We start from the raw sequence: 72,089 nt of genomic DNA on the forward strand, positions 1-72,089 counted from the left end.
ATACCAAATATAATTATATCAACAGTCACAGCGGACAGAAAGTGAACTACTGAACATTTAACAGGCAGTCACACTTACGGCAAACAAGTACTTTAAACATTATATACTACGCCGATTATTGTCTGTAAACTGTTATTTACATACGAAATGCAAACGTATAGATACAAACAGGTGCTTATGCCACAGTAACAACACTTACAGTTTCATACACGCACAACGCGGAACACACAACGACCCGTTCACTCGCTGAAAGTCTGATTATGACCGGTCGCGTACTGCGCGTGACTAATGACGTGACAGTGTGAGGTGTGCGTCCGGTAACTGTCTCTGGACTGCCTGGGGGACGTCCCAAAGCAGATAAGTTTGCACATTATTAGTTTCAAGTCAATATACATTATTATTATTTACAGTCCTTCCCAGAGAGCAAGCCAAGTTAACAAAGACCGACTCATCTCCAAATAAGATGTTAAAAATATGAACTGTCTGAAAATAAAATCTAAGTTAAAAAATATATGTATATGAACGTCTGATCCGCTGCCAAATCAGACCGAGGAGTTGGAGATGAGTTCTGACTGGACCTGGTAAAGATTCAGAGATGACGGCGGCGAGGAAAAACTCCCTTTTACATGAAGAGACCTCGGGAGGAACCCCTCCTCCTGAGGGCCCCTCCTCTTGAGGGCCGGTGGAGAGGGGGGGTCCTCTCTCTGCTGCGGGCCTCATCATCTGCTGGTCCTCCAGCTTCACCTCCAGAAACATAGGGAGAGACAGACCTACCTGTGTGGTCCCACGTCGCTGCTCAGCGTCAGCCTGCTTCCTGATCCCCGTCCTGGCACTCAGTCCCCCCTCCCCTGGGGGAGAGACTGAGGGGAACTCACACTCTTTGGTCCCTGTAGCCCCTCACCTGGGCTTGTCCTCAGCCCGCCTTCATCCACCGCCGCTCCTCAACAACTGAGAACACAGAACACTCAGAGTTGAGGAGTTGGGTTTAGGGCCAGTCAGTCTGAGTCCAGGAAGTTCATGGATGTTAAGAGAGCTTGATACAGCCTTGGAGGCGGGGCCGAGTTTATTACATTGATTATTAGTAGGGATGTCCCGATCACCTTTTTTTGCTCCCGATCCGATTCCGATCATTTGATTTTGACAATCTGCCGATACCGATTTTTCCCGATCCGATCTTTATGCAATGCATTAAGAGAAAAAAAAGGAAAAAAGCATTCAAGTTGTCCCTTAAGGTTTTTTTTTATTTAAATGACAGTACCCATACCCATTCTATCCAACATGGATATAGCTTCTTTTTTCACAGCAGCATTGGAGCAGTTCAGTTGTGCAGCATTGGATCAAAACAAAATAAAGCTAATCAGTGGTCCACCACAAAATAACCATGTAAACAAATTGAGTGCAGATTGTGCAGTAACAAAACAAAAATAACTCTACTGGAAAGAGGTAGCTTGACTAGCTTCACAAGTTCACATTCAGTCACAAATAATAAAATAAAGTAAAAATGTGGCTTAGTGCAGAATTCTAGCCTTAAGACTAACTAGTCTAGTAATAATGCAATGAGCAACAGCAGCTTAACATAACATGAATAAACAAAGTATTATATTTCCATCTTACTGGAGTAACACAATTCAATAGTAATCAGCAGCGAACCACTTCAACACGTGTATTTCGGTTTATTCACGGCATTCATTTAGTTATTCTACAGTATTGTTGGTTTATAGTTATTTGTTAATGTAATCCAATTTGTGTTTTTTGAAATTGAAAAGGATATCGCATTGTGTTTGTTACTTTCGTTGCAGTTGTATATGTCTTAAGTGTAATTTGGCTTGGCTTCCTATTTATGGACATGCTTTTATTTTGAAGGAAAGGTAGCGCTAAGAGATAATTTGCAGCGACTTGGCAATTATGGGGAAAAATAAAACCCAGGGATCAAGATCTCTCCGCTACACAAGGCTCCATTAAAATATAAATATTTTTTAGTGAATTACTGAGTTTAGGCTCGTTAATAACGTTTTAATGAAGTTGAATACAGTATATTCATATTTGTCAGTGATTTCATGTAAATTCGGCGAACATAAACATACATGATCGTGGTGAAGATGATGATTAAATTAGGATTACAAATCGAGAGCCGGCTGCATTTCCTCTCGTTCGTTTTTTTCGACTAAATAACATTATTTTGTTAAATAACAACATGGTGATGTTTTGTAAATGATTACATGTCTCTTACTTAGCACAGACTATGATCCTATCCGTGACATATGGATCTTAACAAAGATCCACTATACAGTAGTACCAGACATACTGTACATTCAGCGTACTGTATCGAAGTTGATTTCACATGAGCTCCAGTGTGGAACCCCACTGCACCCCCTGGTGGATCAATGATCCATTGCAGCTGGCTTCACAATAATTACATGTATTTATCACGGAGGCGGTCTCAAGTCAGACTGGAGGCTGTCTCTTATTGCGGGCCGACCACGACCTCGCGTTTCAAACTGTCCTAAATAAGCTGCTACATCTGTATGTCTGAATGTAAGTCTCCATGCTTTTAGGCAACGTGATTTCACGCATGGTATTCCCCCGTCCCTTCCCAGTGGACCAGTGATTTGGGGGAGAGGGCCAGTCCTTAGCCAGAATAGCTTTCAGTTTATTGTAGACAGACACACTGGTCTTCTGGCATACAGGGCTCTCACTACCGGAGACTTCTGGGGACCGCATTACAGTCTTGACCGGGGTCTCATTACCGGAGGCTGTGTTTATGCCGGAGGTACTTGAGATTGCCAGGCCCTTAAATCGTATACATTCTTCCTCTTCCTCAAGCACAGCAGCAGTGGCACTCTGCTTCCTGGGTTTTAGCCCCTTTTTCAGCCTGGAGTGCAGGGTCTTCACCTCATCAATGAGGGCATCCTTCTGAGCCCTCAATGCCACATTTTCCAGCATCACCTGCCTGCAGTCCTCTTCGTCACACTCGGTATGTGGGGAGAAGGGTGGAGGGTGCACCGGGTATTCCTCCTCATTGTCTATATCCAATGATGTAGCCATTCCAATAATGGGATTAGTCTCTCGGAGGTCATGGAGCAACTGCAGGGCCACACTATGCTTCGGCCTTGCCATGACTTGATGTGCCTCATCTCGGGAGAACTCAGGGTGGTCACGAGTTACATGACGGTCTAGTCTAGTCTCTTCCCAGCATACGAACACCCTGTGATGGGACAGGGTTTGGTCCAACCATTTATTCTGCCACTGGCCATTTTAAGAATGATGCCTCTTTCCTCCAAGTTCCGCACTGCATGTTTGTGCTTAAGGTGCTTGTTCAAAGCCAGATAGAAGAGTCTGCACACCGGGCATTCGGACGACATCCTTACTAAAATGAATTGTATTTAAATTATTTTCTGTTTCTCCGTTTATATGCGTTAGTGTAACCGGTGATTGCAATAATGGGTCCGATGCTTCAATGCATGGTACACGGACCAAGGGAGGACTTGGGTTACCACCGGGTTAAATGGTCCCACCTCTGCACCAACGCGGGGCTGGTGATGGCAACATTGGGTCCGATGCATCAATGCATGGTCCCCCGACCATGAGAGGGTTTGGGGTGCCCCGGAACCAGACAGTACCCCAGCAGGAAACACGTTTTATGGTCAAAGGAGGAAAGAGTGATAGAACCGGGATAAAGCAAAGAAAGTGTCCAACAATAGTGACTTGTGAGCCGGCCAGAGTGTCTGTCATCTCTCGGTCCTATCCTCTAGGCAATGTGGTTACCAGAACTGGGTCAAATTGACCAAAATGTAAGAAAAATAAGTTTCAATTCATCCATGGAAAAGGGCTGAAAATGAAAAAAAGTATCCGAAAATAGTGCATCATGAGCCCGTAAGAGTCCCCTGTCAACTCCCCTTGCATTCCTCCACAGTCAGAAAAAGTCTGAGTTCACTTTTTGGAGATCCATAGAAAAGGGGTGAAAGTGAGAAAATGTATCCGAAAATAGTATCTCATAATGCGGGTAGAGTCCCCTCAAACTCCCCTTACATTCATCCAGAGACCAGTTTGCAAACTTAAAGTTTGGTAAGAACCAGGCTGGGGGGTCTCCAGGCAACAAATGTATCCGAGCCAGAGTGCACATGGAGCAGATACATTCCTCCATGAAATCAGACACCCGAGTCCTCTCAAAAACTGGGTTTCCGATTTCGTGCAGCCAGTAGTCTGAAATGGATGAATGCATTTTTTCGACGGAGAAGGGGAAGCTTGGTTTCCCCTCTCCGTTGTAAGTTGCAACAGAGAAGTGGAAAAGTGTCCGGGGCTTCAGCCCGAAGCGCCAACAGGTTGAGCTTTTTCGGGCCCCTTCTCTCTGCTTCTCCGTTGGCACTCTGCCGTTTTTTCGAATTGTGATACCTCCAGGACAGAGACTGCGAAAATCACCTCTCTGTAGCCCTTCACAGACCACCAAAGGACAGACTACAGACCTCCAGCATGTCTCCCTAACATGGGCAAACAGGTTTTTTCACACCTCCAGGACAGACACCGCGAAAAGCACCTCTCTGTAGCCCCTCACAGACCACCAAAGGACGGACTACAGACCTCCAGCATGTCTCCCTAACATGGGCACTTCCATAACCTTGCACACCGTGAGACCCCGGGCCCCCGGACTTAAGCACTCCCCCACGGACTAAACCCAGATGATCACACAGAACATCATGCCCCTGGTCACCCGAAAAGGGGGGTGGATTTTGCAGTGCTTTATCATCCGCCTATCAGCATCCATACCTCCAGGGCGCATCACCGCATTTTACAAGCCAGGGAAGGTGCCTGAATCCTGGGTAAACATTGTTTAAGGGTTTTTAAATGTGTGGAACAATGTTTTGTCACTTTCAAAACTCTCCCGTCATTGACCAGAGAAATTGGGTCGATGTTGTATTCAATCTGACCGTTAATATTCCAATGAGACGAAGTACGTACAATGACCGGAGTGATCCCATGTTAATTTTATCCCGAAACCGGAGCATTCCCTCACCCGGGTGATGTCTGATCAAAAATCTTGCTCATAGTATCCAAGAACAGTCTTAATGACTGGCAAACAGGCGAGTCACGGGACCAACACATCTATTAGGAAGCTGCAGCTGATTCAGAACGCCGCTGCTCGAGTCCTCACTGACACTAAGAAAGTGGATCACATCACTCCTGTTCTGAAGTCTTTACACTGGCTTCCTGTGTGTCAAAGAATAGATTTCAAAATACTGCTGCTGGTTTATAAAGCACTGAATGGTTTAGGCCCAAAATACATTTCTGACCTCCTGCTAAATGATGAACCATCCAGATCTCTCAGGTCTTCAGGGACTGGTCAGCTTTCTGTCCCCAGAGTCAGAACTAAACCTGGAGAAGCAGCGTTCAGTTATTATGCTCCAAATATCTGGAACAAACTCCCAGAAACCTGCAGGTCCGCTGCAACTCTGACTACTTTTAAATCCAGCAAGAAGACTTTTCTTTTTGTCACTGCTTGTAATTGAACTATTCATATCTTAGACTGCACTGTAACTTTTATCCATGTATTTTTTCTTTTAATGTTTATTTTATTAGCTTTTCTTTTTAATGACTGATTTGAAATGCCATTTTCTTAATGTCTTTCATTTTTTGTAAAGCACTTTGAATTGCCTGGTGTTGAAAGGTGCTATATAAATAAACTTGCCTTGCCTTGCCTTGCCTTGCATGCTGAAAACTCAACACCAGCAGGGGGGTCTGGGGGGATTCTCCCCCAGGAGATTTTTAGAAATACTAACATAAACTATGCATTCTGGTACACTGAGAAGAAAATAAATAAATATATTACTAGCTACCGGACATATTAATAATATGTTATGCCATTGTTTGTTTTTCACTTTGTTCTGACATCTTGCTGTGAGAAGAGTAAAGAGGAGATAGTCTGTGTGACTTACTTTAAATTGTGGGTAAGGGTAGATAGCTCCCATTGTTCTGTGACATGTCAGTCATCAGACCGGGGGTCATATTTCATTATGTGTTCATTGTTATCTGAAGTTGTAACAATGGATGTATAAAAAAGAGTTCTACCGCAAATGTATTCTCCGTGGGGACTTCCGGCAACAATCTTGATTCTGATTAGCGAGAAGACTGGAAAAAACATCAGCAAAGATATTTTATTGAGAAGATGATCACTACGTGACAGAAGTTTTCAAAACCGTGTATGGTCTCCGGTACTTCCAGTCCAACGCCGACTGCTTGCACAGCGTTAGAAAATCGGGCCTTCAAAATAAAAGTTTGACATTTCCCCCATTTTCTTCACTCACACATCCGCGACCCACTTCAAACGGGTCCGCGACCCACTTTTGGGTCGCGACCCACCAGTTGAGAACCACTGATCTAGTGTTTATATATACCTATGGCTGTCAATACCCGATCTGCCGCCCTGCCCTATCTGCAGTGCGCATGTGCGAGATGGTCCGCCATATTGGACAACTCCGTACGGCAACCCAAGAAGGACACTTGACACAGTGGCTTTTGGCAAAGCACAAAAATAAAACTCGAGAGAGATGAGTTATTGTTATTAGAACGTGACTTCACTATTATTTAACAACTCTTTTTATTGGGTTCTTTTATTTGGGGTTAAGTACATTGTCAGAATAAGTGAGAAATTGATTTAACTAACTGTTAGACAGCTATATGCCATACATTTTTGCATACATTCACAGTAAATATGTATTCAGTATGATGGCTGATTTCACATGTGAAACACTTGATATGGTCACTTTCCTCAACATAATGGAGCCACTTCCATCTGTCAAACCAACTTCCATTAAATGACCGACAGAAGGTTTCTTTGCCAAACTTTCTACCTGGAAAATTGAAGTCAGTTGGCTGGTGTGGCTTCTCCATTGATTCCAAATTAGCGACGCTAGCTTCTTCTTCTTCTTCCACATTTTCTCGATCGCTGGTGGTAATGGGAAAAGTTCTCCCTGTTCCTGACTCCAGTGGCTCACAAGTAGATGGAGGAGTTGTAGGGGTGGTGGGCTGAGGAGTAGCTGGTGGTCCACTCTTTTTATTGGGTTGTTTGTTAAAAAAAAAAAAATCCAAAATCCTTTTTTTGCGCCATTCTAGAAAGTCACTGTCACTCTGCAGTGTGTGTGTCTCGTCAATTAAGTCACTATCCCATGACCTACGACCTAGATGACTCGGATTTTATTTATTTGGAAAATTCAAGCCACCTGACTGATACAAATATATACTATGAATATTATATGCTACTGTATACAGCTAATTTTATTTTAAGTAAAATCATAACTATTTTATGCAGTTTAATCATTTTTACTTAGGTGGTCAAATGTACACCACTCGCCAACAGGTGTGTGTGCTGCAGCACCCCCAGCACCCATACTTCCCGCGGCTCTGTTGTCAATGCACTATGTTTAGTCTTATTGCATTATTAATGTTGGCGTGTTTATTGCACTTACATTTACAGTAAGCTGTTGTTTTCATATGCCTTTGATGGTAAAATGGTGAATTGTATTTATTTGGTTAAATGGGTTGAATTAGTAGCATTACATACAGATGCTGTGTACATGTATGAGTGTATGTATGAGACGCAGACTAATTGAATTAATGGATTTGTATCAGTTATATGTGTACTAATGTATGCTTTATTTCTGTATTGTATTTCTAGTTTCACAATGAGAATCGTACAGTAAACATCAAGAAAAGCCAAAGCCTTGTGATTATTGGAGGATTCAAGTTGTTAGCTACCTGTCTAGCTTTGCATAGCCGCAAACTGCGAGGGCAGAACAGGGTATATCCAGTCTCTGATTGTGTTACGTTATTGTGAGAGTGCTCTCATACTTGTTTGATTCTGAAATTGTATTTATTTAAATAAAAATATGGGTGTGTATATGTCTACATCTGTAGCCTGTTATTGTCTCATTATACCGCACTGTGAATACATTAAAAGTAAATCTATAAGTCGTCATGAACACATCTGTCCATCAGACAGAGGGCTGCTGTGCCTCCTGTCATCATTAATGGACGTCTCTTTAAAATGACCGCTCAGAGGAGGGGATTTCTCATTTCTCTAAACGCCTGCTGCTTCCACTCCTCTCTCCTCGGTTCCCCTCCTCGACTCCTCCGCTCACATATTCTGTGGGCGGGACTGAGATACGAGGATAGGAGTCGAGGAGAGGAAATTAGAGAATTGAGAAGCCTTCAGTGTATCCTCGATTATAGCTCCTCCAGAGAGCCTCCTCGATGCTCGATCCTCGGTCCTCGAAGTGCATTTAGAGAAATTAGATGTCCTTCAATATGGCGCGCTGAAATCTATTTCCGGGTCACTACCGGAGGACCGAGGATTCGAGGAGTCGAAATTAGTGAAATGAGAAAGGGCCGAAGAGAAGGGATTAGATGTCGCGACAGACAGGGAGAATGAAAAAACATGGATACAAATAAAAGAAAACGAAAAGAAAAAGGTGGGGCCGAGAAGGCAAGAGAAAAAAAGGTGAAGTCACTCGCAGGTGAAGCATAATATAAATGTCTCAAATTGACAGACCTTTTTGGCAGCAGCGCTGTTACAAGCACTATCATCAGCAGCTTAGAACAAGTGCAAGATGATGAAGAGAATGATGAGGGCGCGAGTTCATATATACAGCCAGCCTCCTGCGTTCATGATGAGGGACAGAGAGTTGAGCTGGTGGAAGACCCAGCAGATACAAGTGCAGGGCAAGAGAAAGAGGTGGGTGAGAATTATCCCTTGAACTCAGTGGCGTTTTCTCCTGGCAACACGTTCTCACTCCCAACCCGTCACATATTGACGGACGGTCAGGGCCCCTCCCAGTCACTCTATTACATACAGGGTACCCCTTGGAAGTCAGTTTTCAACGGGCAGGGCGTCCCATAGACCTTCATAGACCTCCCATAGCGTTGATAATAGACGCCATGAGAACGCTCCCCGGAAAATGCTACCCCGACGGTCGGTTGTTATTGTCAATATTGATATATTAATTATTTATTTTTTAATAGTCAAACTCGATTTCACCGATTTTCTTGTTGCTCCAGCTGGTCGACACCTCTTTTAGCAGAAACAAAGGCTACATTAATGTATTAAATCAATGTTAATCCATGTGTGTGGTTGTGCAATTAATGGGCGTGCCGTTGTGCGATTGCGCAACGCAATAATTTACAAACTCTTCAACTACAACCCTAATTATATTCAAAAACATTTTAGAAAGCCTCACGAAATACTTTAATGTAAATTTAAATGTGAAGGGATGTGTGTAATGTGGTGATTATTATTCACCCGCGGATCTATGGGTTGGAGTATTGTTGCGCACGGACATTATAGTTAACCGGACTTCCTCTTTGAAGGTCAACACATAACGGCATTGTAATACACGGTTCGACTACATTGAATATTACATATCTGCCGTAGTTTGCTATTTATGGAGCCCTGGTGAGAAGACTTCCAGACAAACAGGAATAACTGCCGCCGAAACTGAATATGTGACGTGGATCATAAATATATCAGCAATCAAACAAAATCTTCAATTTCTCTTCACACAATACGTCTCCTTGCAGTATCAATACTAATTCGGATGACTTTTATATTTGATCCAATAGGTATATTGGTATATGTAGGCTACACCATAACGGTGCACAGCTGATAGAAAGGGACACCTGGTGGTTAAAGCACGTTATTGAAATGTATTGTTTTTATTATTAGATATTAATAGGAGACACAGAAAGACAAACTAATAAGGCTTTATTTAAACAATAAAGAATACTTTAGGTTAAGGTCTTATTTTGAATGAGAAAAAAGCTTTGGAGGTATACATATTAAGCCTGACAAAGTACTAATATATTGCTTTCCTGCAATGTTAACTACTGTATGTTTAAGCACTTATTTTAACTGATATTATACATATGTATTATACTCTTATAAGATGTATGTAGATAGTATAAGAAATGTGCAGAATATGACAGTTTAATGGTGGAGGTATAGACACATATTGATAGATGTCTTGTAATGCACTGTTGAGGAACCTGCGACCCAGGTTTTTCATCTCCGACCTTGTCAGGTATTGAACAATAAATCAATAAATAAAGAACACAGAATTATTAAATATAAAACACAGAATTTGTGTGATTATACTAAATGATTTACAAATAAACACCACTGCATATTTACAACTGTTACACATGCTAATGTAACGCAAATGTTTCCAACTTAGGATCAATAAAGTATATCTTGTCTCTTTCGACTTCGAGCGATATAATTACTAACAAAGCACTTATATACTAATAAAGGACTGGCTTATCTAAAGCCAGTTGAGTAGCACTTGAAATGTTTTAGCTCTATGAAACCTGATGTACTTATATGATTCTGTTTTCTTCAAGTTTGTATCTTGTTGGTCGAAAGCACTTATTGTAAGTCGCTTTGGATGAAAGCGTCAGCTAAATGCAATGTAATGTAATGTAAGATGATCGATGGCTAATCCATATTTGCCTGTGAACCTTGACAAGTGCATGTTTCAGGCTTATCAATTAACAACAGGAGGGGTCACAGACATAAGACCAGCTGTTAAATAAAGCTCTTCTGAGCTTAGCTGTCATGTGGGTATATTAATGCTGCCCATTATGGACACAAGCAATTTTCACCCATTTATTAATTATATGTTTTATATTTGAGTGTTTCCTATCCCCTAAACCTCCAGGGATGTACACAGTTTAATACTGGCACCTTATTATTATGGGAAATACGAAAACGTCTTTTAAAACTACAATTCCCAATAGAGACATGCCATAGAGCATGTTGCAAAACACACAATAGCCAGCATGTGTAGTTCTGGGGACGGAGGGGGGGACGGGGTGGACCCGTTCAAATCCAGTTTTGGACAGTTTGCCGTGGTTCCATCCCATTTCAAAGTGTTGTTCGACACTCGGCGTAACCCTCGGCGCACACTCAAACATCCAATCACAGAGCTTGAGGACTATCACGGGTTTTGTCAAGCGAAGCAGAGAGAGTACTTACTTCCGGGTGTACAATTCTCTAAAGCAACTACTATGAGCTGCTCCGACCCTCGGTCTTGATGGACTCCAACTTGTGTTTATTAATCAAACAAATAAATAAACACAAGGATAATTATGTGTTATTGTTAAGTAAATAACAGTGTGTGGTTTTGAAAAGAATACAAAATTAGAAGGAAAAAACGATGAAACAATACAGATTTCAGTATTCTGAGCCCCTACTCTCCCCATAACTGACGGCAACAAAAGTCCTACATTATTCAATTAAAATAAAGAAGTAAAAACAATAAGTGTGACTTGATATTGAGTAAGAAAAAGGTTGATAAACGCTGTGAGAATGGATCTGCGGAGAGCATTTCGCCGATCCCAACTCCTCTATTACCAACGTTCAGGGAACTCTATGCAAGTCAATGGGACGCCCTGCCCGTTGAAAACTGACTTCCAAGGGGTACCCTGTACGTAATAGAGTGACGGGGAGGGGCCCTGACCGTCCGTCAATATGTGACGGGTTGCGAGTGAGAACGTGTTGCTCCTGGAGGCCAATGGAAGCCAGGCTTCCGCTGTTTTTCCGGATTGTAGTTAGAATTTTAATAAATAAATAAAAACACTTTGTTTAGTTTCAGTAATTATTCTGTGCTGTGTGTTGCTGCCGGCCATCTCTCATTGTCATTGAGTATTTTACAAAGAGTGAAACAGCGCCCCTCTAGATGTTATGGTGAAACAGTAGAATGCACTCACTGTTGCGAGAGGAGGCTAGCCGAAATTGGCTTCCCTTGGTGAAAGAAAATGGCAGTGGCGTTTTCTCCTGGAGGCCAAGGGAAGCCAGGCTTCACCTGTTTTTTCGGATTGTAGTTATAAATAAAAATAAATAAAAACACTTAGTTTAGTTTCGGAAATTCTTTGTTGTGTGTTGCTGCCGGCCCGTCTCTTCCCCGAGTATTTTACAAAGAGTGAAACAGCGCCCCTCTAGATGTTATGGTGAAACAGTAGATTGCACTCTCTGTTGCGAGAGGAGGCCAGCCGAAATTGGTGAAAAAAAATGGAGGGATTGACCAATCAGACAAGGCTCACGTCATGCGCCTGCCAACCTGTGATTAGTCAGGGCCATGCCAAGGGAAGCCAAAGGCGGCTGGCTTCCCTTGCCTCACAATCCAATCAAATCGCATCAACTTAGTGTTGCAGTGACGCGTCCTAAAACCCGGAAGTAAGCTGCGCTTGGTTTCCCTCGACAAAAAAGCAATGGGATTTCTCCATAGGATTTAGGAAAATAGCTCGAAATAAGGTCAGTGGAAAACGAACCTGTTAGATAAATGGACGTTTTGTTAAGTCGGATAATATCCACATGTCTACCCTACTTTTATAATTTTCGAATCATAAATCTAATCAATAGAAGATAGATAGCGTCACTGCATCACTCACACCGCCGTTTGAAAGTAGCAAGCAACTGAAGCAAGTGCAATTATGGATGGTGGAGATTTGGAGTTTTTAATCAAAAATAATTGTACTAAACTTCCGCTACAGCAGCAACAACAAATACAATCTGATGACATGCCGATGCCCAAACTGGAGCTGTGTACAGAGAGGAAAAAAGGAGCGAATCGGACGTAAAACGTTAAAGGTCTCCTGATTTAGTTTGTGAATGAATGCTTATTAGAGTTTGGGCTGGAGAGTGCGTGCGGACCTGTCGGTTAGATAACAGGCGTGTGTAAGTCCTGCATCTGTATGATACAAATTAGTGTAAAATGATACCGGGTGCTGTAATCACTCATCTGGTTACATTATTACATTGACCACCACACCAACCTGTGATTGGTCAGGGCCATGCCAAGGGAAGCCAGAGGCTAAACGGATTGGATTGCCGCCCTGTCTGTCAGCCTTCCATCTCGTGCACGCACAAATGTATCTCGTGCCCTCATTGGGCGTGCCATCATTGGGCGTGCATTGCAGCAGTACTTCAATGACTCGCCAGCAACAGGCGGCCACTTTCACCATGGCAGAGTTAGGTTCAACATCTGGTGGTAAAAGAAATAATGTAACGGAGCAAATTAGGAACAAAAACAAAGTGGAAACTAGGAGAATTCAAACCAGAGTCAATATCGGAGTTGCTTTTCAATGATGGCGACTACTGATGGAACACATGGGGATTATTTCCTATCTTTATTCAAGAGCGTGGTATTTAAATTTCAGAGCATACTTTATGTATTTATTTCCCTCAAACCCTGTCCTCGCACTAAAGAGTGCCTGCATGCACTTAGATTTGCTATGCTTCTGCTCAAACTGTACGCTTGCACTCAGATATATTGCTGCTTACAGATTTATTCTGTGCGCGCTCTAAACTTTTGTGCAACAATCCTGTCAAAATCCCTCAACCAATAGGAGGCCAGGTGTCCTTGCGGGTGCGTTCGCTTTACTTATTACAGCGTCCCGTAAGGGCGGTTACTCTTTGGTTTGTCTTTGGTGTGATGACAGGGTTTGATTGAAGGAAATCAATAAAGTATGCTCTCAAATTTAAATACCACGCTCTTGAATAAAGATAGGGAATAACCCCCATACACACCGAGTTGAAATCTGACGCCGTGGTCGCTCTTTTTCTCTTGGACAGGTAATTATCTGTTTTGTATGGTTTACAATTCCCCTGAACTATATAGCCAACCTAAGTCATGTACGCGTTCATGTGTGTTGGAGGAGGTGCTCTGTAAGGAAGTCTGAAGGAAGGGGCGGATTCTTTTCGGCTGTGTACTTTCAAATTTTAGTGCACTCGAGACGGTTTCTGAAACTTACCTACCTCACCTTTAAGGTAAAATAAGATATGAATGAACAACACAAATAAAATAAGTTACATTCATTTGTTATTGGCTATGGTAGGTTATTGGTTATGTTCACATACTTATTTGATTACATCCACTTGTCTAAGATGAAAACAGAGACTTTCGACCCAAAACCAGCTGGTGACTTCAACCAGAGAGAAAGAAGTAGGCCTACATCATCATGTCTGACAGAGAGGAAGACAGTGAGGAGAACAGTCAGGAGAACAGTGAGGAGAACAGTCAGGAGAACAGTGAGGAGAACAGTCAGGAGAACAGTCAGGAGAACAGTGAGAAGAACAGTCAGGAGAACAGTGAGGAGAACAGTCAGGAGAACAGTGAGGAGAACAGAGAGGAAGACAGTGAGGAGAACAGTCAGGAGAACAGTCAGGAGAACAGTCAGGAGAACAGTCAGGAGAACAGTGAGGAGAACAGAGAGGAAGACAGTGAGGAGAACAGTCAGGAGAACAGTCAGGAGAACAGTGAGGAGAACAGTCAGGAGAACAGTCAGGAGAACAGTCAGGAGAACAGTCAGGAGAACAGAGAGGAAGACAGTGAGGAGAACAGTCAGGAGGGTGATGACAGCTTGTAGGATTACTGGTCGTGCTAATGTTGTCCTGTGTTCACCTCTGCATGTGTGTTCTGTGTTCACCTCTGTGTGTTCAGTCCCGTGTGTCTGGCAAATAAAGTCAAGACCCCCTCAAAAGTTACGGTTTATTTCATTTTAAGGATAAGCACCAAGCAACATCTCCAGGTGCTCCTTTGAGAACCAGGGCAAACAAGTTATGTGCACCCCTGACTATAACCATAATCATATTAAAGCATTTCAATCCATAGAAAGGTCTGTGCCACGCAATTTCAGTAGAAACAGGAACACTTTATTGCCCTTTTGTTTTACAGTCACGACTCACACTAGCTGCTTGCCGCTCAATCAAAATCAAAAGACCCCCAACTTCCTCCCAGACACCCGCTCAAAAAGCCCAACCCTCAAGCAAAGGACCCAAAAGCCTTGTTGCGCTTATCGTTGGCACTGATAAAAGACTGGCATATTCCTTCAAGGTCCAGTCTGTCCAGTTTCTTCTGGTGCACATGAGATATGGCCACATTATTCAGCCTTGTTTGACTCATCGATGATCTAAGCCATGTCTTAAGCCTCCTCAGGGCACTAAGACTCCTCTCAGCCTCGGCAGAAGAGGCAGGGACGACCAACAGAAGCCTTACTAAAGCTTCTACCTGACCGAAGAGACCTCTCACCTCTGGCACCATTTCCCGAATAATGCTAGCAACATCAAAGCTTGTTTCATAGGTGTAATTAGCCCCAAACATGGCCAGCTGCACCTGCAGTAGTCTTGAATTCAATTCAGGATACTCTTCTACCACCTTCTTAACTTACTTTTTTTCTTTTCTACGGCTGCCCAATGTCTAATGTCACTGCCACCCTTCCTCTTGCTCATGCTTACAGCTTGACCTCGGCGATCTGCAGTTGCTGATGTGATGAATCCGGGTCAGCAGCGCTGGATATAAGATAATTAAACATGTTTGTTCGCAATTCTGAGCGTTCTAAACCCAGCGCGAGCTATGGTGCACACTGCAACCCTCCTGCATGTGAGTACCTTTGAAATGCTTCTGACGATTATGAAATTAATTCTGGCACCTTTGGTATTCCATAGTTGTCACACATCACAGTTTTAAATCTTTCCACACTCTACAAATGACAAAATAAAATAGAAATAATCCACATGAATAAATATGTATTGGATTGCATCCAAAACAACACTGTCATTTTCCACATAGCTGACACTAGCCCGCCAAACCCTGGCTTGCAACTGAAACCAGCTAGCCCACAGCTAGTTAGCTACTATTCCTGAAAAGTTCGGTTTTAACATCAGAACTACAAGTTACTTACACAAAGAAGCTAAACCGGAGGGTTCATTAACATTATGAAATAAAAATAATATAGATTACTTTAGGGCTAACTAGAAAAGAGGAGGGCAAATTAAAACATAACTGACCTGAAGTCTACAAATAACCAAAATAAAAAAGTCATAGAATAGCAATTTTATTTTAATTAAAACATGTTTTTGTTATTTTTGCTATTTATTGGGGGGGACATTTTGAGTGTATCTGAATATCGGGGGGGATGTGTGTCCCCCCCCAATGTATATGGTGAATTCGGCCCTGGTATAATTCCACAAGTGATGATCAAAGGGTGATGATAGGATGATACTGGTACTTGCGTACCATGCTGCGAATGGATCTGGCCCTTCCTACATCCAGGACATGGTTAAACCGTACACCCCAGCGCGTGCTCTACGCTCTGCATCAGCCAAACGACTCGCTGCACCCTCGCTGCGAGGGGGACCCAAGTTCCCATCAGCAAAAACACGTGGGTTTGCTATCCTGGCTCCAAAATGGTGGAATAAGCTCCCCATTGAAATCAGGACAGCAGATAGCTTACACACCTTCCGGCGCAGACTGAAAACTCATCTCTTTCGACTCCACTTCGAGCGATAGAATGACTAACAAAGAACTGCTAACAGAGCACTTATATACTAATAAAGGACTGGTTTATCTAAAGCCAGTTGAGTAGCACTTGAAACGATTGGCTCTTTGAAACCTGATGTTCTTATATGATTCTGTTTTCTTTAAGGTTGTGTCTTCCTGGTCGAATGTATTTATTGTAAGTCGCTTTGGATAAAAGCGTCAGCTAAATGCAATGTAATGTAATGTAATGTAATGATATGGTGATACACACTCTTGTACAGTAGGTGGCGGTATGCACCTTAAAGTTGTTTGCAATCTGCCAAAAACCGAGAGAAGAAGAAGAACCTGTATCGAGGTAGCGTCTCGTCGCTACGGTTCCCTTTCTCTGTGTTCCTGAGAAAGTGTGTGTGAGCTCCAGCACTACTGATCCATCATATGTGTGTTTGGATACACCTCTGAATGGACTGTGTGCTCTTTTTTCTGGAGCGTTTACCTCGGACTATAGGAGCTAGCTTAGCATGCTAGCTGGAAACACGTTAGCAACACTAGTCAGATTGAGAGTTTGATGGAGAGAGAAACGGTGTGTTTAACGGAGTTTGCAGGAAAAGGTGATCTAGTAAACATGAGTAAAGTCCAAATGCTGCTGTCGTTGAAGAAGCAGCGACTCACTGCTGCTGCTGAAGATATATTTGCTCTGTTTGAAAAAACGATAGCAGAGTACGAGGGGGAGCTATCTCTTTACAAAGAGGAGATCAAGAGACTCCAGAAACTACTGGACGCTGTTTTACAGCCTCAGCTTCGGATACACAGAGCAGGTCTGTTCCCTTTACCCTTAATTAACACTTTACACTCTCCAGTAGCACTTTATTATCACATTAATAACACTTTAGACCCTTTATCAGCACTTGCTGCAGGTAGTAGATCCTGAATTAAAAGTACAAACCCACACTGTGAAAATACTCCATTACAAGTTTAAGTACTGCATTCATATCTTATTTAAGTAAAAGTATGTAAGTATTATTAGACACATGTACTTTATTATAATAATTAAAATGTATTACGGAAGAGCAAACCTACCAAAATACGTATATTTATAAAAACACATACATTGAATAATATGCCATTTGTGTAAGCACTAGTTAAATGTGACATACATTGATACTTTAGTTTTAATGTGCTTCTTTATTCACCTTTTTATTTTTAAATGTGTAAAAGCCAATACAAATAAATACTTTGGATTAATTCAAATTGCGGGAGAATAATTAATACAGAAATCAATGAATACATATGTTCAATAATAAATTAAACACATCTAAAATGTTACTTGATTTTACTTTAATGACTGTTTTTAAATGCCTTTGTCTGAATGTCATTCATTTTTGTAAAGCACCTTGAATTGCCTTGTGTTGAAAGGTGCTATATAAATAAACTTGCCTTGCCTTGATAAAGAATAGGAGAACTAGTACAAAGGTCATTAAGTAATTAAAACATTAATATAAATAAATGTAAAATCTCATCAATCAATTATTGCCAACATGTATTTATAATATATTCTGTGTGTACGTTTATAACATTTTTCTGTGTGTCAAAATGAAAGACAGCCCACATACCTATCAAACATTTCTATCAACGGGGGAGTACTTCAGGAAAGTCGACGGGGGGGGGGACTGGGGGGCTAGTGGAGTACTTCGTGACCACAGAGGGGAGTCTCCCACCGCAGCCGGTTGGCGTAGTTTTGGCACAATTCCGTTGTACAGACTGACGTTAACAGCAGCCCTGTCTGTGCACACGGAGACCGACTCTGTCGTCCGGTGATCTAACCGCCTTCTGGAAATGCTTCACAAGTATGTCGGTACGCAAATGCGCTTTGTGACACAAGTGACGGTACGCATTTCAGATTACGCACATAACCTGCGTACCAGTTATGTGCACCCCTGTACTACAGCACAATTATTCTCCGTCGGGACTTCCTGCAACAACACCACACCGTTATCTTGATTCTGATTGGCCAGAAGACATCAAAGATGTTCTATTGAGAAGACGATCACTACGTGACAAAAGTTTTCAAAACTGTTTCTGGTCTTCGGTATTTCCAGACAAGTGGCTACTGAAATCAATCTTACTAACTGCTGTCTGTGCAATTCTCGGCGCGAGTTGGCGGACTTTATTTTGCTTACTTTAACATCATTTTTCATGGTGGGGCTAAGCCATTTCTTGGTATCTGTGTAGCCTACCCCAGCCATACCCTGGCGCTGCCACCGGTGGGATGTATGGGGCGGGCCATTCTGAAAATGCGTTAAATATTTTAACGCAATTAATTAAAAAAGTGAATTACCGCCGTTAACGCGATAATTTTGACAGCATTAATATATATATATATATATACTATATATATATTTTGAGAGAGATATACACTAGTATTAGACGCAGTCAAAAGTTTGGACACATCTTCTCATTCGAAGATTTTTATTTATTTAAATTGGTTCTACTTTTTAGATTTATACTGAAGACATCAAAACTATAAAAGAACACATATGGAATTATCTAGTAAACAAAAATGTAAAATGTTGCTGGCTACTGCAGAAGGCTGTAGTAGCCATGCTGGTTAAGGGTGCCTTGAATTCTGAATACATCACCAACAGTGACACCAGCAAAGCCCCCCCCCCACCACCACTATCTCACCTCCTCCTCCAGGCTTCACAGTGGGAACCACTCATGCGTAAACCATCCGCTCACCTTCTGTGCGTCTCACAAAGACACGGAGGTTGGAACCAAAAATCTCTAATTTGGACCGATCAGACCAAAGTACAGATTTCCACTGGTCTATTGTCCAATCCTTGTGTTTCTTGGCCCAAACAATTCTCTTCTTCTTGTTGTTCATCCTCAGTAGTGGATATTTGCAGCAATTGAACCATGAAGGCCTAATTCACGCTGTCTCCTCTGAACAGTGGATGTTAAAGGTCCCATGTCATGCTTTTCCTGTTATTACCCGTCCCCTTGTGTGTTATGTAGCTTTTTCTGCAAACGGTCTGCAAAGTCACAAACCCTCAAAGTAGACCCTGTAGCGAGTAACACTCTAACACAGAAAAGACGTGTCTATTGTTACGACCCACCCTCTACTCTGTGGTAGTGGCTCGTGGGGAGACCCGCAACATAAAATAATACACGCAAAAACCAGTACTTGATAACGATCATTTATTGAAGTACAGCCGTTTACTCACATAAGCAATCCGGCAAACGAAAAGAGGTCTGGAGGACTGGCCAAAAGAAACAAACAGGAGGGAACCCGAGCCAGCCACACCACGGGCCGTAGGACCCAGAGTTTTTTTCCAACTTTTTCAGTCGGGGCCCCCCTTGGGTAATTGGAAATATTTGCGGGACACCCCCCAACCCATCTATATTGGTGGGATTAATTGTATATTGTTGTAAAAACATTACATTTTCCCTGCTAATAATAATAAGATACAAAGATCCAACTATAATTTTATATTTTCTTTTTTTACACATGAACAAAAGTGCTTGTAATAGATCAGGGGTGCCCACACTTTTTTGGCTGGTGAGCTACTTTTGAAATGACCAGCTCACCGAGGTCTACCAACCAAAAATAAAATCTCAAATTGCAAGGGTTGCTGAATAACACATTTTATTTATACATGGGATAACTACAATAGGGCTGCAACAAACGACAAATTTGATAATTGATTAATCTATCGATTAATTAAACGATTAATCGACTATTACTGTATGCCTTGCACAATTTCTCAAACGCTCTTATTTAGCCATCAACTTTTAGATTTAGCTTGAGGTTGTTTTAGGCATGTGGAAACTAACAATGAAGACAATAAAGATGAATACTTGATTCAAAAATACACTTAACAAATTGTGAACAAAATTAACATTGCTTTTTGTTTAAATTAAATAAATAATATTTCACATGAAAAGAAACAACAATGTTTTAACAAATCTTATTAAATAATCTGATGACAACTGTAAACAGAATAGCTGAAACTTTAACAAAATAAATAACTGTTACCTCTAATCATTGTTCTAACCCATGTTTATATAATTGAGTTAACTCTGTCTGTTGCTGCTAGCATACATAACACCTGATGTGGAAACGTTACTCGTAGATGGGGCTACAGAGCTACTAGAAAGACAGTGGAACCCGGTGCATTCCTCCGTCTGAATGTGGTGCACTTTTGCTAAATGTTTAGACAAATTGCTCGTATTACCGCCCTTACATGCTAAACACTCTTGGCAACGAGCATTGTCCACCTCAAGACGGGGAAACATTTAACCACACCTTGGAGTGCTTCTCTCCGCCATCCCCGCCGTGTTTTGCTGCATGTAGCAGCCGATTATGTGTAAACTGCCCCGCCCCCTCGCACACAGACAGGGGTGAGAGAGATCCCGTCTGGATTGGAAAGATCGAAAACACACCGACCATAGACAAATTTGTTTGTCTTTTTGCATGTTATAAACGAGTTGGCGACACTAAGACTGCAAGTAGGGTTGGGTACCGAAAACCGGTTCCAACATTTCGATTCCAACGGCATCATTTAGAAATGTGAATTTCGGTTCCGTTTTTCGATGCCTGAGGAAATGTTTCTCGCTGCTCTCCGTAGCCTACTGTATGACTGTGGCGGGGCGGGAAATGTAGCTACACTTCCTACAGCCGGCGTAACCTGGGACCAGGGCCGGCCCGTCGCACTGGCATTATAGATGTTCGCCTAGGGCACCAGATCTGTGGAGGCGCTGCGCTGATAGCTCTGGGAGGGGATGATCTTTTTCATATGGGTGTTTAGAGTTGTACCCCCTAGATCTAGTCTCTAGTAATTCTGCTCAAAGTGCACCAGATTGAAGCATTTTACTTTAAAATGTTCAAACATTTCTTCCCGGTATCCCTGAGAAGGCAGATATGCTTGTTTTTCTCAACAATAACTGTTTTTAAATGGGGGGGGGTTTCCTTTAAAAGTTGGACTGTGGCACTGTTGTATGTGTTATGTTATTGTGATTAGTATTCTGTAATGTTTGGGGTCAGTTTAAAGTTTGGCATGTCATTTAACAGGAAAAAACATGGATTTTGGCTCATTTCGATGCCTAAAACGGCTTTTGTGAGAGCATGAATCGAATCCCAGAAATGTTTCAAGAGATCACAGTCCCAAAACAGATGCATAAATGTTCTTTCTTTTACTTTACATCTCGGACAATTTGGAGAGTTTTCTTTGGAAATTGTATGCATCTTTATGGGTGTGAGGAAATTTGTTGAGAAATTTAAAGTTTGCTTCTTTGATTTTATTGCTTGTGAATGGAAAAGTGTTCTTTCACAACTATTCAGCCAAGTAATTTCATCGATCTGTGTCCCTAAGTCCTTTTCCCAGATCTTTTTTAAAATTGGAAAGGATGACTGAGCTCTTTTAGAAAAAACTGCATTAAATTCTCTAATTTTACCTTTGATCGTGCTCGATGACATCAATATCTCCTCCTCTTCCAACAATCCCAATCTCAATTTATTGCTTTTAATAATTGATTGGATCACGTTCCTGATTTGAAGGTATCTGAATCCATAACAAATAAAAATCCATATTTTGAAATGTCATATTCTGCTCTTAAATCATTAAATGATTTCCATGTTATATCTTTGTGAAACAAATGTTTCAATTGCTTTATACCTGATTTCGTTGAGTCGTTCTTGCTGTAATATGGATTACAACAGCAGTCAAATAGGGCTTTCCACTGTGCACTAACTCTACCTCTGCACAACACAACTGATGGTCTCAAACACATTAAGAAGGCAAGTAATTCCACACATTGACTCTTGACAAGGCACAGGTGTTAATTGAAAATCTGTCACGATCACAGGTACAGATCAGAACCCAATAGCACGACTCGGATACAACCAGTTTTTAGCAATGTTCAGTTTATTCAGGTCAGGGACAGGCAGGGTCAAAACCAGGAAATCCGTCAGAGAGGCAACCAAAACCAGACAGGGAGCAGGCAGGAACTCGAGATCTGAATAAAGGCAGACAGGGGTCACAAACCGGGCAGGTCAAGAATCTAGGCTAGAGAATAACACACACTGGAGAGCTTGGCGGAAAAGACAAGACAATCTGGCAAAGGACAAGTGATAGTGAGGTGGTATAGGGGTGATGAGGGAATGAGTAACAGGTGAGGGGAAGGGCTGGGAAGACCAGGTGAGGGAAGTGAGCTGATTGCAAGGGCCTGGAGGAAGCTGGGATCTGAAATTACAGGAGAGTTAAGATGAACCAAACAAACAACATATGTCTAACTTGTGACAAAACCATTCCAGGTGTCTACCTCATGAAGCTGACTGAGAGAAGCCAAGAGTGTGCAACGCTGTCATCAAGGCAAAAGGTGGCTACTTTGAAGAATCTAAAATAAAAAAAATTTTAACACTTTTTTGTTAACTAGATTATTCCATATGTGTTCTTTCATAGTTTTGATGTCTTCAGTAGAAACAAATTAAAATAAACAAAAACCATTGAATGAGAAGGTGTCCAAACTTTTGACTGGTACTGTATATAAAAAACACACATTTTAATATTTAGCAGCTTCCCTCATCTATAATCATTTATACAAGCGCAACTTTGAACATGAACAGCATTAAAATGCAACATACAAAATAATCAAGAAACCTCATACATTGAACACTGACAGGGAACATTTTACTGCACCATCATTACTTTTACATAAGAAGTTGCCGTAAAATGTTCTGTTAATACTTGCATACTTTTACTTAAATAAGGTTTGAATGCAGGATTTTTATTTGTAACCGAGTGTTTTAATTCTATACTGTAGGCGTAGTGTATCTGTGAACGATCCCAAATACAATTCATTGTTTACATTGCAGCTAGTGCTACGCCAGAAGAAAACATTGGAAGTGGAAAGGGGCTGGGCTACATAAGGTGAACAAAAAAATACACAATAGGTGGGACTAAGAAAGATAATGTGAAAATATAAAAACAAAGGCATTAATTAGGGCTGCAAAATGTCTCCCATTTTAATGGTGATTATATTTTAAATGCTAACACTTAACAGTTTATTCTGACTGTGTGTTTCCTGTTTCCTGCAGATGTCCAGCTGCTGGTGGTGGTTAAAGAAGAACTTCACCCTGGCCAGCAGGAGTGGAGCACCAGTCTGGACCAAGAGGACCCAGTGCCCCCCCCACACATTAAGCAGGAACAGGAGGAACTCGGGATCAATCAGGAGGGAGAACAGCTTCAGGATCTGGAGGAGGCTGATATCACCAAGTCCACTTTTACTCCTGACCCTGTGAAGAATGAAGATGATAAAGAGAAACCTCAGTCCTCACAGCCTCATCCAAGACAACCTGAACACATGGAAACAGAAGCTGATGGAGATGACTGTCGAGGACCAGAACCAGCCAGGAACGCAGATCCAGAGAGCAGTTTACAACCAAAGACTGAGGACGACACTGGAGACTATTCTGAACCTGACACTGGAGACTCTTCTAAACCTGACACTGAAGACTCTTCTGAACCTGACACTGAAGACAGTGCTGATTGGAAAGAGACCAGAGAACCTGCATCAGGTTCAAACTCACTGAAAAATAGACATGAATCTGTCAGTGATCCACGACATAGTGCTGAAAATAAACCATTAAGCTGCTCAGTCTGTAAAAAAGCTTTTTCACAGAGTGGAAATTTAAAGGCACACATGAGAGTACACACAGGAGAGAAACCATTCAGCTGCTCAGTCTGTAAGAAAGCTTTTTCACGGAGTGATCATTTAAAGGCACACATGAGAGTCCACACAGGAGAGAAACCATTCAGCTGCTCCGTCTGTAAGAAATATTTTGCAATGAAAAAAGATGTAAAACGACACATGAGAATCCACACAGGAGAGAAACCACACAGCTGCTCAGTCTGTACAAAAACATTTCACGGAGTGCAAATTTAAAGACACACATGAGAGTCCACACAGGAGAGGAAAAATAGAGCTGCAATGTTTGTGACAAAATATTTAAATGTCATTGTCTCAAAAGACACAAGTGTGTTGGTCGTCAGCTGTGTGTGTGTGTGTGTGTGTGTGTGTGTGTGTGTGTGTGTGTGTGTGTGTGTGTGTGTGTGTGTGTGTGTGTGTGTGTGTGTGTGTGTGTGTGTGTGTGTGTGTGTGTGTGTGTGTGTGTGTGTGTGTGTGTGTGTGTGTGTGTGTGTGTGTGTGTGTGTGTGTGTGTGTGTGTGGTCACCGACCGACCTTGGTTCATTAGAGACAATACACTGGGGTAAATTGTGCCATTGATAATTGAAGTAAAACAGATCATTTTAATCTCTCAAACAATCCATCCAGACTTTGTACAATGACCAATGGAACCTGCTGGTGATCCATTGAGGAGGCTGTCCTTGAAGCGGGAACATGAACATGGGTGGGACTGCATTTCCAGTGGCGTTCACTGCACAGGCCACAGTGACGAGCTCTCCTCTTTCAGCAGATGTTACTGAACCCACTTGTTTCTTCCCTTTCTCTGTGACAACCTGCTTGGGTGTCTGCACTAAAAGCAAGACAAATTCAATACAAAATTATTTATTTAATATTTATTTAAAGTTTTAACAACATCAAAGGCCACTTTTCTATAACAAGGCCTATGAACACCTAACATCCTACTTGTCCAATGCTGCAGGGAAATATGAACTTCTGTTCCCTTCTGGCTGTTCCACCAATTTGCTTAAACAAGGCCTAGCGCCACATGAACACATACTCAGAACAAAATTAAAATTCCAAAATGAGCACCTAATCATCTGCATCTGAATCTCTTCACAGATTCGGCCTACTACTGAACATCCCACTTGTCAATGCTGCAGGGGAATGTGAACTTATACTCCCTTCTGGCTGTACCACCAAGTTTTTGTGGTGTGGGTAGTTTCTTGAGCACATCACCTCTAGGGATGACTCCTTCATCATTCTCTCTAAATGTGAAGATGGGCTTTCCATCAACAGACCTCTTACAACTTTGCTTCAGAAACTTTGCACTGATCTCGTCACCTTCAACATTCTCCACCAATCCAACATAGTTATAGGATTTGGATTTTTTACCTGCAAACTTCACAATGACAAAGTCACCAGCAGACAGATCCTTGTCACCATCATCATCATCACTCTGGACATCTGACATGTGTTGGCTCATGAGATGGTCCAGGCAGGTGAGCAGCTGCACTGGTGGAGGGCTCTTCTCCAGGCAGGTCAGCAGTGGCACTGGGTTCATCTTCTGGATGTGCCCTGTCTGTCACCATTGATGGTGCATAGTCTTCTTCCGGGAAGATGTCCCTGTTGAAAGGGTATATGTCTGTTGCTCTGAAACCTGAGGTTATGTTTGTTGGTGACATTGCAGAGAGGAACGCTTGCTTCACAAGTTCCGAGACCTCATAGATCGATACGGTTCGCCCAGGATGTGATCGCATCCACCCATCCATCGCTCGGTTATAGTAGGTTTTGAGTGGTCCATAGACAGTTTTGTCTAATGGTTGCAAGCGGTGTGAGGTGGCAGGGTGAGCATAATGACCCCATTCTCTTTAGCAATTGTCACTGACTTGAGTGAGATGTGAGACTCATGGTTGTCCAGAATGAGCAGGACTGGGTGATCGGTGGAGCAGTTGGTGTGGCGGATGAAGTGCTTCAGGAAGATGAGGAAGGCGTCTTCATTCATCCATCCAGACTTTGTACAATGACCAATGGAACCTGCTGGTGATCCATTGAGGAGGCTGTCCTTGAAGCGGGAACATGAACATGGGTGGGACTGCATTTCCAGTGGCGTTCACTGCACAGGCCACAGTGACGAGCTCTCCTCTTTCAGCAGATGTTACTGAACCCACTTGTTTCTTCCCTTTCTCTGTGACAACCTGCTTGGGTGTCTGCACTGTCGTCACACCAGTTTCATCCATGTTGTACTTCATGTGTGGAGGGAAGCTGTACCTGAAATGAAATAAAGGTAGTGCTGATGATCAGAGACGTTTAAAGCAGTTTTAACATACTTGGATGTGGTTGTGTGTGTAAATGTCAACTCTGCTGCCGAGGACAGAAGACCCTCTCGCCAGGCTGCCAGGCTAGTGTGTGTGTGTGTGTGTGTGTGTGTGTGTGTGTGTGTGTGTGTGTGTGTGTGTGTGTGTGTGTGTGTGTGTGTGTGTGTGTGTGTGTGTGTGTGTGTGTGTGTGTGTGTGTGTGTGTGTGTGTGTGTGTGCGCGCGCGCATCACAGTCAGTACTTTACACTTCAGTCTACAGAAACACACACACACACACACACACACCTGAGGAGGAATAAGCCCCATGAATGTACAGTCGTTGGAGATATGTGTGTGAGATTAACCCAGGCCCTTTGGCACAAATCACCCCAAGCCCACCATTTTGAAAAAAATGCATCCCCCAGCTGTTTTGAGCTAGCATCATGCTAACTGTATAGACTCATGGTGTAGCTTACTAAAGCACTAAAACATGTGTGAACTGTTTTCAAAGTTGTCTAAATTTTTCAAACAAGGCAATCAAAAAACCTTGATCATAGACATTTTACTTTGGAGGGCAACAAATAGTTTTTTGAACTTAAATGTACTTACCTCTCAAGCCATGTGTCTCCCTTCTTTGCAGGATGATTGAAATGGATGCCTCTTCAAAAATATGTGGTCACATGACCAACTTCTTCTATGGTTTTTTAGATAACAGGGGTGGCAATACTTGCCCCTTGGCACAAATTACCCCACTCTCCCCTACTGGCAGGGCCGATTTTTGTCAATAAGTTTCTGTTTTTGTAGTGTATTTGTCTTTTGTAGAGATTTTTCATTTATTCTTTATATATAAAATCTCGCCTAGAGCAGCAAATTGTCTAGAACCGGCACTGGTACCAGGCCTAATTGTAAATGTATATTGTATGTAGACATACATTTATTATATATTTTTTGTATTGCATTACACGTTCGAAATAAATCAAATCAAATGTGTCTTTGAAGAGGTGCTACATTACTGAAAAACAACTGTTAGTGTGTTTATACACCAGGCTGCAAAAGATAAATATGCAATTTGATGGAGAGGCATTTCAGTGCAGAATACATTTATTGGGCATAATTTCCACACTGTGGATTCTTCAATCTGCAAGGCAATAAAAAAAATAAACACAGCAGGTACAGAATACATGACTAAAAAGGCATACTGTAGTGTGAGTATGTGCAGCTCAATTAAAAGCAGCGGCAAATAGGTGCGTTTTTTGTTGGGATTTAAAAATAGGAAGTGTTTTGGCGGACGGGCATGATTTAGGTTTGTTCCCAATTGTTGGGGCATAATAACTAAAAGCTACTTTTCCATGTTTAGTGGTTATTCTTGGAACAGAGAGCAGACCCGACCCAGAAGACCTCAGACTCCTGGATGCTTCATAGTGATGGAGTAGGTCGTCTATATACCTCGGTCCTAAGCTATTTAGTGATTTAAAAACTAGCAGTATTTTAAAATCAATTATTTGGCAGACTGGAAGCCAGTGTAATGATCTCAGAACCGGAGTGATGTGATCCACTTTTCTAGTGTCAGTGAGTACTCGAGCAGCAGCGTTCTGAATCAGCTGCAGCTTTCTGATAGATTTTTTAGTGAGCCCTGTGAATACACTATTGCAGTAGTCGAGTCTACTGAAAATAAAAGCATGGACAAGTTTTTCTAAATCCTGTTGCGACATTAGTTTCTTAATCCTTGATATATTCTTCAGGTGGTAGTATGCAGACCTAATAACTGTTGTAATGTGACTGTTAAAATTCAGGTCTGAGTCCATTACTACACCCAGATTTCTTGCTTTGTGAGTTACTTTGTAGTCTGCAGACTGAAGCTCTGTGAGTACTTTTAATCGGTCCTTCTTTGCTCCAAAAACAATGATCTCAGTTTTTTGTTTGTTTAATTGGAGAAAGTTCTGATTCATCCAGTCAGTGATGTGCTCAATGCACTCACTCAGTGTTCTAATTGGAGAATAGTCTCCCGGTCTAACTTTAAAATAAATCTGGGTGTCGTCTGCATAGATGTGATAGCTTAGATCGCTCTTTTTAATAATTTCAGCCAGAGGTAGCATATAAATATTAAAAAGAAAAGGTTCTAAGATGGAGCCTTGAGGAACCCCGCATGACATATTTATCAGGGTTGATTTGTAATTGCCTATTGAGACAAAGTTTGTTCTGTCCTTCAAGTAGGAGCTAAACCAGTTTAGAGTTGTTGCTGAAACTCCCACCCAGTTTTCAAGACGGTCTAACAATATGTTGTGGTCAACAGTATCAAAGGCAGCGCCGAGATCTAATAATACTAACACTGATATTCTGCCACTGTCAAAATGCATGTCATTTAAGACCTTAACAACTGAAGTCTCAGTGCTGTGGTTAGGTCGAAAGCTCGACTGAAACACATCAAAACCGTCAGTTAAAAACATGAAATCACTCAACTGTTGAAAAACTGCTTTTTCAATCAATTTGCTTAAAAAGGGAAGGTTTGATATTGGCCGGTAATTATTCATTATGGTTCTAGGTTATGCTTTTTTAGGAGCGGTTTAATTATCGCAGTTTTCAGGGCCTGTGGAAATACACCTGATTGAAGAGACTTGTTTACTATGTGTAATATATCTGAGGCCAAGCAATGAAAAACAGTTTTGAAAAATCCTGTCAGGTCCTGCTGCTTGCCCTTGAGCAAAGAGGGCCCTCAGTGACAAGATGAAAAAATAAATAACACAGCTTTTCTATAGGGTCAAATTAATATATTTTCTAAACCGTCTCTGTACTGTAGGTCTCACTATGTATGCGCTCACATTTATTACTACGCGGCGGCGGTGTATAGCCGAATAACAGCCCCACCCTCACTCATGTCACATTTTGTCACATGAGCAAAAAAAATGGATGGTGCCGGTAGCCAAACGCCCAGCGGGGCTGTGAAAAGAAAGAAAAAGAAGAGAGAGAGTGGCGGCTGCATTAAAAAAATTGCCAACAATAAATAGCCTTTTCAAAAAAGCAAAAAGTGACAAAATAGGCCAGCAACAACCACAAGGAACAGTGGCGGCGGTCACGGAGGATGTTGTTGAGCAATGTTAGCCTTGAACCTAGCATGCTAACGCAGCAGCGAGTAGAAGAGGAGGAAAAAAATGAAGACGAGCCTGACGAGGACGTCACAGAGCAGGGTCAAGGTTCGAGTTCATCGGAAGTTCCCTGTGTCTCTCAGGACCCTGCACAATGGGGATTAATTGCTGGAAATGTCCGGGAGGAGACTTTGATGAAAGAGGTTTCATACTTTTCATATTCGGACAACGAAGTATCCAGCATCTCGGAGCACCCTGTATCAAGATTGATGCAAAACAAGTGATATTTGACCTTTTTAGACAGATTTAGCAAAATAAATCTCTTCTGGGGCCATTTGGGTGGATTTTCCTTATCTCTGGCCCCCCTTCTTCGATTTTTACATGTGACATCGCTTTCTGACCGTTAGAGCCAATAGAATCGAAGGGGAATCTTCCCACACATACACATTGTAAAACAAATAGGTGGGGGCTTCGCTTACCCAGTTTTGCTCCAGAGTGAAGCTGTCTCTAGGTCTGACATCTCAAAACCGAAAAGCAGATTGTTATTGCTCATGGATTATCAGAAATCATTCAAAGTGACACAGACACATTGGATTAACCTATGGATTAACTTCAGCAGCGTTAATGCCATTGAAGACCAGTTTTGACCAGACAATGACCAAGGTAGGCCATGAATTCATATAATTGAGTGATAATGAGGATACCCATTGATTCTGTGTCCCCTCACGATGTGAAATGATGGGTTGAGATGTGCAGCAAAGATAAATAATAAGGTTTTGTGAGTGAATTTCGGTGCAGTCATCTGTCAGCATTTTTCGCTCGTTGCTAATTCAGAGGCTCAGCGTTAGCATTGTGTTTTTTTTTTAGCTTTTTTTTTATAAATGATCAGTTAGATGAGTTTCTTTCCGTTACATGGATATAAAACATTCATAGTTTATTATATGAACATGCCCTCAGACACTGTTTTCTGCAAGATATTGCAGGAGGCCCCCGTTACCGGGGTTTCTCTGGCTTAACAGGTTCACTGATAAACAACACGTTACATCATAAAGGTTCCTACCCTATTATGCAACAAGTCCTCCAACTCATACGACTAGTGCTGCGTACCTGGACTCACATTCAGGTTCAGGTCCGGACTCAAGTCCAGAGGTTCAGGTTCAGGTCCGGACTTATAAGTCCGGACCTGAACCCATGGCTTGTGTCAAGTGGTGTGAGTAACTAAAGTGAACTTATTGTGAGCTAATTATCAATTGAAAATTAACTCATAATCAACTCAAATTCAAACTCATCAGGTTTATTGTGCTCCCTTCCAACTTGTGTCTACATTTCTCTACAAAGTACAAATGTGCCACTTAGTCTACAAATGACTTATGACAGCAACTACAGTGAACTACTACAAAGTTCAAACATTTATTTCATTTACCAAACTAAAGTAACCAAACAGTCCCTGAGCTGACTGAGCCTAAATCCCTAAAACGTTGCTGAAAGGTAGAGTGTAGAGTAGACTATACGCATCACACTGTTACACACCTAATATACAGTATAGGCTACACTCTAGTGACTGTACAGTCAGAGTGTACTGTACTGTCTGTGCACCATGTATTTTCTACAACTCTACAATACATACTGTTAGAAATTAAAATCAATGTTGATATGGCGTAATTTTGAATTAAAAACACTAATTTAAATCACTTTTATTCTGAAAAAACCGAAAGTTCACACTATTAACTTAAAACTTTTATTCTGAAAATTCTTCACTTCCGGTTAGCATTAGCATGTGGCGAAATTCTACGTTTTCAAACCGTAAATCGAAGGTGAAATGACATGTGATGTTGTACACTGAGCACACTGGGATTAGCACTCATTTATTGACACTGAATAACGTTTATCAGGGAATGTTTAAATAACCACAGACACCAGAATATACGTAAGTGCTAGTTTTTTTTGCGAGTCCAAGTACCGGTTCCTGACGTTCCGGTTTTAACCGGACTTGAACCGAAACTTTTTACAAGTCCAGTACCGGTTCGGCGTACCGGTACGCAGCACTACATACGACCAAATGGGTCGATTGTTTAAGCCCTTATTACGACCAAATATGTCGTTTGTTCAAGCGCTTAATACCTATAATTCCGTTTTAAAATTGTCGGCCTCTAGTGCTCCCGTTCAATGCAAACGTTACAGAGGGTTGTTTATTCACAAATAACCCTCTCTGTAAAATCCTAAATTGTAGGATAGTTTGGCCATTAAAACGCTTTATGATTAGATTTCTAGCGAGAAGTATATATTGTACTTTTAGAATCCACGTCCAGTCGATATGTAGGATCTATAGTTTGATAGATATTACGAAGATGATTTGAGGTTTCGTCAGGAGAACGTGTATATGCGGCAAGCTTCCATGTAAAGTTACGGGTTGAAAACAGTATTTCCGGTCTCGCCGTTTTCATAATAAAACCAATGATCAAATGATTTAACAGTGATATCTGCACTACTCATCCACTACAAAACATCAGTTTATCCTAGTTCATTATACGACATTAATTGGTTTAAATTGTGTACAATGCTTTTGTGTTTTTCCCATAGGTTTTTCTCTTTCGATTCTGAGAGACACATTTCTGTTTTCAGAGGTTTTGATAGGCTAAAATCACGCCGCAATGCACGTCGGGATATGGTGTTTATGTGATATGAAATCGGAAAAAAACATTAAAAAAATAATAATAATACTTTATTCCGAGTGTTCTTGCTTTTCTCTTTGAAAGTCATCACATAACGGCATTGCAATACACGGTTCGGCTGCATTAAATATTACATATCTGCCCTAGATATGTATTTATAGAGCCCTGATCAGAAGACCTTTTGACAAACTGGAAGAGATGCCGCCAAAACTGAATACGTGACGTGGACCATAAATATATCAACAATTAAACAACATCTTCCATTTCTTTTCACACAATACGTCTCCTTGCAGTATCAACACTAATTCGGCTGACTTTTATATTTGATCCAATTAGTAGATAGTCTGTATTTACACCATAAAGGTGCACAGCTGATAGAAAAGGACTTTTTTGTAGTTTTTAAAGATATTACTGATTTTCTGAACTACCTTTCCAACTCCTCATGCAGTTGACTGTTACAGGTCTATACAAGTGCATGGTACAATGCATAAGCTTCACATCGAGAGACTGAAACTGTATTTTTTTACCGTTCTGTTTTAATTTCACAATAAAGTTTATAGTCATATTATGTACGATATTATTATGTTTTATTAACTAGACCACTGGTCTAAACCGCACCTCCTAGTGGTTAAAGCACGTTATTGAATTTAGTTGTAGAATAAGTTATATTTGATGAAAACATTTAAATATTAAGAGTAGCCTACATACAAAATAGGGGTCAATGATAGAAATATAGAATGGAAAATATCAAGAAGATACTGTAGTGATCTCTACAATAAAACAGTTTAGTGCAGGACGTCCAAAGATATTAACAGGAGGATGTGCAAAACAGACAAACTGATAAGGCTGAATTTTACTCAGGTGTAACTAAAGTCTGATTTAAGGGTTGTTTATATTTCACATCATTAATCAGAATCTGCAAAGTAACAAAAATAAATGTAGTAGAAATACCAGGTTAACCTCTGAATTGTAGTGGAGTAGAACAAAGTAGTACATGCTGCTGTAACAAAAACATTTCCCAACTTGGGATCAATAAAGTATCTTAACTTAAGATGATCGATGGCTACTGCCATATTTGCTAAATGTGCATCTGAACCTTGACAAGTGCATGTTTCAGGCTTATCAATTAACAGCAGGAGGGGTCACAGACATAAGACCAGCTGTCATGTGGTATTAATGCTGCCCATTATGGACACAAGCAATTTTCACCCATGTATTAATTATATGTTTTAAATTTGATAACACCAATGTGTTTCGTATCCCCTAAACCTCCAGGGATGTATACAGTTTAATACTGGCAACTTCTAATTGTGGGAAATACGAAAACGTCTTTTAAAACTACATTTCCCAGTAGAGACGTGCCATAGAACATGTTGCGAAACACACAATAGCCAGCAAGTGTAATTCTGGGGGGGAGGGCCGGGCTGGACCCGTCCAAGTCCAGTTTTGGATAGTCTGGCGTGGTTCCATTCCATTTCAAAGAGCTGTTTGACAGCGTAACCTTGTCGCACTGCCACTCCAATATCCAATCACAGAGCTTGAGGGCTAATCACGGGGTTTGTAAAGCAAGGCGGATGTTGTAGTCCCAAACGATAGCTGGGGATTCTGGGTATTGTAGTGTCTTCGGAAACTCTGTAGTGTCTAAACTCCGAAAAAACTATTTGTTTCTCCGAATCGAAGGTTAAAAACACAAAAGCATTGTACACAATTTAAACCAATCAATATTGTGTAATTAACAAGGATAAACTGATGTTTTTTAGTGGATGAGTAATGGAGATATCACTGTGTAATCATTTGACAGTGTGGGGAATACTTCCGGTTTTATTATGAAAACTTCGAGACCGGAAATACTGTTTTCACCCACGCTAACTTTACATGGAAGTTGCCCCATATGCAGTACACGTTCTCCTGGCGAGACCTCAAATCATCTTCGTATATCTATCAAACTGTAGATCCTACACATCCACTGGACGTAGATTATAAAAGTACAATATACACTTCTCGCTAGAAATCTAATAAAAAAGCATTTTAATGGCCAAACTATTCCACAATTTAGGATTTTCCAGAGAGGGTTATTTGTGAATAAACGACCCTCCGGAGCGTTTGCAATCGACAGGAGCATGTTGTTTCTTACACGACCACTAGAGGTGCTACACTTTAAAACGTGACTCTGGGTCGTATTTAGCTGCTGAACAATCGACCTATATGGTCGTTTTTTGTAGGAGGACAGGCTGCTATTATGCCTGATACTACATCCCCCTTTCTAAATAGGAGACCTTACCTGTGGAGAGGATGTGTATGGACAACACAAGCCTCTGAAGCGGATATTAAACCATGTCTTAACTTGTATTCATTCTAATGAACAATACATGTATAACAGCATTACATCTCAAGTTTACCAAGATGGATATTATTAAAGACACTAAAGGCTTTTTTTTAGGTCTTAACATAGTGCAAAATATGAAACACTTTATCAACATGTGTTTCTGAAAACACTGCAACATATAGTTTTGTCTAACTGTAGAATTCTTATTAAAACATTCAACTGCTGTACTTCTTTTTATTCATTTATTTAGTTTTAACTATGGAGGGATGGGGTGGACTACCTAAACCCTCCTGCTGAGTGTGGGGATTATTCTGCCCTATTGACCACTCAGTTCCCTGGCTATGAACGCACAAAGTATTTTAGATGTGCAGGAGGCGCCCTGTGCTTTGCTGACTCGAGTCAAGCTGGACTTCTGGTGTGGCAGGAGTGCATGCTGCCTCAGTAGTGGTGTTTACAGGTTTGGTGTTATCAGATAATCGAGGACCCTCAGGGGTTGAAGAGAGGTGGTATCTGTTTCTTCGGACGGTGCCCCTGGGTGTCTCAACGATGTAAGACCTGAGTGTTCCTGCTGTTGACACCACTGTGCCCTTCTCATGTGTATCTTTGATCCATACATGTCGCCGGGTTGCAGGTGCAGCATATCATGTGCCTCTGTGTCTGCGATCATAGTTTTGTCTCTGTTTTTGTCTGCAACTTTGTTCTGTCAATTTCAACCTTATCATATCAGCACATCCTGGGTTGAGCTGTGATGGAATGACAGGAACGAGTGTCCTTATTTCTTCCCCATGAGAAGCTCTGTGGGACTGTATCCATTTGCCAGAGGAGTAGCAACGGTAGGCCATGAGGGCAAGATATGGATCACTTGATTTCTTAAGGAGACCTTTGATTGTCCTCACAGCCCTCTCCGCTTCTCCATTGCTCTGAGGGAAGTGGGGACTGGATGTCACATGACTGAAGTTCCAGTCCTGGGCAACTTCCTGAACGGCTCGGATGCAAACTGTGGTCCATTGTCTGAGCGCACTATCTCTGGCACCCCATGTCGTGCAAAGATAGACTTGAAGTGTGTAATAACTGCCTCTGATGTTGTGGAAGTTAATTTTGCCACTTCAAAAAAATCTTGAAAAATAGTCAACATTGACCAAATAATGTTTGTTGTCTAATTGAAACAGATCTGCTCTCACTTTAGACGATGGTCTTGGTGGGAACTCAGTAGGCATCAATGTCTCTCTGAGGTTTGTTCTCTCCCGGCTACATGTGTCACAGTTCTCTATCACTTTTGTTTAACTCCTTGCTGAGTCCTGGCCAACCACACAGACTGTTTGGCTCTTTCTCTGCATTTGGTTATGCCCATGTGACCTTCATGCAGCTTGGTGAGCATGTCAGCTCTGAGCGATGTAGGGATCACTATCCTGCTACCATAAAGTAGGAGACCATTTTGAACTGTGAGCTCACCTGAGAGTGAGAGATAGGGTTGAAACACTCTCTCAATAGAAAACTTGTCTGGCCATCCCTACACAGTACCTTTTTAACTGTTCGAGTGTCATTGATTTGGTGTGTCTGTATTTCCCTGAGTCTCTTTTCTTTAGCTTGCAGGCTTGCTATGACTGAGTCCACGTACATTGATTTCATTTTCATGAAGCCACTCATTTATGTTGCTGACAGGAGTTCTGGATAGTACATCTGCAGTTGCGATGTCTTTGCAGTATCGCCCAAATGGTGTAATGAAAGTTGTTCGCAGAGATGATTCCTTGGACAGTGGAATCTGCCAAAATCCTGCATTTGCATCAAGCTTTGAAAACACTTTAGCTCCAGCGATCTTTCCTAGGGTGTACTCAACTGAGGGAGGGGATGTTTCTCTCTCAACACTGATTTGTTCAGCTCATTGAGGTCAGTGCATATTCTCACCCTGCCCGTGCGCTTGGGCACCACAACCATGGGTGCACACCATTCTGTGGGCTTCTCCACCTTTGAGATAACACCTGCTGCTCCATGCGGTCTAACTCCTCTTTAACCTTAGGAAAGAGTGGGAGAGAAATGCGCCTAGGGGTTGCAATGTTGTATTCTCCCTCCATTTTTCCTAAACCAGAGAAAAGCTTTGGGTACATTGGTTGTACTGTTTCCTTGGATTTTAGGGAGACATTATCTAGTCTAGCAACCAGTAGTGCTAGAGCAGCCGACCCGCTTAACAGCGGCATGGCCACAGCCAGCCCTTCAACCACATATACAACTTCATTTATGCTTTTATCATTTTTACTCAGAGTGGCTTCAAACTTTCTTTTTACCTTTAAAAGCTCCTTTCCTGGCCCCTTCAGAACCCTTGTTGGGCTCATCAGCCTGTTGAACTGGCTCTGAGTGTACAGTGTATGAGGAACTGCAGTAACATCTGCTCCAGTGTCAATTTTAAACACTGCATTGTAGCTGTCCACATTGATGTCTGTCATCCAACGATTGCTCCTTATATCTTCTGATATTGAGCCCAGGAATGCAACATCATCATCTGTTTCCCCAGTCACTGTTGCAACGTTCCACTCTTGCCTTTTTTTTATTCCTGCACTCTGGCGTAATGGCCTTGTTTCTGTAGAGGTTGCACATTGCATCCTTTGCTGGACACTGCTGCAAACTGCCCTCTTGCATCTCCACATATTCTGCATTGTGTTTGTTTATCCTGCGGTGCTCTTTTCTCTTTGTGTGTTTTAACGTACTTCGGACGTGCGCCAAACTGTTTCAGCGCGTGCACGCTGTCGAGCTGTGTGCTGGAGATGTCTGTCCTGAAATTAACTTTGAGCAATTCTTGTTGCCTCTTTACCAGCTCACTTTGTCTAGCTTTATTTATTGCTCTCTCTAGCGTCAGTTCAGGATCCATTTGTTTGTTCTGAGTTGTTCTTTTTTATCTTTCAAACCGATCACAATTCTGTTTCTCACCATTTCATCATGAAGAGCGCCATACCACAGTGCTCCGCCAGGCAATGCAGCATGGAAGCTGTCAGCCGATTCGCCCAGCTCCTGCGGTCTGTGATTAAACTTTGTCCTCTCGAAAATGATGTTTCTTCGAGCCACAAAGTGTCCATCCAGTCTTCCAGTAACTGTTAGGTACTCACTCGCTTCCTCGGGGCTTAAGTGCAGAGAAGTCAGTATGTCCTCTACCTCCTCTCCCATAGTGTAGATGAGGGCATTCACTTGATTCTCGTTCGGTTGTGTCTCTAATCCAGACGCAATGTGGAATCTTTCAAAGCGTTTTATCCACACAGGCCAGTCATCTGCCTTGAAAGTGAACTTTTCCGGTGGTGAGACTTGAAACTGGTTAATCGTGACTGTTAGCCTCTTCCTCGGCGTTCCATGGAAAAAATAATAGACGGCACTAAACCTGACGTACTTTTTGGTCCGCTGGACACTAACATTGACTTGTTAATGTCTCGTTTTCACTTCTGACACCATGTCCTATTGTTATAAGTGTTCACTATAACTTATATAGAGGCTCTTGTATAGGAAAGGATTGGACCAACGTGTAGGTTGACTTGCTCTCCTTTATTAATCACCGATGCACAACGCGTTACATCATAAAGGTTCCTACCCTATTATGCCTGATACTACACTTTCTTCTTAGAAAGGAAGTACAGAAACACGTAACTCTGGATTTGTTTGAGGTGCAATAAACGACACAGCAGCTTTTTGGGATGTTGAAACTATTATGTTCTGCCTCGCTCATGAGAGTAACAGCTGGCAAAATTACAGCCTCGTCTAATGATTTTAATTTAACCATATATCGAGCCCGATTCTCGATTTCAAATGTGTGCTCTAAAATGATATTTATCAATGACTATTATCATTATTATAAGCAAGATAATAAATGGCAAAGATATGTAGAAAACAAACGTATAAGATACGTTCATAACAAACGTAACGTGGGAGAAAACGTTTCTAGCTAAACGTAATTGAGAATGCCGTTTAGTTCTGTGGGAACGTAATTTTTAGGAGACAGGGTTGGACTTTTTTTGTATGAATTTATGTTTCATCCAATCACAGAGCTTGTTGACTTATCACAAGGTTTGTCAAAGCGGACAGGCCTCGTCACAACAATAGCTGTGGATTATGGGTAGGTCTTTGGCGCTCCACATTTCAGAGAAAACAAGTTGTTTCTCAGAATTGAAGGGGAAAAACATAAAGCATTGCACACAATTTAAACCCATCAATGTTGTTTAATTAACAAGGATAATCTGGTGTTTTTTAGTTGATGAGTAGTGGAGATATCACTGTCAAATCAATCGACAGTAAGGAGAATACTTACTTCCGGGTGTACAATTCTCCGTTATCCAATGGGAATGGACGCTCACATTGCCTTTAAGAGCTGCCGACATAAATGGATGCGGTGCTTCCATGAGCGTCAAATACCGCCGCTGATGGGAATACATTGCAATCAGTTTAAAGCTCTTTGCTCAATTTATGAAGCTGAAGGAGCCTCGGCGCGTCCCAACTGCACGCCACGGGATCCTGACCGAGCGTTGCTCCTGGACGTTCAGGGAGTGAGAGTGTGTTGCACTCGCAAAACGATGCAGAGAAACTAGTCCATGCATTTGTTACTTCAAGGCTGGATTATTGTAACTCTTTATTATCAGGGTGTACCAAGAAGTCAGTCAAGTCGCTTCAGCTGATTCAAAATGCTGCAGCTCGTGTACTAACCAGAGTTAGGAAAAGGGACCACAGTACTCCTGTTCTGGCTGCCTTACACTGGCTCCCTATAGAACACAGGATAGCATTTTAAATTCATTCTTCTTGCCTAAAAAGCCCTTAATGGGCAGGTGCCATCTTACCTTAAAAAACTCATTATACCCTACTGTCCTACTAGGGCATTGCGTTCCAGGAATGCAGGGTTGTTGGTTGTTCCTAGAGTCTCTAAAAGTACAATGGGAGCCAGAGCCTTTTCTTATCAAGCTCCACATTTGTGGAATCAGCTTCCAGTTTGTGTTCGGGCGGCAGACACCCTATATCCGTTTTTAAGAGTGCACTCAAGACCTTCCTTTTTGATAAAGCTTATAGTTAGGGCTTATTAGATTCAGCCCATAGTTTTGCTGCTATAGGCTTAGTTTGTTGGGGGACACCTTACTTCTTCCTTCTCTCTGTCTATACCCGTGGTTACGTGCTCCCTTTTCTGTTCTCTTCTCTGTCTCTCTGCGCAGGTACACCTGGTCCGCCCCTGGCTCCGCCTCCGCCTCCCACAGGTGTCCTAATTCCATTCAGCTGGGGATTTAAAAGGAGAAGCTGGAGGAGAAGTAGCTCTCTCTATCCCTATGCCGGAAGACTTCTTCCGTGAACATTACTCTCTGCTGTTTAGGATCTGTAGATCCCTTGTGTTACTTTGTCTATATGTACTCTGGAGAACCAGGTAGTGTAGGTTTTCGCGGCTTTATTTTAGCCGCAGGGATTTGTTAGATCTCTGGGTAGCTCTGCAGCTCTGGGTCCTACGTGGGACTAATAAAGGTATTCTGATTCTGAACTATACGACGCTCAACAGCTCGCTTAACGGAACTTTGACGCTGGTATCAGTTTTGTTTACCACCAATCACGGGAGTATTGTGTATAGAAAGTGTTGAGTTATACTGTATATCTCGCGCTACCTAACATCCATGAAGGCAACATGACAGAGGGAGGCCTGTCATGCCCAACTACTCTTTGGTAAGCCCCGCCCCCGAGCAACATCAGGGCCAAACGTTTGAAAAATAAATAAAAAGATCCGAAGGCGAAAAAAAATGAAAAAGATTTTAAACTGAAATAATTGTTGTTTGAATCTGAAAATGTAATATCTGCAACCGAAAAAAACAAGGATTCAAATATTAAAATATGTATAAAAGTGAAATGTGAAAATAAATATTTATTCAAAAACATCAGAACTGAATCAAAAAACAATACTCAACCTGAACATTATTTCAATATTTTTCAAAGTTCAGGATACACACTTGAACTTTCAAATAAATTGTATTTTTTTTTATGTTCAAAACGTATGACCCTGATAGGACGTTTCCGATGTCTCCTCAGAAGCAATCTTGAAGGAAACACAACACACTGTGTCCTCATTGGTCCTGCTTCACCGGCTTAATACAGGTTAGTAAACTGTGCACACATCATAATGAATGCCCCATAAGGTTCGCCTATATAATGTGACGGTCCGCTAACAGTTTAAAGAGCTAATAGAATGAAGGACAATACTGTTCTTATTACGATAATATATACTATTATTAATGGGAAATCATTTTTCATTCATGACAATGCCCGCCGTATTTATAAATCGTGATTTATTACAACTTTCCATGCTCGCTTCCGATGTTACACGACCGCTCCGAACAAAACAGCTGTCGCTGGTTAGTGACGTCATGCACGTCACGGTCAACACAGTCTCACTCCCTAAACGTCCAGGAGCAACGCTTGGTCAGGGTTCTATGGCGTGCAGTTGTGACGCGCCAAGTCTCCTTCAGCTTCATAAACGGACGCAAAGAGCTTTCAACTGATTGCAATGTATTCCCATCGGCAGCGGTATTTTACGCTCAGGGAAGCACCGCATCGGTCCATGTCGGTGGCATTTAAAGGCAATGTGAGCGTCCATTCCCATTGGATAACGGCACTGAAGACAGTGCTGATTGGAAAGAGACCAGAGAACCTGCATCAGGTTCAAACTCACTGAAAAATAGACATGAATCTGTCAGTGATCCACGACATAGTGCTGAAAATAAACCATTAAGCTGCTCATCTGTAAAAAAGCTTTTTCACAGAGTGGAAATTTAAAGGCACACATGAGAGTACACACAGGAGAAAACCATTCAGCTGCTCAGTCTGTAAGAAAGCTTTTTCACGGAGTGATCATTTTAAAGGCACACATGAGAGTCCACACAGGAGAGAAACCATTCACTGCTCCGTCTGTAAGAAATATTTTGCAATGAAAAAAGATGTAAAACGACACATGAGAATCCACACAGGAGAGAAACCACACAGCTGCTCAGTCTGTACAAAAACATTTTCACGGAGTGCAAATTTAAAGACACACATGAGAGTCCACACAGGAGAGGAAAAATAGAGCTGCAATGTTTGTGACAAAATTTTAAATGTCATTGTCTCAAAAGACACAAGTGTGTTGGTCGTCAGCTGTGTGTGTGTGTGTGTGTGTGTGTGTGTGTGTGGTGTGTGTGTGTGTGTGTGTGTGTTGTGTGTGTGTGTGTGTGTGTGTGTGTGTGTGTGTGTGTGTGTGGTGTGTGTGTGTGTGTTGTGTGGTGTGTGTGTGTGTGTGTGTGTGTGTGTGTGTGTGTGGTCCACCGATTGTTCCTTAGAGACAATACACTGGGGTAAATTGTGCCATTGATAATTGAAGTAAAACAGATCATTTTAATCTCTCAAACAATCCATCCAGACTTTGTACAATGACCAATGGAACCTGCTGGTGATCCATTGAGGAGGCTGTCCTTGAAGCGGGAACATGAACATGGGTGGGACTGCATTTCCAGTGGCGTTCACTGCACAGGTCCAGTGACGAGCTCTCCTCTTTCAGCAGATGTTACTGAACCCACTTGTTTCTTCCCTTTCTCTGTGACAACCTGCTTGGGTGTCTGCACTAAAGCAAGACAAATTCAATACAAAATTATTTATTTAATATTTATTTAAAGTTTTAACAACATCAAAGGCCACTTTTCTATAACAAGGCCTATGAACACCTAACATCCTACTTGTCCAATGCTGCAGGGAAATGAACTTCTGTTCCCTTCTGGCTGTTCCACCAATTTGCTTAAACAAGGCCTAGCGCCACATGAAACATACTCAGAACAAAATTAAAATTCCAAAATGAGCACCTAATCATCTGCATCTGAATCTCTTCACAGATTCGGCCTACTACTGAACATCCCACTTGTCAATGCTGCAGGGGAATGTGAACTTATACTCCCTTCTGGCTGTACCACCAAGTTTTTGTGGTGTGGGTAGTTTCTTGAGCACATCACCTCTAGGGATGACTCCTTCATCATTCTCTCTAAATGTGAAGATGGGCTTTCCATCAACAGACCTCTACAACTTTGCTTCAGAAACTTTGCACTGATCTCGTCACCTTCAACATTCTCCACCAATCCAACATAGTTATAGGATTTGGATTTTTTACCTGCAAACTTCACAATGACAAAGTCACCAGCAGACAGATCCTTGTCACCATCATCATCATCACTCTGGACATCTGACATGTGTTGGCTCATGAGATGGTCCAGGCAGGTGAGCAGCTGCACTGGTGGAGGGCTCTTCTCCAGGCAGGTCAGCAGTGGCACTGGGTTCATCTTCTGGATGTGCCCTGTCTGTCACCATTGATGGTGCATAGTCTTCTTCCGGGAAGATGTCCCTGTTGAAAGGGTATATGTCTGTTGCTCTGAAACCTGAGGTTATGTTTGTTGGTGACATTGCAGAGAGGAACGCTTGCTTCACAAGTTCCGAGACCTCATAGATCGATACGGTTCGCCCAGGATGTGATCGCATCCACCCATCCATCGCTCGGTTATAGTAGGTTTTGAGTGGTCCATAGACAGTTTTGTCTAATGGTTGCAAGCGGTGTGAGGTGGCAGGGTGAGCATAATGACCCCATTCTCTTTAGCAATTGTCACTGACTTGAGTGAGATGTGAGACTCATGGTTGTCCAGAATGAGCAGGACTGGGTGATCGGTGGAGCAGTTGGTGTGGCGGATGAAGTGCTTCAGGAAGATGAGGAAGGCGTCTTCATTCATCCATCCAGACTTTGTACAATGACCAATGGAACCTGCTGGTGATCCATTGAGGAGCTGTCCTTGAAGCGGGAACATGAACATGGGTGGGACTGCATTTCCAGTGGCGTTCACTGCACAGGCCACAGTGACGAGCTCTCCTCTTTCAGCAGATGTTACTGAACCCACTTGTTTCTTCCCTTTCTCTGTGACAACCTGCTTGGGTGTCTGCACTGTCGTCACACCAGTTTCATCCATGTTGTACTTCATGTGTGGAGGGAAGCTGTACCTGAAATGAAATAAAGGTAGTGCTGATGATCAGAGACGTTTAAAGCAGTTTTAACATACTTGGATGTGGTTGTGTGTGTAAATGTCAACTCTGCTGCCGAGGACAGAAGACCCTCTCGCCAGGCTGCCAGGCTAGTGTGTGTGTGTGTGTGTGTGTGTGTGTGTTGTGTGTGTGTGGTGTGGTGTGTTGTTTGGTGGTGTGTGTGTGTGTGTGTGTGTGTGTGTGTGTGTGTGTGTGTGTGTGTGGTGGTGTGTGTGCGCGCGCGCATCACAGTCAGTACTTTACACTTCAGTCTACAGAAACACACACCACACACACACCTGAGGAGGAATAAGCCCCATGAATGTACAGTCGTTGGAGATATGTGTGTGAGATTAACCCAGGCCCTTTGGCACAAATCACCCCAAGCCCACCATTTTGAAAAAATGCATCCCCCAGCTGTTTTGAGCTAGCATCATGCTAACTGTATAGACTCGTGGTGTAGCTTACTAAAGCACTAAAACATGTGTGAACTGTTTTCAAAGTTGTCTAAATTTTTCAAACAAGGCAATCAAAAAACCTTGATCATAGACATTTTACTTTGGAGGGCAACAAATAGTTTTTTGAACTTAAATGTACTTACCTCTCAAGCCATGTGTCTCCCTTCTTTGCAGGATGATTGAAATGGATGCCTCTTCAAAAATATGTGGTCACATGACCAACTTCTTCTATGGTTTTTTAGATAACAGGGGTGGCAATACTTGCCCCTTGGCACAAATTACCCCACTCTCCCCTACTGGCAGGGCCGATTTTTGTCAATAAGTTTCTGTTTTTGTAGTGTATTTGTCTTTTGTAGAGATTTTTCATTTATTCTTTATATATAAAATCTCGCCTAGAGCAGCAAATTGTCTAGAACCGGCACTGGTACCAGGCCTAATTGTAAATGTATATTGTATGTAGACATACATTTATTATATATTTTTTGTATTGCATTACACGTTCGAAATAAATCAAATCAAATGTGTCTTTGAAGAGGTGCTACATTACTGAAAAACAACTGTTAGTGTGTTTATACACCAGGCTGCAAAAGATAAATATGCAATTTGATGGAGAGGCATTTCAGTGCAGAATACATTTATTGGGCATAATTTCCACACTGTGGATTCTTCAATCTGCAAGGCAATAAAAAAAATAAACACAGCAGGTACAGAATACATGACTAAAAAGGCATACTGTAGTGTGAGTATGTGCAGCTCAATTAAAAGCAGCGGCAAATAGGTGCGTTTTTTGTTGGGATTTAAAATAGGAAGTGTTTTGGCGGACGGGCATGATTTAGGTTTGTTCCCAATTGTTGGGGCATAATAACTAAAAGCTACTTTTCCATGTTTAGTGGTTTTCTTGGAACAGAGAGCAGACCCGACCCAGAAGACCTCAGACTCCTGGATGCTTCATAGTGATGGAGTAGGTCGTCTATATACCTCGGTCCTAAGCTATTTAGTGATTTAAAAACTAGCAGTATTTTAAAATCAATTATTTGGCAGACTGGAAGCCAGTGTAATGATCTCAGAACCGGAGTGATGTGATCCACTTTCTAGTGTCAGTGAGTACTCGAGCAGCAGCGTTCTGAATCAGCTGCAGCTTTCTGATAGATTTTTTAGTGAGCCCTGTGAATACACTATTGCAGTAGTCGAGTCTACTGAAAATAAAAGCATGGACAAGTTTTTCTAAATCCTGTTGCGACATTAGTTTCTTAATCCTTGATATATTCTTCAGGTGTAGTATGCAGACCTAATAACTGTTGTAATGTGACTGTTAAAATTCAGGTCTGAGTCCATTACACTACACCCAGATTTCTTGCTTTGTGAGTTACTTTGTAGTCTGCCGACTGAAGCTCTGTGATACTTTTAATCGGTCCTTCTTTGCTCCAAAAACAATGATCTCAGTTTTTTGTTTGTTTAATTGGAGAAAGTTCTGATCATCCAGTCAGTGATGTGCTCAATGCACTCACTCAGTGTTCTAATTGGAGAATAGTCTCCCGGTGTAATTTAAAATAAATCTGGGTGTCGTCTGCATAGATGTGATAGCTTAGATCGCTCTTTTTAATAATTTCAGCCAGAGGTAGCATATAAATATTAAAAAGAAAAGGTTCTAAGATGGAGCCTTGAGGAACCACGCATGACATATTTATCAGGGTTGATTTGTAATTGCCTATTGAGACAAAGTTTGTTCTGTCCTTCAAGTAGGAGCTAAACCAGTTTAGAGGTTGTTGCTGAAACTCCCACCCAGTTTTCAAGACGGTCTAACAATATGTTGTGGTCAACAGTATCAAAGGCAGCGCCGAGATCTAATAATACTAACACTGATATTCTGCCACTGTCAAATGCATGTCATTTAAGACCTTAACAACTGAAGTCTCAGTGCTGTGGTTAGGTCGAAAGCTCGACTGAAACACATCAAAACCGTCAGTTAAAAACATGAAATCACTCAACTGTTGAAAAACTGCTTTTTCAATCAATTTGCTTAAAAAGGGAAGGTTTGATATTGGCCGTAATTATTCATTATGGTTCTAGGTTATGCTTTTTTAGGAGCGGTTTAATTATCGCAGTTTTCAGGGCCTGTGGAAATACCCTGATTGAAGAGACTTGTTTACTATGTGTATATATCTGAGGCCAAGCAATGAAAAACAGTTTTGAAAAATCCTGTCAGTCCTGCTGCTTGCCCTTGAGCAAAGAGGGCCCTCAGTGACAAGATGAAAAAATAAAACACAGCTTTTCTATAGGTCAAATTAATAATTTTCTAAACCGTCTCTGTACTGTAGGTCTCACTATGTATGCGCTCACATTTATTACTACGCGGCGGCGGTGTATAGCCGAATAACAGCCCCACCCTCACTCATGTCACATTTTGTCACATGAGCAAAAAAAATGGCTGTTGCCGGTAGCCCAAACGCCCAGCGGGGCTGTGAAAAGGAAAGAAAAAGAAGAGAGAGAGTGGCGGCTGCATTAAAAAAATTGCCAACAATAAATAGCCTTTTCAAAAAAGCAAAAAGTGACAAAAATAGGCCAGCAACACCACAAGGAACAGTGGCGGCGGTCACGAGGGATGTTGTTGAGCAATGTTAGCCTTGACCTAGCATGCTAACGCAGCCAGCGAGTAGAAAGAGGAGGAAAAAAATGAAGACGAGCCTGACGAGGACGCTCACAGAGCAGGGTCAAGGTTCGAGTTCATCGGAAGTTCCCTGTGTCTCTCAGGACCCTGCACAATGGGGATTAATTGCTGGAAATGTCCGGGAGGAGACTTTGATGAAAGAGGTTTCATACTTTTCATATTCGGGACAACGAAGTATCCAGCATCTCGGAGCACCCTGTATCAAGATTGATGCAAAACAAGTGATATTTGACCTTTTTAGACAGATTTAGCAAAATAAATCTCTTCTGGGGCCATTTGGGTGGATTTTCCTTATCTCTGCCCCCCTTCTTCGATTTTTACATGTGGACATCGCTTTCTGACCGTTAGAGCCAATAGAATCGAAGGGGAATCTTCCCACACATACACATTGTAAAACAAATAGGTGGGGGCTTCGCTTACCCCAGTTTTGCTCCAGAGTGAAGCTGTCTCTAGGTCTGACATCTCAAAAAACCGAAAAGCAGATTGTTATTGCTCATGGATTATCAGAAATCATTCAAAGTGACACAGACACATTGGATTAACCTATGGATTAACTTCAGCAGCGTTAATGCCATTGAAGACCAGTTTTGACCAGACAATGACCAAGGTAGGCCATGAATTCATATAATTGAGTGATAATGAGGATACCCATGATTCTGTGTCCCCCTCACGATGTGAAATGATGGGTTGAGATGTTGCAGCAAAGATAAATAATAAGGTTTTGTGAGTGAATTTCGGTGCAGTCATCTGTCAGCATTTTTCGCTCGTTGCTAATTCAGAGGCCTCAGCGTTAGCATTGTGTTTTTTTTTTAGCTTTTTTTTTATAAATGATCAGTTAGATGAGTTTCTTTCCGTTACATGGATATAAAACATTCATAGTTTATTATATGAACATGCCCTCAGACACTGTTTTCTGCAAGATATTGCAGGAGGCCCCCGTTACCGGGGTGTTTCTCTGGCTTAACAGGTTCACTGATAAACAACCACGTTACATCATAAAGGTTCCTACCCTATTATGCAACAAGTCCTCCAACTCATACGACTAGTGCTGCGTACCTGGACTCACATTCAGGTTCAGGTCCGGACTCAAGTCCAGAGGTTCAGGTTCAGGTCCGGACTTATAAGTCCGGACCTGAACCCATGGCTTGTGTCAAGTGGTGTGAGTAACTAAAGTGAACTTATTGTGAGCTAATTATCAATTGAAAATTAACTCATAATCAACTCAAATTCAAACTCATCAGGTTTATTGTGCTCCCTTCCAACTTGTGTCTACATTTCTCTACAAAGTACAAATGTGCCACTTAGTCCTACAAATGACTTATGACAGCAACTACAGTGAACTACTACAAAGTTCAAACATTTATTTCATTTACCAAACTAAAGTAACCAAACAGTCCCTGAGCTGACTGAGCCTAAATCCCTAAAACGTTGCTGAAAAGGTAGAGTTGTAGAGTAGACTATACGCATCACACCTGTTACACACCTAATATACAGTATAGGCTACACTCTAGTGACTGTACAGTCAGAGTGTACTGTACTGTCTGTGCACCATTGTATTTTCTACAACTCTACAATACATACTGTTAGAAATTAAAATCAATGTTGATATGGCGTAATTTTGAATTAAAAACACTAATTTAAATCACTTTTATTCTGAAAAAACCCGAAAGTTCACACTATTAACTTAAAACTTTTATTCTGAAATTCTTCACTTCCGGTTAGCATTAGCATGTGGCGAAATTCTACAGTTTCAAACCGTAAATCGAAGGTGAAATGAACATGTGATGTTGTACACTGAGCACACTGGGATTAGCACTCATTTATTGACACTGAATAACGTTTATCAGGGAATGTTTAAATAACCACAGACACCAGAATATACGTAAGTGCTAGTTTTTTTTGCGAGTCCAAGTTACCGGTTCCTGACGTTCCGGTTTTAACCGGACTTGAACCGAAACTTTTTACAAGTCCAGTACCGGTTCGGCGTACCGGTACGCAGCACTACATACGACCAAATGGGTCGATTGTTTAAGCCCTTATTACGACCAAATATGTCGTTTGTTCAAGCGCTTAATACCTATAATTCCGTTTTAAAATTGTCGGCCTCTAGTGCTCCCGTTCAATGCCAAACGTTACAGAGGGTTGTTTATTCACAAATAACCCTCTCTGTAAAATCCTAAATTGTAGGATAGTTTGGCCATTAAAACGCTTTATGATTAGATTTCTAGCGAGAAGTATATATTGTACTTTTAGAATCCACGTCCAGTCGATATGTAGGATCTATAGTTTGATAGATATTACGAAGATGATTTGAGGTTTCGTCAGGAGAACGTGTATATGCGGCAAGCTTCCATGTAAAGTTACGGGTTGAAAACAGTATTTCCGGTCTCGCCGTTTTCATAATAAACCAATGATCAAATGATTTAACAGTGATATCTGCACTACTCATCCACTACAAAACATCAGTTTATCCTAGTTCATTATACGACATTAATTGGTTTAAATTGTGTACAATGCTTTTGTGTTTTTCCCATAGGTTTTTCTCTTTCGATTCTGAGAGACACATTTCTGTTTTCAGAGGTTTTGATAGGCTAAAATCACGCCGCAATGCACGTCGGGATATGGTGTTTATGTGATATGAAATCGGAAAAAAACATTAAAAAAATAATAATAATACTTTATTCCGAGTGTTCTTGCTTTTCTCTTTGAAAGTCATCACATAACGGCATTGCAATACACGGTTCGGCTGCATTAAATATTACATATCTGCCCTAGATATGTATTTATAGAGCCCTGATCAGAAGACCTTTTGACAAACTGGAAGAGATGCCGCCAAAACTGAATACGTGACGTGGACCATAAATATATCAACAATTAAACAACATCTTCCATTTCTTTTCACACAATACGTCTCCTTGCAGTATCAACACTAATTCGGCTGACTTTTATATTTGATCCAATTAGTAGATAGTCTGTATTTACACCATAAAGGTGCACAGCTGATAGAAAAGGACTTTTTTGTAGTTTTTAAAGATATTACTGATTTTCTGAACTACCTTTCCAACTCCTCATGCAGTTGACTGTTACAGGTCTATACAAGTGCATGGTACAATGCATAAGCTTCACATCGAGAGACTGAAACTGTATTTTTTTACCGTTCTGTTTTAATTTCACAATAAAGTTTATAGTCATATTATGTACGATATTATTATGTTTTATTAACTAGACCACTGGTCTAAACCGCACCTCCTAGTGGTTAAAGCACGTTATTGAATTTAGTTGTAGAATAAGTTATATTTGATGAAAACATTTAAATATTAAGAGTAGCCTACATACAAAATAGGGGTCAATGATAGAAATATAGAATGGAAAATATCAAGAAGATACTGTAGTGATCTCTACAATAAAACAGTTTAGTGCAGGACGTCCAAAGATATTAACAGGAGGATGTGCAAAACAGACAAACTGATAAGGCTGAATTTTACTCAGGTGTAACTAAAGTCTGATTTAAGGGTTGTTTATATTTCACATCATTAATCAGAATCTGCAAAGTAACAAAAATAAATGTAGTAGAAATACCAGGTTAACCTCTGAATTGTAGTGGAGTAGAACAAAGTAGTACATGCTGCTGTAACAAAAACATTTCCCAACTTGGGATCAATAAAGTATCTTAACTTAAGATGATCGATGGCTACTGCCATATTTGCTAAATGTGCATCTGAACCTTGACAAGTGCATGTTTCAGGCTTATCAATTAACAGCAGGAGGGGTCACAGACATAAGACCAGCTGTCATGTGGTATTAATGCTGCCCATTATGGACACAAGCAATTTTCACCCATGTATTAATTATATGTTTTAAATTTGATAACACCAATGTGTTTCGTATCCCCTAAACCTCCAGGGATGTATACAGTTTAATACTGGCAACTTCTAATTGTGGGAAATACGAAAACGTCTTTTAAAACTACATTTCCCAGTAGAGACGTGCCATAGAACATGTTGCGAAACACACAATAGCCAGCAAGTGTAATTCTGGGGGGGAGGGCCGGGCTGGACCCGTCCAAGTCCAGTTTTGGATAGTCTGGCGTGGTTCCATTCCATTTCAAAGAGCTGTTTGACAGCGTAACCTTGTCGCACTGCCACTCCAATATCCAATCACAGAGCTTGAGGGCTAATCACGGGGTTTGTAAAGCAAGGCGGATGTTGTAGTCCCAAACGATAGCTGGGGATTCTGGGTATTGTAGTGTCTTCGGAAACTCTGTAGTGTCTAAACTCCGAAAAAACTATTTGTTTCTCCGAATCGAAGGTTAAAAACACAAAAGCATTGTACACAATTTAAACCAATCAATATTGTGTAATTAACAAGGATAAACTGATGTTTTTTAGTGGATGAGTAATGGAGATATCACTGTGTAATCATTTGACAGTGTGGGGAATACTTCCGGTTTTATTATGAAAACTTCGAGACCGGAAATACTGTTTTCACCCACGCTAACTTTACATGGAAGTTGCCCCATATGCAGTACACGTTCTCCTGGCGAGACCTCAAATCATCTTCGTATATCTATCAAACTGTAGATCCTACACATCCACTGGACGTAGATTATAAAAGTACAATATACACTTCTCGCTAGAAATCTAATAAAAAAGCATTTTAATGGCCAAACTATTCCACAATTTAGGATTTTCCAGAGAGGGTTATTTGTGAATAAACGACCCTCCGGAGCGTTTGCAATCGACAGGAGCATGTTGTTTCTTACACGACCACTAGAGGTGCTACACTTTAAAACGTGACTCTGGGTCGTATTTAGCTGCTGAACAATCGACCTATATGGTCGTTTTTTTGTAGGAGGACAGGCTGCTATTATGCCTGATACTACATCCCCCTTTCTAAATAGGAGACCTTACCTGTGGAGAGGATGTGTATGGACAACACAAGCCTCTGAAGCGGATATTAAACCATGTCTTAACTTGTATTCATTCTAATGAACAATACATGTATAACAGCATTACATCTCAAGTTTACCAAGATGGATATTATTAAAGACACTAAAGGCTTTTTTTTAGGTCTTAACATAGTGCAAAATATGAAACACTTTATCAACATGTGTTTCTGAAAACACTGCAACATATAGTTTTGTCTAACTGTAGAATTCTTATTAAAACATTCAACTGCTGTACTTCTTTTTATTCATTTATTTAGTTTTAACTATGGAGGGATGGGGTGGACTACCTAAACCCTCCTGCTGAGTGTGGGGATTATTCTGCCCTATTGACCACTCAGTTCCCTGGCTATGAACGCACAAAGTATTTTAGATGTGCAGGAGGCGCCCTGTGCTTTGCTGACTCGAGTCAAGCTGGACTTCTGGTGTGGCAGGAGTGCATGCTGCCTCAGTAGTGGTGTTTACAGGTTTGGTGTTATCAGATAATCGAGGACCCTCAGGGGTTGAAGAGAGGTGGTATCTGTTTCTTCGGACGGTGCCCCTGGGTGTCTCAACGATGTAAGACCTGAGTGTTCCTGCTGTTGACACCACTGTGCCCTTCTCATGTGTATCTTTGATCCATACATGTTCGCCGGGTTGCAGGTGCAGCATATCATGTGCTCTGTGTCTGCGATCATAGTTTTGTCTCTGTTTTTGTCTGCAACTTTGTTCTGTCAATTTCAACCTTATCATATCAGCACATCCTGGGTTGAGCTGTGATGGAATGACAGGAACGAGTGTCCTTATTTTCTTCCCCATGAGAAGCTCTGTGGGACTGTATCCATTTGCCAGAGGAGTAGCACGGTAGGCCATGAGGGCAAGATATGGATCACTTGATTTCTTAAGGAGACCTTTGATTGTCCTCACAGCCCTCTCCGCTTCTCCATTGCTCTGAGGGAAGTGGGGACTGGATGTCACATGACTGAAGTTCCAGTCCTGGGCAAACTTCCTGAACGGCTCGGATGCAAACTGTGGTCCATTGTCTGAGCGCACTATCTCTGGCACCCCATGTCGTGCAAAGATAGACTTGAAGTGTGTAATAACTGCCTCTGATGTTGTGGAAGTTAATTTTGCCACTTCAAAAAATCTTGAAAAATAGTCAACATTGACCAAATAATGTTTGTTGTCTAATTGAAACAGATCTGCTCTCACTTTAGACGATGGTCTTGGTGGGAACTCAGTAGGCATCAATGTCTCTCTGAGGTTTGTTCTCTCCCGGCTACATGTGTCACAGTTCTCTATCACTTTTGTTAACTCCTTGCTGAGTCCTGGCCACCACACAGACTGTTTGGCTCTTTCTCTGCATTTGGTTATGCCCATGTGACCTTCATGCAGCTTGGTGAGCATGTCAGCTCTGAGCGATGTAGGGATCACTATCCTGCTACCATAAAGTAGGAGACCATTTTGAACTGTGAGCTCACCTGAGAGTGAGAGATAGGGTTGAAACACTCTCTCAATAGAAAACTTGTCTGGCCATCCCTACACAGTACCTTTTTAACTGTTCGAGTGTCATTGATTTGGTGTGTCTGTATTTCCCTGAGTCTCTTTTCTTTAGCTTGCAGGCTTGCTATGACTGAGTCCACGTACAGATTGATTTCATTTTCATGAAGCCACTCATTTATGTTGCTGACAGGAGTTCTGGATAGTACATCTGCAGTTGCGATGTCTTTGCAGTATCGCCCAAATGGTGTAATGAAAGTTGTTCGCAGAGATGATTCCTTGGACAGTGGAATCTGCCAAAATCCTGCATTTGCATCAAGCTTTGAAAACACTTTAGCTCCAGCGATCTTTCCTAGGGTGTACTCAACTGAGGGGAGGGGATGTTTCTCTCTCAACACTGATTTGTTCAGCTCATTGAGGTCAGTGCATATTCTCACCCTGCCCGTGCGCTTGGGCACCACAACCATGGGTGCACACCATTCTGTGGGCTTCTCCACCTTTGAGATAACACCTGCTGCTCCATGCGGTCTAACTCCTCTTTAACCTTAGGAAAGAGTGGGAGAGAAATGCGCCTAGGGGTTGCAATGTTGTATTCTCCCTCCATTTTTCCTAAACCAGAGAAAAGCTTTGGGTACATTGGTTGTACTGTTTCCTTGGATTTTAGGGAGACATTATCTAGTCTAGCAACCAGTAGTGCTAGAGCAGCCGACCCGCTTAACAGCGGCATGGCCACAGCCAGCCCTTCAACCACATATACAACTTCATTTATGCTTTTATCATTTTTACTCAGAGTGGCTTCAAACTTTCTTTTTACCTTTAAAAGCTCCTTTCCTGGCCCCTTCAGAACCCTTGTTGGGCTCATCAGCCTGTTGAACTGGCTCTGAGTGTACAGTGTATGAGGAACTGCAGTAACATCTGCTCCAGTGTCAATTTTAAACACTGCATTGTAGCTGTCCACATTGATGTCTGTCATCCAACGATTGCTCCTTATATCTTCTGATATTGAGCCCAGGAATGCAACATCATCATCTGTTTCCCCAGTCACTGTTGCAACGTTCCACTCTTGCCTTTTTTTTATTCCTGCACTCTGGCGTAATGGCCTTGTTTCTGTAGAGGTTGCACATTGCATCCTTTGCTGGACACTGCTGCAAACTGCCCTCTTGCATCTCCACATATTCTGCATTGTGTTTGTTTATCCTGCGGTGCTCTTTTCTCTTTGTGTGTTTTAACGTACTTCGGACGTGCGCCAAACTGTTTCAGCGCGTGCACGCTGTCGAGCTGTGTGCTGGAGATGTCTGTCCTGAAATTAACTTTGAGCAATTCTTGTTGCCTCTTTACCAGCTCACTTTGTCTAGCTTTATTTATTGCTCTCTCTAGCGTCAGTTCAGGATCCATTTGTAATTGTTCTGAGTCTTTTATCTTTCAAACCGATCACAATTCTGTTTCTCACCATTTCATCATGAAGAGCGCCATATCCACAGTGCTCCGCCAGGCAATGCAGCATGGAAGCTGTCAGCCGATTCGCCCAGCTCCTGCGGTCTGTGATTAAACTTTGTCCTCTCGAAAATGATGTTTCTTCGAGCCACAAAGTGTCCATCCAGTCTTCCAGTAACTGTTAGGTACTCACTCGCTTCCTCGGGGCTTAAGTGCAGAGAAGTCAGTATGTCCTCTACCTCCTCTCCCATAGTGTAGATGAGGGCATTCACTTGATTCTCGTTCGGTTGTGTCTCTAATCCAGACGCAATGTGGAATCTTTCAAAGCGTTTTATCCACACAGGCCAGTCATCTGCCTTGAAAGTGAACTTTTCCGGTGGTGAGACTTGAAACTGGTTAATCGTGACTGTTAGCCTCTTCCTCGGCGTTCCATGGAAAAAATAATAGACGGCACTAAACCTGACGTACTTTTTGGTCCGCTGGACACTAACATTGACTTGTTAATGTCTCGTTTTCACTTCTGACACCATGTCCTATTGTTATAAGTGTTCACTATAACTTATATAGAGGCTCTTGTATAGGAAAGGATTGGACCAACGTGTAGGTTGACTTGCTCTCCTTTATTAATCACCGATGCACAACGCGTTACATCATAAAGGTTCCTACCCTATTATGCCTGATACTACACTTTCTTCTTAGAAAGGAAGTACAGAAACACGTAACTCTGGATTTGTTTGAGGTGCAATAAACGACACAGCAGCTTTTTGGGATGTTGAAACTATTATGTTCTGCCTCGCTCATGAGAGTAACAGCTGGCAAAATTACAGCCTCGTCTAATGATTTTAATTTAACCATATATCGAGCCCGATTCTCGATTTCAAATGTGTGCTCTAAAATGATATTTATCAATGACTATTATCATTATTATAAGCAAGATAATAAATGGCAAAGATATGTAGAAAACAAACGTATAAGATACGTTCATAACAAACGTAACGTGGGAGAAAATACGTTTCTAGCTAAACGTAATTGAGAATGCCGTTTAGTTCTGTGGGAACGTAATTTTTAGGAGACAGGGTTGGACTTTTTTTGTATGAATTTATGTTTCATCCAATCACAGAGCTTGTTGACTTATCACAAGGTTTGTCAAAGCGGACAGGCCTCGTCACAACAATAGCTGTGGATTATGGGTAGGTCTTTGGCGCTCCACATTTCAGAGAAAACAAGTTGTTTCTCAGAATTGAAGGGGAAAAACATAAAGCATTGCACACAATTTAAACCCATCAATGTTGTTTAATTAACAAGGATAATCTGGTGTTTTTTAGTTGATGAGTAGTGGAGATATCACTGTCAAATCAATCGACAGTAAGGAGAATACTTACTTCCGGGTGTACAATTCTCCGTTATCCAATGGGAATGGACGCTCACATTGCCTTTAAGAGCTGCCGACATAAATGGATGCGGTGCTTCCATGAGCGTCAAATACCGCCGCTGATGGGAATACATTGCAATCAGTTTAAAGCTCTTTGCTCAATTTATGAAGCTGAAGGAGCCTCGGCGCGTCCCAACTGCACGCCACGGGATCCTGACCGAGCGTTGCTCCTGGACGTTCAGGGAGTGAGAGTGTGTTGCACTCGCAAAACGATGCAGAGAAACTAGTCCATGCATTTGTTACTTCAAGGCTGGATTATTGTAACTCTTTATTATCAGGGTGTACCAAGAAGTCAGTCAAGTCGCTTCAGCTGATTCAAAATGCTGCAGCTCGTGTACTAACCAGAGTTAGGAAAAGGGACCACATTACTCCTGTTCTGGCTGCCTTACACTGGCTCCCTATAGAACACAGGATAGCATTTTAAATTCATTCTTCTTGCCTAAAAAGCCCTTAATGGGCAGGTGCCATCTTACCTTAAAAAACTCATTATACCCTACTGTCCTACTAGGGCATTGCGTTCCAGGAATGCAGGGTTGTTGGTTGTTCCTAGAGTCTCTAAAAGTACAATGGGAGCCAGAGCCTTTTCTTATCAAGCTCCACATTTGTGGAATCAGCTTCCAGTTTGTGTTCGGGCGGCAGACACCCTATATCCGTTTTTAAGAGTGCACTCAAGACCTTCCTTTTTGATAAAGCTTATAGTTAGGGCTTATTAGATTCAGCCCATAGTTTTGCTGCTATAGGCTTAGTTTGTTGGGGGACACCTTACTTCTTCCTTCTCTCTGTCTATACCCGTGTGTTACGTGCTCCCTTTTCTGTTCTCTTCTCTGTCTCTCTGCTGCGCAGGTACACCTGGTCCGCCCCTGGCTCCGCCTCCGCCTCCCACAGGTGTCCTAATTCCATTCAGCTGGGGATTTAAAAGGAGAAGCTGGAGGAGAAGTAGCTCTCTCTATCCCTATGCCGGAAGACTTCTTCCGTGAACATTACTCTCTGCTGTTTAGGATCTGTAGATCCCTTGTGTTACTTTGTCTATATATGTACTCTGGAGAACCAGGTAGTGTAGGTTTTCGCGGCTTTATTTTAGCCGCAGGGATTTGTTAGATCTCTGGGTAGCTCTGCAGCTCTGGGTCCTACGTGGGACTAATAAAGGTATTCTGATTCTGAACTATACGACGCTCAACAGCTCGCTTAACGGAACTTTGACGCTGGTATCAGTTTTGTTTACCACCAATCACGGGAGTATTGTGTATAGAAAGTGTTGAGTTATACTGTATATCTCGCGCTACCTAACATCCATGAAGGCAACATGACAGAGGGAGGCCTGTCATGCCAAACTACTCTTTGGTAAGCCCCGCCCCCCAAGCAACATCAGGGCCAAACGTTTGAAAAATAAATAAAAAGATCCGAAGGCGAAAAAAAATGAAAAAGATTTTAAACTGAAATAATTGTTGTTTGAATCTGAAAATGTAATATCTGCAACCGAAAAAAACAAGGATTCAAATATTAAAATATGTATAAAAGTGAAATGTGAAAATAAATATTTTATTCAAAAACATCAGAACTGAATCAAAAACAATACTCAACCTGAACATTATTTCAATATTTTTCAAAGTTCAGGATACACACTTGAACTTTCAAATAAATTGTATTTTTTTTTATGTTCAAAACGTATGACCCTGATAGGACGTTTCCGATGTCTCCTCAGAAGCAATCTTGAAGGAAACACAACACACTGTGTCCTCATTGGTCCTGCTTCACCGGCTTAATACAGGTTAGTAAACTGTGCACACATCATAATGAATGCCCCATAAGGTTCGCCTATATAATGTGACGGTCCGCTAACAGTTTAAAGAGCTAATAGAATGAAGGACAATACTGTTCTTATTACGATAATATATACTATTATTAATGGGAAATCATTTTTCATTCATGACAATGCCCGCCGTATTTATAAATCGTGATTTATTACAACTTTCCATGCTCGCTTCCGATGTTACACGACCGCTCCGAACAAAACAGCTGTCGCTGGTTAGTGACGTCATGCACGTCACGGTCAACACAGTCTCACTCCCTAAACGTCCAGGAGCAACGCTTGGTCAGGGTTCTATGGCGTGCAGTTGTGACGCGCCAAGTCTCCTTCAGCTTCATAAACGGACGCAAAGAGCTTTCAACTGATTGCAATGTATTCCCATCGGCAGCGGTATTTTACGCTCAGGGAAGCACCGCATCGGTCCATGTCGGTGGCATTTAAAGGCAATGTGAGCGTCCATTCCCATTGGATAACGGAGGATTTTACTCCGGGAAGTAAGTATACTCTTTACTGTCGATTGATTTTACAGTGATATCTGCACTACTCATCAACTCAAAAACACCAGATTGTCCTTCTTAATTACACAACATTGATTGGTTTGAATTGTGTACAATGCTTTTGTATTTATCCCCTTCGATTCGGAGAAACAAATATTTTTTCGGAGTTTAGGATGGGAGAAGACACCACACTACCCAGAATCCTCAGCTATCGTTTGGGACTACACCATGTGCTTTGCTTGACAAACCCCGTGATTAGTCCTCAAGCTCTGTGTTTGGATTTTGGAGTGGCAGTGCGCAACTGAGTGTCAAAAAGCACTTTGAAATGGAACGAAACCCATCGGCGGCACACTAACCAAAACAGGAATTGAACGTGTCCTACCCCCCCCCCCCCCCTCTTAGGTCACAGGCTCCTCACAGTGCAACACAATAAAACAGATACACAGAAAAAATAGTGCAAGTAAATACAAAAAGAAAAATAGTGAAATAGTGAAATAGTGCAATAAGAGTCTATACAATCTCAAATAATTTCTAAGTAGCAGCCAGATGAATGTTATGGATGTTGTTTCAAAGTTCAGGTGTTTAATAGTCTTCTGGCCTGTGGGATGAAACTGTCCCTGAGTCTGGTGGTTTTAGTCCGGATGTTGCAGTACTGCCTGACCAGCAGACAGAACAGTTTGTGGCTGGGGTGATGGGGGTCTTTTATAATCCTGAGGGCTTTCTGGTTAACCTGGTATTTGTACTCCACTACATTTATGTTAGTTACTTTACATATTTGGATTGATGATGTGAAGTATAAACAACCCTTAAATCAGACTTTAGTTACACCTGAGTAAAATTCAGTGAAGGTGATTGTCAAGTGCAAACAATCAGGTGAGATATTTGATAGTTGGTGCTTGAGAAGACAAAAAATGTATCTGCAGATCCCTATAAAGCATATTCATTACTGGTTATTCTCTAATCGTTCATCAAAAACTGTATATAATGGCTATTTTGCACATCCCTTTCAAGATTTTCAAAGGTTTATTGACATATCATATACACAACTACGGTGTAGTTATGCAATGATGACAAACTTGGGTCATAGGTTCCTCAACAAGACATCTATCAATATGTGTGTACCTCCACCATTAAACTGTCATATTTTGCACATTTCTTATTCTATCTACATACATTTCATAAGAGTATAATAAATATGTATAATATCGGTTAAAATAAGTGCTTCAACATAGTTAACATTGCAGGAAAGTTGATTGTCAAGTCCCAAAACAAACCATGCAATATATTAAACGTTAAGTACTTTGTCAGGCTTAATATTTATCAGATACCCCAAAAGCTTTTTGCTTACATGTATTTAAAAGAAGACCTTAACTTAAGTATTATTTAATGTTTGAATAAAGACTAATTAGTTTGTCTGTTTTGCACATCCTCCTATTAATATCTTTGTACATCCGGCACTAAACTGTTTTATTCTAGATCTCATTTAAAGTATCTTCTTGATATGTTCTATTCCATCACGATCACAGGTACAGATCAGAACCCAATAGCACGACTCAGATACAACCAGTTTTCAGCAATGTTCAGTTTATTCAGGTCAGGGACAGGCAGGGTCAGAACCAGGAAATCCGTCAGATAGGCAACAAAAACCAGACAGGGGGCAGGCAGGAACTCGAGATCCGAATATAGGCGGGCAGGGGTCAAAACCGGGCAGGACAAGAATCTAGGATAGAGAGTAACAAATACAAGAGAGCTTGGCAGAAAAGACAAGACAATCTGGCAAAGGACAAGTGATAGTGAGGTGGTATAAGTACTGTGGAGTGATGTGGGAATTAGTAACAGGTGAGGGGAAGGACTGGGGAGACCAGGTGAGGGAAGTGAGCTGATTACAAGAGCCTGGAGAAAGGCGGGATCTGAAATGACAGGAGAGTTAACATGAGCCAAACCAAACAAACAAAAATAAATGTGTCTAACTTGTGACACTATTCTATATTTCTATCATTGACCTTCTATTTTCCTCCTATTTTGTACTCTTAATATATAAATGTTTTCATAAAATATAACACATTCAAAAGTGCTTTAAAAAAATGAAAGACAATAAGAAAAAGGCATTTTAAACAGTCCTGAAAAAACAGGACAGGTTTAACAGGTTAAAAAGCAACACAATCTACCTGCATTACAATTATTCTAAACGCGTAATAACGTGCTTTAACCAGTAGGTGGTTTGGGTTAAAAGGTTGTCAAGTTTACAGTCTTACCAAAATAAAATATACTGCTGTTTCCGGTTTAGTTTACGACGGATATATTTTGTTATTGTTTTGATATTTGTAACACAAAAGCGATGGAAAAAACCCACAGCAACACAGAAAACATGGCCTCAACATGACCCAGCGGTCCAGTTTCACTTGGAAAAGGAGAAGGAAAAGCAATAATTAAGAAGAAGGGTGTGGAAATATGGCATAAATGGTGGGAGGAAGATCAGAAAGGGAGAAGATACCACAAGTTACACAAATCAGTCATAATAAAGATCTATACAGAAAAGAACAGACGGGAGGAGATCATCATCACTAGACTCAGACTGGACAATACAGGATTAAATGGCACAAGATTTTTAAAGGGAAAAAGCGAAGTTGAAGAATGCAGGGGGTGTGGAGTGAAAGAAAATGTGGAACACATCATATTACACTACAACATGTACAAAACAGAGAGGGAACTAATACCTCATTCACACCAACGGAACTCCGGTTCAAGCTCCGTGCTAGAGCTTTTCAGGTTCAGAACCGGTTCTTCGGTTTAGCTCCGGCTCTTTTCACACTGCCCAGAGTCCGACTGGTGCTGCGTCATTGCGTCATCGTTTGCATCATGAAGTAACTGTTTGCGTGCCTGCTTCATAAAGCCAAACTGCGCGGAAACCCCTCACAGCTGACACAGACAACAACAACAACAACAACAACAACAACAACAACAACAACAACAACAACGGCCTATTGTGCTCCAGCTTCCTCTGTACCTTTTCGGAAGACCAGATTCCCGGTAAGTAGTAGGTCTCTTCAGTGGACCACTGTTGCTTGTTAAGTTTTTTCATCGTTGTGTACAACGCTGGCTTTTTGTTGTTGTTCAGGAGTTGATCCCGCCCCTGCCCTGAAACACCTTTGGTGTGAATGAGGTATAAGAGACAAGGTTAGAGAGGCATGAAGGGAGTGGAGCCTGATTAGGATAGTAGGAACATAATGTGAGGGGTTAAGAGCTACCAGTAAGGCAATTCTTAAGTATTTGAGGGAAACAGGATTGATTGGAAGAATTTAAAACAACGTAAACAACACAATGGTATAATTCCACAAGTGGTGATAGGATGATATGGTGATACACACTCTTGTACAGTAGGTGGCGGTATGCACCTTAAAGTTGTTTGCAATACGCCAAAAATCGAGAGAAGAAGACGAAGAAGAACCTGTATCGAGGTGGCGTCTCGTCGCTACTGTTCTCTCTCTGTGTTCCTGAGAAAGTGTGTGTGAGCTCCAGCACTACTGATCCATCATCTGTGTGTCTAGATAAACCGAGTAACCTCTGAATGGACCGTGTGCTCTTTTTTCTGGAGCGTTTACCTCGGACTACAGGAGCTAGCTTAGCATGCTAGCTGGAAACACGTTAGCAACACTAGTCAGATTGAGAGTTTGATGGAGAGAGAAACGGTGTGTTTAACGGAGTTTGCAGGAAAAGGTGATCTAGTAAACATGAGTAAAGTCCAAATGCTGCTGTCGTTGAAGAAGCAGCGACTCACGGTTGAAGAGATATTTGCTCTGTTTGAAAAAACGATAGCAGAGTACGAGGAGGAGCTGTTTCTTTCCAAAGAGGAGAACAAGAGACTCCAGAAACTACTGGACGCTGTTTTACAGCCTCAGCTTCGGATACACAGAGCAGGTCTGTTCCCTTTACCCTTAATTAACACTTTACACTCTTCAGTAGCACTTTATTATCACATTAATAACACTTTATCAGCACTTGCTGCAGGTAGTAGATCCTGAAGTAAAAGTACAAACACCACACTGTGAAAATACTCCATTACAAGTTAAAGTACTGCATTCATATCTTATTTAAGTAAAAGTATGTAAGTATTATTTGACAATTGTACTTTATTATAATAATTAAAATGTATTACGGAAGAGCAAACCTACCAACATAAATATATTTATAAAAATACATAGGCTACATTGAATAATATGCCATTTAATTTACTGATTTAAATATTACCCATACATCTAGGCACTAGTTGGTTAAATGTGACATACATTGATACTTTGGTTTTAATGTGCTTCTTTATTCACCTTTTCTTTTTAAATGTGTAAAAGCAAATACAAACAAACACTTTGGATTAATTCAAATTGTGGGAGAATAATTCATAAAGAAATCAATGAATAAATATGTTCAATAATACATTAAACACATCTATAATGTTACTTGGCCCAAGCAATTATCTTCTTCTTGTTGTTCATCCTCAGTAGTGGATCTTTGCAGGAATTGGACCATGAAGGCCTAATTAATGCGGTGTCCTCTGAACAGTGCATGTTAAAGGTTATTACCCATCCCCTTGTGTGTTGCTTTTTCTGCAAACGGTCTGCAAATTCACAAACCCTCAAAGTACACCCTGTAGCGAGTAAAACTCCAACACAGAAAATACGTGTCTATTGTTAAGACCCGCCCTCTACTCCGTGGTAGTGGCTCGTGGGGAGACCCGCAACATAAAATAATACATGCAAAAACCAGTATTTCATAACGATCATTTATTCAAGTACAGCCGTTTACTCACGCAAGCAATTCGACCAATCACAAACATGGAAAGCGTACTGACAGCGCAGCGTGTCATACTTCCTGAATGAAAAGTCAACTATAAAATTAGACATATGAAGAAGTTAAACTTTAAACATCCATGACTTAAACACTCTATCCAGGATCAAAGCCACAGAGCTGCACCTGCAAGGTGAATACAGCTGGTAAAAGTGTTTGAATGCGTACATTAACAGGTTTATGATATCACTGCCCCGTCTAAAACACGAACTGACTTCAATTACATTTGACTCGAGTGTTTCGTCAACTTAATGTGTTGCTTAAAATAATACTTCTGCATACAGTATGTGACACTGTAATTGTTGCACGGCCAGATACGGCTCAAGAAGCTGACTCAGATAAGGAAATATATGATACATTATGATGTGATATGAATGATAATGGGACACATTGACATCTGCACTCACAGTGCCACGGACTGTAGGCTACGTAATGTTACTTTGATCCGGTTACTTATGTTGTGGCAGATATTTAATTAAGCTTTCTTCAATCAAGCAATCAATGTTTATTTATATAGCCCAATATCACAAATGTTACATTTGTCTCAGTGGTCTTCACAGTGTGTACAGAGTATCAGTATGACAATACGACACCCTCTGTCCTTAGACCCTCACATCGTACAAGGAAAAACTTCCATAGAAAACCCCACAGTTTAAAGGGGAAAAATGGGAGAAACTTCAGGGAGAGCAACAGAGGAGGGATCCCTTTCCCAGGACGGACAGACGTGCAATAGATGCCGTGTGTAAATGGAAAAGATAATACATTTACAGCATAGGTAGTCCAAGTGTTTGGAAATGCATGTGTCTATAATAAGAAGATGAATCCACGAGGATGTCAGCAATCTTGTGGGAGCCATCAGGGAAGTAGTATGGTGAGAGTCTGGCAGGACCGCAGAGACATTTTCTTAACGCTAATGTTATAATAGTCAGATTGCTCTGAAGATGGAGGTGATATTCTATTCATTTTCACGTTCACACAGTCTGTGATTTTTGCCGGCCGTCTTTCCGGCAACGGCAATTTAAACTGTATTTCCTTTCTCCTGTAATATAACTTTATCGCTTTAAACTCCGCACACTGAGCTCTGATAGGTCAGCAGGCAGTGCTTTCACTGAGTGTATCTCTTAGCCTGCAACCTAACCTGCTCCGGAGCAGTTTAGCCGCTCAGCATAAGTTACCATCTAGCCCGCTAAAAAGAGAACCAGCGTCGTGGGACCGGAAACCCCGAGTTTTCCTTGAAGTTAGCTCGCTAAGCGAAAATCCTGCTTCGTAGTACAGGCCTCTGGTCCTCCAGGCTAAACATAAAAACATCAGTAGATAAATGTTCTACAGCTCAAAAGTAGCAGAGAGATAATTAAAGGCGACTGTCTCCCGTTGTTAGGATAGGCGAGACCTCCTTCTCCTCCAGTTTCTCCTTATAATACGGAACACCTAGGCAGAGGCGGAGCCAGTGGCAGACCAGGTGCACCTGCTCAGCAGGGAGACAGAAAAGACAACAAGGAGGGGAGCACGTAACATCTATGCTGCCCCAGTACGCCTCGTTGGAGATTTTTCTCCATGTCATGGGACCTTTAAGATTGTCTGCTCCTTGAGCTCTGTGATCATCTATGTGGGCTCTAATCTGAGGTGCTTTCATTTGCGGTTTCTGAGGCTGGTAACTCTGATGTATTTTTCCTCTGCAGCAGAGGTAACTGCTGCTCTTCCTTTCCCGGGGAGGTCCTCATGAGAGCCAGTCTCATCATAGCGTTCAATGGTTTTTGCGACTGCACTTGAGGATACATTCAAAGTTCTTGACATTTTCCGGATCGACTGGCCTTCATTTCTTAAAGTGATGATGGACGGTCGTTTCTCTTTACTGGGTTGAGTCGTTCTTGCTATAATATGGATTACAACAGCAGTCAAATAGGGCTTTACACTGTGCACTAACTCTACCTCTGCACAACACAACTGATGGTCTCAAACACATTAAGAAGGCAAGTAATTCCACACATTGACTCTTGACAAGGCGGTACGTGTTAATTGAAAACCACTCTAGGTGTCTACCTCATGAAGCTGGATAATTCCATATGGGTTCTTTCATAGTTTTGATGTCTTCAGTATTAATATACAAGTAGAAACAAATTAAAATAAACAAAAACCATTGCATTTTTTTTTTTTTTTAATATATTTATTTGACAGGGACAGTGCACATTAATTGACATTTCTGTAAATGCGCCAGAGTTAGCCAACAGGCTATTTTTCGTCTGTAGTCCCTGGACAGATGTTAAAAGTCATCCTAAAAACAAAAATTCACTTCAAATAACAGGTAAATACTATCAGTAAAACAACATTCAACAGAGATACTTATATTATGATAAAAGCATATATAAAAACATAAAAACTAAACTAAATACAAGCATATATAAAAACATAAAAACTAAACAAAAATACAAATTCACAAAGCAGACAGATACAGGTCAAGGCATATAAACAGAGCGTTGTCATGTACAGATTGTGTCAGTGTTGACAGAGCTGACTTTCCACTAACCATGTTTTTAAATTAGATTTAAATAAATAGATTTAAATAAACTGCAGGTGTTTTGTTCTCTAATCTAGAATGAGAAGGTGTCCACACTTTTGACTGGTACTGTATATAGAAAACACACACATTTTAATATTTAGCAGGTTCCCTCATCTATAATCATTTATATAAGTGCAACATTGAACATGTAGAGCAGTAAAATGCAACATACGAAATAATCAAGAAACATCATAAATTAAACACTGACAGGGAACATTTTACTGCACCATCATTACTTTTACATAAGAAGGTGCCGTAAAATGTTCTGTTAATGCTTGCATACTTTTACTTAAATAAGGTTTGAATGCAGGATTTTAATTTATAACAGAGTATTTTAATTCTATACTGTAGGCGTAGTGTTTCTGTGAACAATCCCAAATACAATTTATTGTTTACATTGCAGCTAGTGCTACGCCAGAAGAAAAAAAGCCCCGGATGTTTTTTCTTTAGCCCCGGACAAATTCTTCCTCAATAATATAATACATTAACCGTACTTTACCTAGAGGACGGCAGGGTTGTAATTTACCGTGTTCAGTGAATGCAACAGAGGCAAGACACCACCAGACCAATCAGAGAGTTGCATGGCATGTTTTATTGGCTGACAGGTACGTACCTCTCCTCTGTGACAGTGTTTAAACTTTAAACGTTCAGCCGCGGACGCAGAGTTTCTGAAGATGGACATTAGACATTTTTTTAATAAAAAAGACGGCAATTCTCAAGTGGTGGCTCTGGGGTTGTTGTGTGAGCCAGGTGAACAAGGTATGTAAATGTCAGTAAACTTACAAGTTATGTCAACATGTAAGCAAAGCATAAATTATAGCTACGTTGACGTTACTTTGAATCGCGCGGTTAAGCTAAACCGTTAGCAAGTAGCTATAGCTAGCCAGATATATTAAATAAACACTTTGTCATACTATCTAAATGTAATGTTTTTTAGCGTTACCTGGTGATTTCAAAGAAAGCTCTCTGGGAAATGTTGAGATACTGTTCAACATGAAGCTAGAAGCTACCTTACAGTACACAGTTGATCCGGAGTCCTGTCAGTTAAAGTTTTCATAGTTATCTTAGCTAAGCATAAACCTAGCACTGAAATATATGGATGTTATGTGACATTTCTGAGAAAGTCAGCTGAAATGGTGGCATAGTTGCCACTGCTTTACGTGTCGACGGCATGTTTGAACGTATTTGCAGCAGTAAATGTGGCTGTTTGGCCACTGACGTGACCATAACAACACCTGAATTTAAATGTGCAACCTCTTTTTGTGACAGATTTTTTCATGAAATTATAATTCTTCTGATTGATATTCCTATTGACATCTAGTTTCTATTTGAACATTATGAGATGGACAGCCAGCTAACAAGCTTTTTATACAAATATTTCAGATCAAAGCTAATCCAGTGGGGCTCCTGAAAGGGGGCAAGGGACACTATGCTCCCACATATTAAGCCTTGACCCCCATCTTAAAATTGATATGATCAAAACATTATCTGCATTGTCGGAGGCCTTTTTTGTTCATTATTATGTCAAATTGTACAGCTTTACTTAGTTGTGAATGCAGAAAGATGACTATATTGGAGTATTAAGTGAAAATGACTATTAAAGTGTTAAGTGAACATATTAAGTGAATTACTCAAACTGCATTTATACAGGAATGATTCTGTCCTATTGGCAGATAACTACTCTTAACAGTGATATCTACAAGAGGTTTCCAATGTAAATTTAACTATTTTCAATTGGTTCGTATTACATTTTGTGACAGTGTGGTGACACTCATTTTAATGAAGACACATTTGTGTATCTTGAAATTCATTTATTTGACAGAGCTGGAAACTGATTGACTTACATACTTGTTTGTGTTTACCTACACAGTCATCACAGATGAGCCAAACAGAGTAGAGGATGAAGAAAGGAGAACAGGAGAAAGGGACACACAAGAAGGAGATACAACAGACAAGAACGACAATGGAGACAACAATGAATAGGAACACCAGAACAGACAAGAGTCAATGGGTAACATGACTGATTTAGGGACTGCAGATACAGGCCGAAGGCAAGTGAGACATCACTGCTTTCCATCCAGCATGTTTGGCCAGCAAAAGAGATAATTTCAACCGCACACAGCAAGTGATGAGGGAAGCAGCAAGTGATGAGGGATTATTATTTCCTCCTTCCATCCCTGTTTTCTGTTTAATCTGATTACTAACAACTCTAATAATTTGACATAGTTTATGATTTAATTGGAAAATGAAGTGTTTTTAAATAATAAACCCGTTTCTGATTCTTTGATTTTTGATTTTTTACATATGGGTGTTGAGAGATGTATCCATATATCTTAATGTTGCTCTCAAAGTGCACAAGATTGATGCTTTTAACTTCAATATTTAAAAAAATCTTCCTGGGGGACCCCAGAGGAGGTGAGTTCCCCCCAAAATAGCACTTTATCTCTGCTTATGTAACTCCGGTGTAGTGTCCCCTCGGCAACAGATCACTCAGAGCTATAGTGGTAGTATATTTTTCACAATATGTGAAATAATTAACTTATACAAACTCATATAAAACTCACATACCTGCGTTGATCTCCTGGAGTGTCTCTACTCTTTCTTCTCCACATCTCTTGTCCACCATCAGAGATTGCAAACATTTCAGAAACAGCTAGAGGTAGGGGACAAACAACTTGTTCGCTGGGCATGTCAAAAACCTCCCTGCTTTTATCAAGACTTTAAGGAGCCTTTCAGCCCCTCTAGCAAAGGGACTGGAAAGCAAGCTTTGAAAATTCAGTACCATCTACATGCTTGTCATGTTCCAGACACTGCTCTCAACCCCTCAGGGCCTGCACAAATACCTGCAGAAAGAAACAATTGAATTGGTGCAGGCAGTAGATTACAAAACAGCAGTGGAGAACACACTGAAAAGTTACCGAAGTAACGAGAAAGCACATGAGGTCAATGACAAGACCAAGGCCCTGTGCAATGATCTTGATATTCCCGAAACTGTGACACAGAGGAAGAAGCATAGAAACATGGAAGACTTTGTAGTCAAGGCATCATGTGGAGCAATGTGAAACATTAAACATAAATAAACTGGTGTACAAAACTCACATACCTGCATTTCAATGGACAGCATAAAAGGACACGTGAGCTGGGTTCTGGTGCTCAGATTAGCTATTGATGATCACGTTGATAAATCATATAAAACAAATAGCCAATCACACAAAAACAAGTTGCTGTGACTCTGAGTATTAAACAATTAACATTAAACTAAACAAACACAACAGTACGTTATTGTCCTTATAAAATAAAAACATACATTTTGACCACCGAGATAATACAGGCACCTTACCCTCAAGAGATCCTCACGTGCTATGAGAATCTCCCACAATCCATTGATGTAACAAAGCTAATGCAGGCACACGTTTGTGACAGCAGATGGCGCAATTGTGTATGTGCGTGTGGGGAGTCTTGCAGTAGAAAAGTTGACTGTAGCGCCGCCACTGTGGGCTAAGCCCCGAATGTTTCCAGGTCCAGGCGACGCCCCTGGGTGGGACTAAGAAAGATAATGTGAAAATATAAAAACAAAGCCATTAATTAAGGCTGCAAAATGTCTCCCATTGTAATGGTGATTAGATATTTAAATGCTAACACTTAACAGTTTGTTCTGACTGTGTGTTTCCGATTTCCTGCAGATGTCCAGCTGCTGGTGGTGGTTAAGGAAGAGCTTCTCCCTGACCACCAGGAGGATCCAGGGCCCCCCACACACATTAAGCAGGAGCAGGAGGAACTCAGGATCAGTCAGGAGGGAGAGCAGCTTCAGGAGCTGGAGGAGGCTGATATCACCAAGTCCACTTTCACTCCTGACACTGTGAAGAGTGAAGATGATAAAGAGAAACCTCAGTCCTCACAGCCTCATCAAAGACAAACTGAACACATGGAAACAGAAGCTGATGGAGATGACTGTCGAGGACCAGAAGCAGCCAGGAACTCAGATCCAGAGAGCAGTTTACAACCAAAGACTAAGGACGATACTGCAGAGTCTTCTGAACCTGACACTGAAGACAGTGCTGATTGGAAAGAGACCAGAGAACCTGCATCAGGCTCAAACTCACTGAAAAATAGACATGAATCTGTCAGTGATCCACGACGTAGTGCTGAAAATAAACCATTCAGCTGCTCAGTCTGTAAGAAAGCTTTTTCACAGAGTGCATATTTAAAGGCACACATGAGAATCCACACAGGAGAGAAACCACACAGCTGCTCAATCTGTAAGAAAGCTTTTTCACATTGTGGAAGTTTAAAGGCACACATAAGAATCCACACAGGAGAGAAACCCTTTAGCTGCTCAGTTTGTACCAAATCTTTTGCACAGAGTGGACATTTAAAGGAACACAAGATAGTCCACACAGGAGAGAAACCATTCAGCTGCTCAGTCTGTAAGAAATATTTTACAATGAAAAGAAATGTAAAACGACACATGAGAGTCCACACAGTAGAGAAACCACACAGTTGCTCAGTCTGTAAAAAAACGTTTTCACTGAGTGATAGTTTAAAGACACACATGAGAGTCCACACAGGAGAGGAAATATAGAGCTGCAATGTTTGAGACAAAAGATTTAAATGGCATAATCGTTTCAAAAGACACAAGTATGTTGGTCGTCAGCTGCTTCTATAACTGTAAGGGAATATATTTGTCTATGTTGTATCCTGATGACCTAATGCAGTTACATGTAAGACGTTACTCCCTAAGCCTGATTTCACCCACCTGCCACCGATTCGCAAATACTCACAAATGTTCATTTCTTTGACCCCCTGACTGGACTATTTCTTGTTTAATAATCGTTACATCTCCTCAGGACCAAGTTCCCGTGTCCTGCCTTCCACCTGCTGATCACCCACTGCTCATTTAAGGAGGACTCACCTTTACAAGGGACCAGCTAGTCTTAGTGTCTTAATGCAAATGTTTTGTGAAATAATGCTAGACCAAAAACGTGCTATTGGGTTGTGTACTCTCTGCAGGACGGTGTCTGTACTCAAAGATTGTTTATGAAATGATAGCTTCACTCTGTTTTTGTTGTCTAAACAACGCCAACAGAGCGATATGTCTTCTTTCCAGCAGATGGCATACATGTTACATCATCCAGTTCAACTGTTATCCACATATTAATGATTCAAAACAGCAATGTGTAAGATATGGCTCGTAATTGACTATTTCAACAGAATATCAAGAGGTTATAGTCTTGAGGCCATGTCCAATATGTTTGTTTTGTTTGATTAAATCTACTGAAATGAGCATTCAATGACTTAATTACTGTCATTACATCATGGGTTTGCATTGCAATATTAGAACGCATAAAACCCAACTTTCTTTCTTCCAAGTTGCGGGTGTTCATTGTTTAGAAGTCCGGACCAGAGGCCTGTACTACGAAGCTGGTTCAACCTAACCTGGATATGTTTGAGTTAGCCGGTTGGCCTAATCCAAAACATACGCGCTCTCGATAAACTGTACTACGACGCGGGTTATCAAGTGGATCGCTCAAGCCAGCCATGTCCTACCTAGTTAGGTGCGCGTTCACATGAAAGGAGTGGTATTAGGTAAGAGATAGAGCTTTATTGTCTCCCTTAGGAGAAATTTGTCTTGGGCATCGAGATAATACACAAAACATTCAGGTCAATCAGTCATAGATACAGAACAGAGATTACATATCACATGGCAAAGAAACTGTAAGGGAAACTTCTGTTGCAATGGAAATCAGGACTCAGAGAGACACGGGAGGAGCAGGAATTCTGAATGTCAAACACTGGGATTTATTGAGAGATCCAACGGCCGGGAGAGATTACACAGCATAGTCACACTTTCATGTGGGCAACCTTGCAATCCCTGAAGACATAACACAAAATACATGGTCTGTATATCCATAAGGCGTGGCCTATTTTCCCGCCTCTGGTAATCAATACCAGACCCTGGAACAAAACTGTTTGTATGGCAACTTCTCATGTGCCTATACCCCTCCCCCCACAGGAAAGGCAAAGGACCTTTTGACCTGTGTATTCCTGAGAAATTACATGAAGGAGACAAAGAGAGAAATCACTAAAAGTATTCCATGCACAGATCTCATTAAATATTTCCTTCACAGATCCTCCCTTTTATCAATTTATTGATAATCAATTAACATTAGTCTAAGAATATTTCAGTCACTACTTATATCGAATAAAACGTCCTCAGAGTTGTGTGGATTCCCATTACATTAAAAGCAGAATAAGATTGAAACAGTCAATCACAATGGTTGATACAGACAACCATAATAGAAAAATCATCTCTCTTCAGTGTTTGATTTCTTTTGTCAAAAGCACAATAATAATACACATGTAATAGTAAAATATATGTTTCAAAACAAGATCTTTTATCATTTATCACTCAGTTAATCTCATTCATCAAACACAAATTCAAAATCAGCTTACATCTTAAAGATTTACTTCAAGGCAATTACTTATTAAAACACAATTAGAATGTAGGATTATAAGAAATCCAATTGAGGTATAAAATCAGAATTATGAGAGATCCAGTTAAGATTCCCAGTTAAAGTAT

At 41.2% G+C, this 72,089-nt stretch overlaps 2 protein-coding genes across 2 annotated transcripts; both read left to right on the forward strand.

Annotated features, from left to right (window-relative positions):
- The first annotated feature begins 16,821 nt into the window (after nucleotides 1-16,821).
- Nucleotides 16,822-24,369, forward strand: LOC139435624 (zinc finger and SCAN domain-containing protein 5B-like). Its single transcript, XM_071206356.1, has 2 exons — nucleotides 16,822-17,119; nucleotides 23,398-24,369. The coding sequence occupies exons 1-2, from the start codon at nucleotides 16,870-16,872 to the stop codon at nucleotides 24,243-24,245; spliced, it is 1,098 nt and encodes a 365-aa protein (XP_071062457.1). The 5' UTR covers nucleotides 16,822-16,869; the 3' UTR covers nucleotides 24,246-24,369.
- Nucleotides 24,370-61,552: 37,183 nt separating this feature from the next.
- LOC139435623 (zinc finger and SCAN domain-containing protein 31-like) lies at nucleotides 61,553-70,787 on the forward strand. The gene is made up of 2 exons (XM_071206355.1): nucleotides 61,553-62,028; nucleotides 69,193-70,787. The coding sequence occupies exons 1-2, from the start codon at nucleotides 61,785-61,787 to the stop codon at nucleotides 70,089-70,091; spliced, it is 1,143 nt and encodes a 380-aa protein (XP_071062456.1). The 5' UTR covers nucleotides 61,553-61,784; the 3' UTR covers nucleotides 70,092-70,787.
- Nucleotides 70,788-72,089: the final 1,302 nt, after the last annotated feature.

Source organism: Pseudochaenichthys georgianus, chromosome 17 (genome assembly GCF_902827115.2).
Source record: "Pseudochaenichthys georgianus chromosome 17, fPseGeo1.2, whole genome shotgun sequence".
NCBI classification, from domain to species: domain Eukaryota; kingdom Metazoa; phylum Chordata; class Actinopteri; order Perciformes; family Channichthyidae; genus Pseudochaenichthys; species Pseudochaenichthys georgianus.

Excerpts from the sequence above, each read along its gene's own strand:
- LOC139435624 (XM_071206356.1), top strand. The coding sequence starts at position 16,870 with ATGGAGAGAGAAACGGTGTGTTTAACGGAGTTTGCAGGAAAAGGTGAT. Across the intron at positions 17,120-23,397 it reads GCTTCGGATACACAGAGCAG|ATGTCCAGCTGCTGGTGGTG; the intron begins GTCTGTTCCCTT and ends TGTTTCCTGCAG.
- LOC139435623 (XM_071206355.1), top strand. The coding sequence starts at position 61,785 with ATGGAGAGAGAAACGGTGTGTTTAACGGAGTTTGCAGGAAAAGGTGAT. Across the intron at positions 62,029-69,192 it reads GCTTCGGATACACAGAGCAG|ATGTCCAGCTGCTGGTGGTG; the intron begins GTCTGTTCCCTT and ends GATTTCCTGCAG.